This window comes from Mercenaria mercenaria, chromosome 11 (assembly GCF_021730395.1).
Source record: "Mercenaria mercenaria strain notata chromosome 11, MADL_Memer_1, whole genome shotgun sequence".
Lineage (NCBI taxonomy): Eukaryota > Metazoa > Mollusca > Bivalvia > Venerida > Veneridae > Mercenaria > Mercenaria mercenaria.
In genome coordinates, this window is record NC_069371.1 from 63189551 (window position 1) to 63240149 (window position 50599).

The window sequence follows — 50599 nt, forward strand, 5'->3', positions numbered from 1 at the left end:
AGAGAGTTTATGTACGGTTACGAATCTCGCTAAAGTAAATTGATGCGACCACCAGAAATATAAATAACCCTTGACCAACTTTGTAAACTGGATAAAAACTAGAGCTATCACTAAAGGTGATGAATGTACCCCCCGCATGCACTGACACAGTACATTGCAATTTGACGCACACAAGATTGCATAATTATGTGGACTGTATGTATATAGACTGTATGTATACAGTATAGTAACAAAAAACAAAGTCCCATAACTATGCAGAATATTTATCTAAAAGAATGTAACATGCACCATGCACAACTAGGGTTGGTACTGATCACTTGTGTGAAGTTTCATTAAATTGTGTGTAAGGGTTTGGTAGATTAGGCATGCACAAGATTGCATATGCATACTGTATGTACATAGTATGTTAACAAGAAACAAAGTCCCATAACTCTGTAATTTTTGTCGCTGAAAGAACCTAACATGACCCATGCACAACTTCTGTTGTTACTGATCACTTGTGTGAAGTTTCATTAAATTGTGTCAAGGGGATGAGGAGAGATGGTGTGCACAAGATTGTGTCTATGTATATACTATAGTAACAAAAAACAAAGTCCCATAACTCTGCAATTTTTTTTATAAAAGAACCTAACATGCCCCATGCACAACTACAGTTGGTACTGATCACTTGTGTGAAGTTTCATTAAATTCTGTCAAGGGGATAAGAAGAGATGGTGCGCACAAGATTGCGTCTACGGACAGACGGACAGACAGACAGACAACCTGAAACCAGTATACCCCCCTTACAACTTTGTTGCCGGGGGGTACAATAATAAAAAAATTCACGCGTTTCGATAGTAATAGCGTGAAATTATTGTCTATCGCGTTACGTATTCAACAGGGTGAAATTGGTCAGTCGTATTCTAACTCGGCTGCTCAAAACGCTAGAGAAAAAATTTCAGAAGGTATGGACATTTTATTACACCGTCAAAAATGCATAAAGTTGGCCGATTCGTCAGAGCACGGATGGAAGGTCGTCCAAGAATATGAGGCGCATCCTTTAGCGGAAAATTCCGTCGACGAGAAGAAAATTTATCGGGCGCAGATTCAGGCAGACCGTAAAGTACGTCAGGAACGTAGAGTAAATTCTAGACGTTACGCACCATACACAACGATAAAAACATCATCTGCAAGCGCAACCGAAAACCGCCCTCAGAATCAGCAGACGGCAAACAGAAAACCAGGTCTATGTTTCAAGTGCGGGAGAGCAGGACATTGGCGTGCAGCGTGCCGCGTGGAGGCGCAGACAGATAAGAATATGCAGATAAGTACAAATTTTTGTTCATCTGTGAAACATGATATTGATTATTTTGAAAAGATTGATGTCCCGAAATTGGGACTATATGACAAATGTCACAATAATTTGAGTAAAAATGTTATTTCTGAAAATAAGAATACTTCAGATATAGAAGCGTCTCCGTGTGGGAGATTAAAGTCTTGCATTGAGCACTGGCGAGAGGCTGAGCCAGGAACCTATACTTTAACGGTAGTTTCGGAAGGCTACAAGTTGCCGTTTAAAACTTTGCCAAAGTCCGTCGAACTTAAAAATAACAGGTCCGCCAGAGAAAATATTCAATTTGTTTCGAGTGAGATTCGAACCCTTTTATCTAAAAGTTGCATAGATGAAGTTACAAATCTGCCATATGTAGTAAACCCTTTATCTGTGGCATAAAACAGACGTGGTAAGCCAAGATTGGTTTTGGATTGCAGGCATATCAATCCATCGCTATTTAAGTATAAGTTTTGCTATGAAAATCATGATTTAGCGAGTCAGATTTTTTCAAAAGATGATTTTCTCTATACATTTGATATTAAAGGGGCAGATTGCTATAAAGGTAGAGAAATTGTGCACTGATAATAACATAAGGTTACATTCACGATGGTTGCCAAGGAAATATAATACTGATGCCGAATTTCTCAGCAGGTGTACAGACAGTGATGATTGGTCAGTTGTTGAGTGGGTTTTCAAAGTTTTAGACGACAAATGGGAAACTCATACGTACGATCGCTTTGCATGTCATTATAATGCCAAATGTAAGAAATTCAATTCCAGATACTGGTGTCCTGGAACTTCCGGAATAGACGCTTTTGAACACAATTGGGTAGGCGAAAACAAATGGTTGGTTCCACCTCCAAGATTGATTGTGTGGTGCATAAGTAAAATAAAGCAGGTCAAATGCAGTGGCACTTTAATTGTACCTTGTTGGCATTCAGCACCTTTCTGGCCTTGCCTGTTCCCTTCGGGAACACGAGCAAGTTTCATTAAAGATGTTTTTAAATTTCAGCCCGGAGTTCTTACAAAGGGGTTGTGGCAGAAACGGCATTTTCGATGGGAGGCCGTTGAGTTTTAGTCTGATTGCTATAAGATTTGAATAAGATTTGCATATTGCTATATTAGTGATGTTTTCTTCAGGCTTAAATCTGGCACAATACATAGAGACGGAAGTGCAGAAGACAGGCGTTTTAGACAGTTCTTTCACAGACACAGCACGGAAGATGGCAGATTTTCTTGTAAACTCTAAAAGTGAGAGTACTGTGAAAAAGAATTATTCTTATTTTATTAAATGGAAGAATTATGTCAAATCAAAGGGAGGTAATAGTGTTGCAGCCTCACCAATTCTTATTTCCATGTATTTAACTGAGTTATTAGATAAAAAGTGTTCCTATGCCGTTGTTTCATCTACGGTTTACGCATTTAAATGGGCTCATACACTTCGAAATCTACCGGATCCTACAGATAATATGTTTATAAAAAACTTGCTGGAAATTTCAAAGCGTCTTCATTCTAAACCAGTCAACAAAAAGGAACCCGTTTCCTCAGAAATAATAACTGAACTATGTGTAAAGTATGCAAGTAGTGAGGACATATTTGTTATTAGAGATCTTTGCATGATTGTTCTGGGTTATGCCGCATTTTTAAGGTATGACGAGATAAGAAATCTTCGTTGTAATGACATTACTTTTCATGAAGATTATTTTTCATTAAAAATTGAAAGATGCAAGACTGACCAATATCGCTCAGGCAAAGAAGTAGTAATTGCCAAAGGGGTGTCTTTTGCATGTCCTTATGTAATGCTACGGAGGTATTTAAGCGTATCGAAACAAACTGTTAAAAGTTCGAAATTTTTATTTCTGCCAGGGGTAAGGTCAAAAGGTAGCAGTTTTTTTAATTTACAAAGACAAATGTTTAAGTTACACACGGGCAAGAGAAACATTGATTCACGGATTGAAAGAAGCTGCCGGAGATTTAAATATGGGCTTACATTCTTTAAGGTCCGGAGGCGTAACTACCACTGCTAACGCAGGTGTAAATGATCGTTGTTTGAAACGACACGGTCGTCGGAAAGCAGATAACAGTAAAGATGGCTATGTTGCCGATTCTTTAGACAGAAGGCTAGAAGTGTCCAAGCGGTTGGGTTTATAATTCCATCAGTTTCAGTTTTGTTTGCACAATCACGAGCAAGCCCGTACTTTTCGGTATTTTAAACGTTCGTCTGGCCTTGCATACGGTGTTTGTGTTTTTATTGTAGTTTAGCAAAGACTAAAAATTTCACACGTTTCGATAGTAATAGCGTGAAATTATTGTCTATCGTGTTACGTATTCAACAGGGTGAAATTGGTCAGTCGTGTTTATTGAACCGAGACATTATGATAATGTGTAGAATATAATATGTAAGTGGTCATTCTACCAGACGATTTCACACACAGAACTTCGTATAAATCATTTTGTTTTTAAAAAGGATTCGCCTGCAATATTGTGTCAGTGATAATTAGTTTTTTCGTATATAAATTCATAACATTGTACAACACTGAAAGTGATCAATGGCACAAACTTGTTGACATATCCTTTAAATAACCAGATAATGTGCAGAAGCTTGTAAAATTTTTGCTACATTTTTTTTAAATAATGCATAACTTGTATATTCTCCTTGTAATGTTACCAATATCTAACATTTATTTTTTTTTCGTGTTAAACACATTTCTACACCAAATTTGTTGACAATGAACATGTTTGAAAAGTTCATCTTAACTTTAATAATTTGGACATGTATTATGGATGTGTTTTTACATGATTTATGCATGGTAGCATACGTCCGCGCAAATAAAATGAGGTCCAACATTAGCAAACTGGCACTGACAAACGGACACAGGTTTCCAGTAAGCTGGTTTTTCCTGGGCGAGCCGGGTTGCTATGCGAGTCAAATTTAAGCTGATTTTTGTTTTACGCAAAATTGATTAAAATTTGTTTATTTCATTTGACTTGGAGGTATGCTATCATATGGATATACAGATTAGCAAGGCTTAAATTAAACATGATTTTTGCAGCATTTGGTTCGAATTAATTTGTGACCGAAATTGAAGAGACTTTTGCCTTTGTAAGACAATAATGATATGTGTATTGTTTTATTATACTGTGACATTCATGGTAATTGATTTAATAGTTTGTACTTCCGGCTGCAACATTTATCAATTAAACGTTCGTCTGGCCTTGCATACGGTGTTTGTGTTTTTATTGTAGTTTAGCAAAGACATATGTAAATATTATAGATATTAATAAAATATTTTCGAGTATTTCCAAATATTACAAGTTTTAGATATTTGATATTTTGAAGAATTATTTGAATGATTTACTAAACATTTGTGGATTTAAAGTTATCTTTGAAGAGAGGCATTATAATTTTTGATAATATTGTGGAATTAATTCTGATCGCATTTAGATTTGACCTGGGCAGGATTTTGACTGTTTTACATATCATTGGATTTTATGGCTCTCTGAAATATATGAAAGTGTTAGAATTGTTACTTAAACTCATGAATAAAATTTTGTTATTGTTAATAGTTGCTGGTTTGTCTTTCTGTTCCTTTTATCTACAGTAACAATAAATTGATACTCCTTTACGTATCAGAAATTGGGGGCTCGTCCGGGATAAAACCATTTGCTTTTATACTTTTGAATTCATAAATTGAGACCTTTTAGTAAAACTTTACAGATTATTTGGTGTAGCAAAATCTCTTGATTTTGATTTTGTCGGTACGGTACAGTATACAATCCAGCAGCTATCAAAATCTGAGTTGAATTTGATAAGTTTGTGGCTGAGCCATCCCGGGAGATATTCCTATTAGTTAAGAAATCGGATTCACTTTTGCTTGCCAAGCATTATAACATTTCTGAAAAAGAAATTAAGAATATTCTTGTTCAGTATTTCAAGGATGAAGACATTTTGATTCATCAGCTGAGTCACTCATTTTTAAAACTCAGTCAGATTTAAAATTAAAAAAAAAATCAATTAAAGCAGGAATTTCAAGCAAGAGAAATGGAGAGAGAAGAAAGAATGAAAAAGTTAGAAATTAAGGGAGGGAAAAGGAAGAAAGAGAGAGAGACGGGGAGGAGAGAGAGAGAGGGGAAATGGAGCGAAAAAGAGAAGAGGGGGAGAGAGAAATAGAGAAGAGGGAGCGAGAAAGGGAAGAAAAAAGAATGCAATATGAATTTGTAATTTAAAAGTTAGAATTGGTAATTGGCAGTACAAAAACTCCAATTTCTTCGTACTTTGAAGTCACCAAACATATTAGGTTAGATCTAATTCTTCAAGAAAAAATAGTTGACAAATATTTCATGTACTTTGAAAAATATAGCTGAAAATCTGAAATGGCCAAAGGAAAATTGGAGTCTTCTTTTACAAAGTGTACTAACTGGCAAAGCCCGTCAAATGTATACACAGCTGCTCAAATTATGGTTATGTTAAAAAATTAATCTTGAAAGGTTATGTGCTTATTCCAGATGGTTACAGGCAATATTTTTGAATTTACACGAGTTAAAGAGCAGTTATTTGATAGGTGGTGCACATAAAAAATGGGAAGTAGTTATGATAAGCTGAGGCAACTAATATTAACTGAAGAATTTAAAAAGTGTGTTGGCACTGAGGTCAAAACTATCTTGGATGTAAATCAGATTGAACATTTAGAAGAAGCTGCTAGATTGGCTGTTGATTATACTTTGACTTATAAAATTTACTTCAACAAGAAACTCCCTTTTCCACAAAATAAGTCTAGGTTCTCTTCTGGTAATAATTCTAATACAGGAATTTCTCAATAATAAAAAATACAGGTAATACACCTGCTGAAAAACCCTTGTCTCTGCCTACATGCAGTTATTGCAAGAAACCTGGACACATTATCTACCCATGTTTTTCTCTAAACAGGAAGCTGGGAAGAGATGAGGCAAGACCTACGGGCATTACCTGCTTGAAGTCTAAATCCAAGCCTTGTACTGATAATAATAATGTTATTGAAGTCAAAGACACCAATTCTGATTCTATCATGGATGTTTATGAACCATTAATATCCACTGATTCTATATCACTTATCGGTGATTCTACCCAGTCTAATCTTATTAAACACCTAAGAGATACCGCAGCTTCTTAATCTCTTTTTCGTGCAGATGTTCTGCCTTTTTCTTAGAATAGTTCTTCTAACAAATGTACTTATACAAGAGTTGGAGTGTGGTTTTGTTTTTGTACCCCTCCAGATTTGGTTACTGGTCCTATGACTGTGGGTATTAGACCTGAATTACCATTTAAATGTGTTCATTTACTGTTAGGAAATGACCTAGCTGAAGATAAGGTTATGGTAAATCTATTTGACCTGACAATCCTTGTTTGGGTCAAAAACTTGAACCAATTGAAAAAAGATATTCCTGACCTTTACCCTTTTTGTGCAGTTAACCGTTCCATGGCTAAATGAGCCATTGAGTGTGATCTTTTGTCAGACAGAGCTTTGTCTGATACTATTATCAATGAAACATCTAGTTTTGAGATAGATAATTCTGTTTCTTCAAATCTGTCTGTTCAAGAAACAGACCCTGACAACTCTGATCATTGTATTTTCAATGACCAAGGCATTTACTCGCTGTCAATGTCACAGCTTATTCAGCAACAAAACAATGCTCCGGAAATTTCATTATTATTCTAAAACGCTGTTAGTAAAGAAGAAGCTTCGCGACTCACTGTTTGCTATTTTGTTAAAATGGGATGTTAATGAGAAAATGGGGGCCACCAAATGTCCCTGCTGATGTTGAATGGAAGTTAATTATCAGACTGTGGTCCCAAAATTTTATCGTCAAGAAATATTTTCCCTGGCTCATGAAATACCCATGTCAGGTCATTGCGGTGTAAATGAAACATACCACAAAATCTTGAATCATTTTATTGGCTTAATTTAAAATCTGATGTGTCCCAATTTTCTGTGCTTGTCACACATGGTAGGCAAACCTAATCAGAAAATACCTAAGGCAGATTTTCATCTAATACCTGCATTTGATGAACTTTTAGTAAAATCATAGACGACTGTGTTGGCTACTTGCTTAAAAACAAATCAGGGCACCAGTATACTTTTGCTATTATATGTGCTTCAACAAAATTTCCTGAAGCTATTCCTTAAAACAAGTGTTAAAGTTTAATCCATTGTTAAGGCTTTAACTAAATCTTTCACATTTGTTGGTCTCCCAAAATCTGTACAGTCTGACCAATGTTTAAATTTTATGTCCAACATATTTCAACAAGTATTACACAGCTTAGGCTTAGAACAATAAAAATCTTCAACCTATCACCCGGAAAGTCAAGGTGCCTTAGAAAGATTTCACCAAACATTGAAAATATATTATTAGAGCATATTGTATTGATACTGAAAAGGACTAAATGGATAAATGTATTCATTTATTGTTATTTGCGGTCAGAGATGCTGTACAAGAATCACTTGGCTTCAGTCCATTTGAATAAGTGTTTGGTCACACTGTCCATGGACCTTTAAAATTACTTAAAGAAAAAATTCTTTCAAAAGATGACAGTTCTTTAAATCTGCTACAATATGTTTCTGAATTCAGAACTAAATTTACAAAGGCTTGTGAATTGGGACGTTCAAATTTACAATCTGCTAAAAACAAAAAGAAATCAAGGTAAGATCAATGTGCTGAATAAAGAACTTTTAAACAAGGCGATAGAGTTTAGGCATTTTACCTACCCATTGTAAACCATTACAAGCTAGATATTATTTTCCTTATACTGTTTACAAGAAGTCGAGTGATCTTAATAACAGGGCGGCGCAAGCAAAAGCAGCAGCTGTGTCATATAAATATGTTAAAAGAATACATTGAAATTACTCTGTCCTGCCCCACATCATGTTAGTATTAGTTTACGTGTTAGTGAGGAAATTAAAAATTCAACTGAATGTGATTTTGAACAAAATAAAAACACTATCAAGGGTAAAATAAAAACTTCAAAATTAAGACATTCTTCAACATCTGGATGAAAAACTTTCTCATTTGGAACCTCAACAAAGAGAACAGCTGAAACAACTTATCGCTGAATATGAACGTTTGTTTCCTGATGTACCTACTAGAAGTTATAAAATCTTTCATGACGTTGAACTTACCGATTCTTCTCTAATCAAACAACATCCATACAGAATGAACCCTACAACACAAAATCATTTACAAGAAGATATTAAATATTTGTTGGACAATAATTTCATTGAATCAAGCAACAGTAACTGGAGTTCTCCATGTATGCATGTTCCAAAATCAGATAAAACAAATTATCGGTTGTGTTCAGGTTACAGGAATGTAAGGATTGTTTTGATAAAATTGGACAAGCAAAATTTGTAACGAAATTTGATTTGTTAAAAGGATTTTGCCAAGTTCCTCTCAGAGAAATAACTAAACATGTTTCAGCCATGGTTACACCGTTTGGATTATTTCATTATAAAGTTATGTCATTTGGTATTACAAATACGCCTAGAACATTTCAAAGACTTATACATTCTATTATTTCCGGACTTAAAGATGAGATGGATACATTGATGCTGTCATCATACACCATGACACATCTACAGATCATCAGGGATTTCTTCAAGAGAGTCAGTAAAGCAAAGTTGACTATCAATCTATCAAAAAGTGAGTTTTGTAAAGCTTGTGTTGCATATTTAGGTCATGTTGTCGGACAGGGTCAAGTAAAATCCATTGATGCTAAGGTTGAATCTGATTTTCCAGTTCCAACCAGCAAAATACAATTTACGCTTTATAAAATACAATTTTGGGTTTCGTTTTGGAGAGGCTGCGTTTTTTGGTACTTGGCATTCCCTGTTTGATATTTGTCTTTGTTTTGTACGCGTTTTCTCGGTTTGGCTGTATATTACAGAAAATTTTGTCCAAATTTGTCCTCTATTGCTGAGCCCTTAACTAATTTACTTACTAATAAAATCTGTAAAAAGATCCTTTTGAAGCATAAAATGCAACCAAGCATAATAACAGCAGACTCGGTTTGATTGAATCTGTTCAGGAGAGGTAATGAAATGTGCAACACCTCTCACGCCGCCTGACACCGGCATAAGCGGAACTCTGTTGCACATATGTTGATAAGATAAGATAAGATAAATTTTATTTTGAGTCGGCAAGACAAGTAACAGTACAACATAAGCACTCTAGGTGCTTTTGAACAGACTATATGTTAACAAATTAATAAGGAACAAAAGCAAAACAAGCTGTAAAAGAAGGACATGGTTAAAAAACATATGAACATTAAAATTATTATTGGTGCAAATTAACCTAAATCATTACATCAAACACAAAGACAGAACATTATAATAACATTGCACAATCAGAAAGAACTAGTATATAAAACAAACCATACATATTAGCACATGAAAAGAAACATAAAAATGACATGGCAGCATTTTGAATGTGATACTGATAGATTTTAGATTTAACAGCCATGTAATAGAGTACATTTAAGACCATGTAATAGATTTAAAAACCATGTAACAGCTGCTGTTCTAGGTCGGTGACCTAAAAACTGCCATAAGAAAATAAATGTAAAAATGTGAAACCATCAAAACAAGCACAAAAATGCATAATTTAAACGAAAGCTAAAGGAAGTTATCATCTCAGGATCAGACATGAGGTGAACTGAACTGCAACTACTACATGATAGTAAGAAAATTAAAGAAAGCATAACTGCAGGAAAAGGAATGGACTCCACGATCCGAAAGGACCAGAAAATATAACAACGCTGAATCCAAGTACGGGGAGACTTTTTTTCAGCCGCCAAACGGCACTTAAAGATTGCTGTTGTGACAGTTAATAAAATCTGTAAAAAGATCCTTTGGAAGCATAGAATGCAAACAAGCAGAATAACAGCAGACTCAAAAAAAAAAGGACAAAATTTATCCGGAATGATAAATGTCAAGAATCATTTAAAAAAATGAAGGCCATACTCAAGAGTGAACCAGTTCTCTCGGCACCGAATTTTCAAAAACCTTTTAAGTTAGCAATTGATGCTAGTGATATTGGTGCTGTTGAGGGTATGCTTCAAGACGAAAACTCTAGAATTAATCATCCTGCCTGATACTTCTAGGAAATAAAAAAGAGAAAATAATTTACAATTGAAAAAGAGTATCTAGCCTATTCAGCACTTCGAAGTATATTTAAGTGCGGCCCTGTAGCCTATTGTTGTCTTCAGTGACCATAATCCTCTCACTTCCATTAATGAAATTAAACACAAAAATCAGAGATTGTTGAGATGGAGTATTTTACTCCAAGAGTATAACTTGGATATTAAGCATATCAAGGCGTTATACTAGATGCCCTATCAAGGAGATGAACATATTGCTTTACACATTATAAAAGTGAATGTTATTTAGTATCTGTGTTATTAATATACAAATGATATATCGAAACTTTCATTTCTTTTCAGCGTTATGTATGTTTCATTTGTATTTTGTACTACATATTTCAAGAATTTTCTACCACAATACAAATAAACAGTGTGTGACCTTTGAAGAGAGGAATTATATTTTTGATACACTAAAGTTACTTTTGAACTGTTGTGAAATATTGGGGAATTCTTCTGATTTGATTTAAAGACCTGGACAGGATTCGGACTTTTTTTTACATATTAGTGGATTTTACGGCACTTTGACAGTTTTGAAGGTACTGGATTTGTTACTTAAATTCATGAATAAAATGTTGTTATTGTTAATAGTTGCTGGTTTTTACTTTTTATTTACTGCAACAAGAAATTGTTACCCTTTGTCGCAACAGTAATGACAAGAGATTGAAAAATCGTTTCAAACCCTTCATTATGTTTTTTTTTGTGTTGTTCATTTCTGGGCCCCGGTTATTGACATTTAAAACATGTTTACCGTTTCCAAGAACAACAGAATGGTAATTTAAAATTGTACCGGAATCGTAAAGTCATCACATATGGAAATAATACATTTAGTCGTCATGATATGTTTTTATGCAAGAATAGTGACAATATACGCTTGTTTTGGGTATCAACGTCTGCAGAAGCCCTTATGATATGTTTGTGACAGACAAATAGACCCAGGCTTCTAATATTGGTAGAGCTTTTAATGAACATCAAATGGCAGCTTGTTATCTGATTGTATTGATGCAACCTGCATTTGTTGTCATTGATTGCACCATTTCTAATTTATGACAGTCACGGATAAAATGCAATTTCCCTAAGTTTCCGTTTTGATCTGTCTCTCTTACATTTGAAGTCACTTCGTTTTCTTTCTTTTTTTCTTCATGTGAGGAAGCCATCCTGCTTGCTTACGAAAGGTCGGTGGTTCTACCCAGGTGCCCGCACGTGATGAAATAACGCACGGAGAGGCACCTGGGGTTTTCCTCTGCCACCAAAGCTGGAAAGTCGCCATATGACCAATAATTGTCTAGGTGCGACGTTAAATCCAACAAAATAAATAAATAAATTTTGTTTTCATGAAAGCTTTGATTTAGGTTTTGCCTTCACAGGTTTTGACAAGACATTGGCTTTCTGTACGCTAGTCGAATAAATCTGTTGCCGTAAATGGGAAACGGAAACTATGACCAGTATCTTTGATTTCACAGCAGCATTCTCAGTTTTTGTTTTCTTCTAATCTTGAGCCATACTTAGATGAAATACCTACAATAGAGCCTTCCGATACTCTTCTTTACAACAAAATATGTCAGGTAGCTGGTGTAAATGAGGCTCACAAGCATCTGTTCACGCCATGAGAAGGTCTATAGCATGCATTCCTGAATCGTCCGCTTTAACTCTTGAACATATAAAAATGGTTTCCTATCAAGTGGGGCACATATGGGGTCAAGTATTCTATTTCTTTCCTAAGAGTCTAAGTCAAGATAAATGAGGCTGACTAAAAGTATATTTGATAAATTGGAACTTTTCTTGCAGTTCTTGCCTCGAGCACCAGTCTCGTGCTAATAGCTTCACTTGGAACATAAATAGGCTTTCGAGGAAGATTTAATTTGTCAACAGTGCTGAACTGCCTTATGAAAGTTAACGAATGTTGTCTACCATCTCTTGCCATCTTGTGCTTGTGTATACTGACACGTGTATCTGACATGTACCTGATTTCAAATGCCAGCTAACTTTGTTGAGTGATATATATCACAGAATAATTACTATGTGTTGACTGTGAGAGCAAATTTAATATTTTCAGCCTTACTCTTCTTTGTTACACAGTTATCATTTAAATTTACATAATCAATAATTATCTGATCAATGTATTATGCAAAAATTGTGACAATGGGTGCATAATTATGAACGTTGTTTCATTTGATCCTACTAGCCCATCGCTATCATCTATTCTTGAATTTATTAGTGACTGTCCCAAACCGAAAGGACAGTTGTCGTATTTATTGTCATAGGAACCAAGGTTTATATAAAATCTAATTTAATGGACCTGCACATTTTGTAAATAACTTACCATCTTACAGTTTTTGAAATTTGTACTTTTGTAGTTATTGAAGAATCCGCCATTTGTGAATGATTGAGAAAATAAAACAACAATCATGTTCTCAACTTTTTCTTCTGCCTAAGTGCAACTTTTCAAGAAACAATCTCTCTTAGTTTCAAAGTAATTGCCGGATAATACATTTTTTTTCATATTCACGGACTGTTTTTTCCGTAGCAACAACATTTGTTGCCATAGCCATAAGTTTAAATGTCGCTGGCATTCTCAACATTGCTGTCTATCCATGTACCACGTTTCATGACTAAACATGTTGTACTTTAAAAGTTACCGCAGTATCCCACTTCGCATGACTGAATGATTGCCAAACGTACGGGAGCGATCCATAAGCCCCCTCCTGCTAAACAGTATTAACAATTTTGTAATATGCTGTCGTGGAGGGAATAAAAGTAATATATACAAACTACATAAAGTAAAACATAAAAAAAAAAACCTTTAAAGTATGAAAAGAAATGCCAAATTCTTTGCTATGATAATATTAAACTGAGTTTTAAAGGCTAAATTTTAGCCGTTACCACGGAAAAAGAAAGAAATTAACAGCATTTTTTACCGTTCGGTAAATATGGAGTTTTGGCCACCATATCGGCCATCTTGACATATATCAAATTGGGCCCATGAAAAAAATTCTAATGCTTTGATTAAAATCTGTGCCAATTTTGGTGCTTTTCCCATAAAGTATTTTTGCATTTCCAGTTACGAATTGATCGGACTGTAGGGTGGTTTTCTTAATATAGATTTTACCAGTAAACAAATAATTTATTATCAACTATATGCAATAAAAGAACTATTATAAACTTTGCAGTATGCAGTCGTTCTTTGATGCCACTTTAATACCTTAATATTTTCGCAAACAAATCAAGCAACCTGCAACAATACATGACTTAAAGGACAATAAGTTTATCCGATCGGGAAAAGAGTTTTCAGCAAGCTATAGAAACCATTGTAATATTTAAATCTACAGCTGAAATAAGTTTTAATCTGAGATGAAATTTAGATGTTATTTATATGGGGATAAAAACAAATAACATTTTTATGTACACGTTAGGCTCTTTATTATGCAGCAATTATGTCAGGAAGCTTTTTTAGATTTCTAAATACAACTAAGTTGCCTATTCTTCAAAAACAACATGTGACAGGGTTACACCAATTAATGTTAAGCTTTAGACTTCATTCAGCTATAAAAGTTCACGGTAAACATAATGTTTATATTGACAGCAATATGAACTATAGAGTCCCTGAAAGCGATTAAATGTCAGCCTTAAAGAATTGCACAAGCGCATCTGGTTTGGTGTCATCGTCGCAGGTAAGATATCGTGTCCAAAACTCTACCAGTGTTTTCACCGGAACTTTCCCATCATCAGGACTATAAACATCGAAACACTTCCGGTAATAAGCCTCGTCGTTATGTTCAGTCGACTTACATATGATCATATGATCTTCCACTGTAATCATTCCATCGCTATCCATATCCATTAAATTACATACTAGTTCCTCGTTTTCCCGCATTCGTCTTCCAAATTCTTCTTTATCGGTCTCAAATGCCCTTCTTTGACACTCGATAAACTCGGCTTCCGTGATTTCAGACTTGCCCCACATTACATACTCATTCGACCATGCAGAGAACGTGTCCACAGCAACCTTCTTCCGCTGCGCATTTAAATGATGAAGGTTGGCAAATTTATTCCTGTAAGAAAGAACAAACTAAGATAGACCATAAGTCTCTGTATGTGGCCTTATCATCTAGCTCGGTTTATATACTATGGGAAGCGTGCAACAAAAACCGCATGTGCAAAACCGATAAACTTTCATAGGTCTGAAATTGAAAACATTTTGCTGTAATTCCTAATACTGTACTACGATACCAGTGTAAAATATGTGTGAAAATGCGAGTCTAATGTATCCTCATCATTATTATCATCAGCATCATCATCATCATCATCATCATCAAAAAGGTAGAGTTTCTTGTTTAACGTGGGTAGTCGACGAAAGTCTCCACCTGGAATGGGTAGAACAATTTATTTCCAGCCGAGCCCACGAAAGGCGTCATGTTTACCTCTCCAGCATCCAGTCTAGGCCAATGCTGCTGGAGGCTGGAAACAGTACCAATTTAAAGTAAATCACCAAGCACTGAACACTAGTCGGAATTTCAGCCGCGATCGGTAACAGAGCCCAGACCGCTGTCGTTGTAGTCCATCCTGCTAAACACTGCGCCACTGACTCCCTATATCATCATCATCATCATCACTGTAACTTCAATTATTTTAGTTTTAAAGACAGATCCTGTATAAATTCTGTTTCAACGGGCAACTTTTTACGGTGTAATTTGTTTACAGTATACGCAACAAAACAAAAACGTAGAAAGCACGGATAATCATTCTGAATCACTTACATATAAGACTTTTTACAAAACAAATAACTCACTTTTGGATAATTGTTTAAACAAATATGTTTTATGTTGCTCATTTCCGATAGCCGTCATTGCTAAATATAATTTTCTACACATATATTAACAATATAGATAAAAGCTATCACTATAACATATATGCAATATGAATAAAAAAAAAAGACACACATACACACAAACAGTTACAATCATATACTGTAGCGTTTGTCTTTTTACTTGAAAACAGGCATCTCTTTCATTAATTCGCTTTTCTATTAGATATAAACCGGCTTTTTAGGTTTTTACCAGCAGAAACATTTTCATTCGATTTATTCAAATAGTCTGATACTGTCTACAATTATCTAATATCTTCGTATCATACCCTTAAAAAGAATCTGCAAGTAACAGATCGGCAATTGCAGTCAAAGCTGCGCAGTAACAACTCCCAGAAATGCCTTTAATGCAGTGTAAACATACCCAACACTCTCTGAGTCTTCCGTACTAATTCTGCCGTCTTTGTTGTGGTCAAACCAGGAAAACCACATTCTCCATTTTGAAACAAGAAAGTCATTTGCCATTTTTATCTGTAAATCAATACAGTATAAGTTAATATATCACCGACTAAGAATTACATACATTGATGTTTTGAATATATCTCTTCTTTGTTAAGGGTCTTTCGGCAACTGCATTTCCATATATATCTAAAGATAGCCGAGGTGCGTTCCCCTGAGTGTTTCTTCAAGCTCAGTTGAGCTTTACGGTACAACCTAGAGAAGCCTGTGACAGTAACAAACAAACCAAAGCGTCTGATAGCGCTGCAAGAACAGGGTTTTACAAATGTGAACAAGAGTTGAAGACAACTGCCCAAAATAGGCGTAAGAAAAAATATAAATAAGTTATATATATACATAACATTGAAACAGTTTAATATATAGATTATTACGGAAACACTTCTTAAACTAAAGCTAGAAATAGGAAAGAATAGACTACAGACACCGAACTATTTTCAAGTCCGTGGTCAGATATTGCATAATAATTTTATTGAGTTATTTTCCAGAAAATGAAAAAAAAAAAAAAGTAAAAAAATGAAAAAGAAGTGGAAAAAAATAAAAAATAAGAAAGAACTGGGATTCGAACTCGGAAAACTAGCGCGTCTCTACACTCTAACCAATTGATCTACAGAGACAATTATCAATAATTTTTTTTTTAGTTTTTATCTAGTATCAACTCTCCGGAATGCTATAGGCGGCGCAGCAATTACTTTATAACTAAAGATGTTTATTTAAAATGCTTTGTTTAAAGTAAACTATCAAGCTATAAAGAAGTTTTTTTTTTTAACCCAGACTACACAGTTTTTAAATAATGCCAGTTATCATTTGCTGTTTTACAATCATCATGTTTATAAATGTACAAATCTCACGAAGTGCAGGTTCACAATGTTTTATTTATATTTACATAGTCTTACTTTTAAACATGTTACTTACATTTCCTAACTAAAGTTTATTATATACAATCTGAATTTTGTTCCATGTCTTTCAATGGTTTAACTTATAACCAGTTTTACTGTGTAGCTTCATTTGCAACAACTAGACATAAGCGTAACATCATTACCTCACGATGTTTATTTAAGAACAAAATAACACTGTTGTTATAACAGTGTTATTTGTTTCTTAAATAAACATCGTATACATGTATATCAACTTAATGAGATTATCAAATTCGTTTTTAAAATATTTAATTAGACTGACTTGTGTGTTTTTTTTAATAATCGTGAATAAAGAAAAAAACATAAACGGGAAGTGTAAATTCCATGGAATCATAGAGCACGTATATAGTACAGCAAACACAGCCAGAGATACAGACCGCCAAATAGGTCTGCCACAAATAGAAACACTTAAGCACACTCGCGCGCACGAGTACACGAACTGACAGCGAGGACAAAACGAACGGATATGTGTATATTGGGCATCCCTTGGTTAAAGTTTTCTATAGCAGAAATTACGCATAGAAATGTCTCACAAGAACCTAAATGCCCAGGTGGCAAACTTAAGTAGAACATTCGAACAGTGCAAGTGAAAAAAGTGTATTAATGCCATGGAAAATATGCAGGTAAACCCTAAAATGTTTAGAAAGCTTAATATAAGATGATCAATTAAAGTAAATTTGCAATGTTTTACAAGTTCGTGTTTGTGTCTCAAAAGAACTATCCAGCTTTTAACAGTGTCTTATGTTGGGATGAAGACCCCGCGTGCCTCCTTCGGACATAACTTTAGCCATTAACTTGGATATAGCCATCGATTTATCATAAAGCCAGTTTAATGGCTTACACGTTTAAAAAAAAAATAGACACCTCGTGTGGGGTTTCGAACATACAAATATACGAGCGGATACAAGCTACAGACCATATCTCAAAGGTGCACTATAGATCCGAATTTTACATTTGAAAATATGAACAATTATCACGTTTACATTTAGTGTACATAAACATGCAGTTGGTTATTAACAGTACTATAAAACATGTTTAAATACGACAAAAGGCACGTTTAGCTAAACAAAGTATAAATATTTATTACTAGTACAAAATTCTAGCCAATGATTTATAATACATGTATACTAATTGGACGTTTTACGTAGAAACGGGAATCATTTTGCGATACTCAGTCAAAAAGAGATTCTCTTGTGCATATGATGCGAGGAAGCCATCCAGCTGACTTACGGAAGGTCGGCGGATCTACCTAATGAAATAATGCACTGAGGGGCACCTGGGGTCTTCCTCTACCTTGAACGCTAGAAGGTTCCCGTCTGATCTAAATTTGTATTATTGCGTCGTTATACCAAACAAATCTATTGTGCATGCAAGTTTCTACGGCAACGACCGAGCGCTCGTTTTACAAACACACCAACATTTTACCATGTATGTCTATTAAACCTCGATGTACGTAATTTGGGCATATCGGAAAAGTTGTTATCTCCAAATGACATGTGTTTTATTGGTAAACTAGGAGAGAAGCAACAAAACAAAAATTATCAGCCGACGTCTCGAGATAGAAAAAAGTTAAATGTAACACTCTTGGCGTGGTATTGAAGATTTTGTCATGGTTGCAATTAAATCTATCAATCCATATCCAAATCTAGACACCGAAATACCATTTAGCAATTTACGCAGTTTGAATTTCCGTTTGTAAATATTAGATGTTATTTACAGTAACTAGAGAAAGTTGCGTTTCGCGTGAGAAAACTTAAAATATGTGCAATATTTGGGTAATTACATTTATCAAAAACCTGTCAAAATTCGGATGCAGAAGTCATGCATTAAAGTAAACATTGATTAGAAGAAGATTTCAAAAACGATAACAACCACAACAAAAAACTAGTACATCCTTAATGTGTGCGTTAACGTTCCATTCATTGCCTAATAAAAATGCAATCTTTACATCGCAGAGTATATTGTATAATAAATAATTTGAAACTTGTTCACATGTGTAGCAGTTGGAATAAGGTAAGAGTTTATGTGCAGTTATCCTAACAGACATATTGTTAGGTCCATTTGGCGATACACAAATATGACTGCGACGGTCTTGGCAGTTGCACAATAAAATATATCATAGAATGACACAGTGTTTCTGTGATGCAAATATTTTGAAACATAACTATATTTCTAATGTTACTGTTGATTTTAAGTTGTTTTACACTGGCGTGTATTGTATAGAGCAATTCACATAACTCTGAATTTTCAACATAATTATTAAGTCTGGCATAATTCAGTTGTATCGAAGTAATTAAAGGAAAAATCTGTGAAATAGATATTTAACATTTTAAAATCTTAGATAACATTATAAATGAATACTAGTACGGGCCAACTATCGTGCCAGAGCGATTGAGCACACACATTCCAGGGTAAAGTTATATAGGACTCTATACGAAAAATGGTTATATTCCCCCAAGTATCCGGGGCAGCTCCAGTTGTAATTTAAGACACTGTCCCGATCCCTGCCAGTAAGCATGCGCGGTGTGATAAACTATGAATTTAAATGATTATCGTTGTAATATGTAGTAAAATGGTGACAAACAAAATATATTAACGCTGGAATATAGCAAGAGATCTCATGCCGAACATTTTACAACATTTTCAAGGGAGGCCCTAAACACCCAATCCGCCTGGAGATGGAGACCCCTTCCCTCACCTACCCCACATTCGCAGCATTTTAGCTTGGTTCATAGCTATGCTGCTCATATCTGGCGTACAGTTCAAAACATCCAGGTACACCCCTCTCCTGTATGTCCGTACAGGCGCAACTTTCGGCAACTGTGGTACCCAACAGAAAATTATCACACAGTGTTCGAAATATAGAACATACTTGTCTGAACGTGCCAATACAAGTCTACAAGCTTTGTGGCGTTATCGCCATCTGTGAAACGCTCATATCACCTGTTCAAAAACCTATTGTTCATTGTTCCTGTTCTTTCTCAGTATGTATTATTTATCGTCTGCACATATTTTTTATTAATCAAAAAATGCAGAACAGCGCGCTGCGGTGTTTTGTCAGAAATCAACATATTTGCTTTCAGCACAAACAAGCGTTAACATTGCCTGGGAACTTTCAACATGCGATGATGTCAATAAATGTGACGTCAAGTCATTAAAATTTTATATGATTTAGCGCGTTATCTTGATACAGGTTAGCGGCTACTTAATGACCAATATAACGACAGGAAATCTACCGTAAAGACAATATTAAGTCATTTTCAACACTAAATTTGAATTTCCGTAATTCTCTTACCTTGGAATTGAAAGAAATATTGAGATTCCCGTCGAAAATTGACATTTTTACCCTTATTCAACACTAAATAAATGTTTGTTCATATAATATTGGCTTTTATGATAAAAGTTGTTTCAGTTTCATTTCGGCGATACAAAAAAAAACAAGTAGGTTCGAATAGACATATAATATGTATCTTTTTATCATTGCTTTATAATTAAAACATTTAAAATTCATACCTTTATAAACAATTTCCTTTTTAAACTCCTTGTTGCGTTTCACGAAATGAATATCCAGATCTGTCAAATCCTAGATATAAACGTCTTATTAATGTAATGAGATACAACTGATAAGGGAAGTGCGTTACGAACGAATGTGTTGTTTTTTTTGTGCAAAAAAAAGATAATATGCACTGTATGGTAACTACACCGGTAGCCGTGTGTTTGGATCTGCCCAATATGGCCTCTTCCCAGCGAAAAATGTCAAAAACATCACGTAAGTTTTTATATTTTGTACGATTTAACACATCTTTGTACATAAAAAATTACTATGTTTTCAGTTTTTATTCTAAGGTCCAAGTTATTCAATATAAAAAGATGAAATCATGCCAGTTCAAGATAGTAAGTGATAAAAACGTGCAGATTATGGCAATCAAGAAGCGAAAACGAAACTTTTAAATGATCTTATCAAAACTCTTGTAATTGTATCGTCAGAAAAATCTGTTAGGAAGAAAGAAGAAACATTTTCACATATCTTGACATCGGTCTCTAAACTAAAAGTATAGTATGTTTGCGAAAAAGTACCATCCAAAGTCAATCACATGTATCAAGTGTGTAACGGTTTGGATACAAGTAAATGAAAAACTGTTAACGGTTTGGAATTAGTACATGCACCGGTTTGGACCGCAACTTAATTCACATTCCTGCACGACAAACCGGTATCAAAATTGATAAAACCACATGAACATGTGCGTTTGAATTTCCAACGAAGATTGGTATTGACCACTGCTTTTCGTGGCCATTCCTCTCCCACTGGTGTTCCAGACTGGAAAAAGAAAAGAAATTTTAAAATGGGAAATATATCCAATAGGAAATACCACGATGTAAGATCAAAACGTCTTCAAACAGAACCCTACAGCAGTGAATGTATAAATGAGCATTTTAACTATTCTCAAAATATAAAGACATACTATAATGTATTAGTTTTGTAAAGAAGAAGAAAGAAATAAACAAACATTTGGGCGTCGCCTTGGAACTGTTATTGACAAAATCACCACTAGGGTATAAACGTGTTAGTACATACAGAAAGGTTATAAGGTGTACAAGACGTGTGTTAATTAAACACTATATATTAAACCTGTCGCTTAACGTATTTCCGGCAGATCATGGAGCATGGCTTCCAAGAGGATGTTCATTTAGGCAAGTCATAACGCATATATCACTTGTGAGGTGTGCGTCAATGTGTACCGAACTGAAGCAGTCTTCAGCATGCATTGATCATTTACTCTATTTTAACACATTTTTTTCATGGTCATCTGCAAGGATATGTGTATACTCATTTCAGACATTATTGATTTCAAAATTGTTAACAGTAACAGCCTTCATATTGATCAACTTATGAGTATTTTTCTTTTAAGTATACATCCCTATTTTGTAAGAATATGTATTTAAAATAATCTAAAATAGATATAACTGAACATGTACCATTGTAAAATATGAAAACATTACTTAGAAACAAACATTATTTCGAAATTAGCAGTTAAAAGTGTTAATCCAAACCGCAAAGATCCAAGGAGATTAAATCAGCCAAACCGGTGTACATTTCTTATCCAAACCGTTACATTCATGTTTTTACTACACACTACGTTTTGTGTCCTTTTGAATCTTAGGTGCTTTGTACATATCACAGTTTATGCATACTTATACTAGAGACTATCATAAAGTATATTTACATCCATTTAGTCCAAATATTTCAATTTAACAGATAATAAAAATGAAATTTTGGAACATCTGACCGAAAACTGGACAATTTCCATGAGTTAATAAGATATATCTATGCTAAATATGATTCCGATCGCCATATCAGTCCGGCGATACTTCTTTAGACATTACCGCGATTACTGAACAAAGTGTAGTAACGAAACATAGCAAGGCGTAGTAAATATCTTCAAGAACTTACATGAAGTTCCATTGTTTCTTGATTTGAGCGGCCATATTGGACAAATCCAAACACACGGCTACCGTTGTAGTTACCATACAGTGATATAGCAATATAATTATCATGTAAAGTGAAAAAAGCAAATATACAACTGAGAGACTGATACATAATGCTAGAAATTCATTCTTGACAGTTCTTGTCATTAGTGTAAAACTGCCAATTAACGGAACTGCAGTCAGATATCTGAGCTCTGCTTCTGTACTGTTTCCAGAATTGTTTGCGGTAAGGAGGTATTCTACAAATATGTATATTTCAAGAATTTAACACAGGCGGAGGAAGGACGAACGATGAATAAGCTCATCAGTATCCTGTTGGTTAGTTCAAAGTATTTCACATTAACAAGCAAGTCAGTCAGCATGAAAATAACATAATTTGTGAAATATAGAAAAAGATGTTGCGCGTACATTTGAGATCTGACATGATATAGTTTAAATTGCGGTGTAGCAGTCTTTTCATGAACGAGATTCATGTCTGTTTTTTTTGTTGGGTTTAACGTCGCACCGACACAATTATAGGTCATATGGCGACTTTCCAGCTTTGATGGTGGGGGGAGGAAGACCCCAGGTGCCCCTCCGTGCATTATTTCATCACGAGCTGGTACCTACCGACCTTCCGCAAGCCAACTGGATGGCTTCTTCACATAAAGAATTCAAAGCCCCGAGTGAGGCCCGAACCCACATCGATGAGGGGCAAGCGATTTGAAGCCAGCGACATTAACCACTCGGCCACGGAGGCCCCGAGATTCATGTCTGTATCATCGCCGCGCAGAATGAGAAAAAATGGAGTTTTATAGAACAAGAGGTTGCCTGCGACTACCAGGGCTGTTCAAAAATAACGTAGACTTTGTCTCCAGCTTTTAAATGAAGCAACCTAAATCACACAATCATAATTCGCTATTTCTCTACTAACTTCACTGCACATTTGATTTAATTATGATCATAGGGTCAGAAGGTATGCCTCCTCGAAAACAAGTCACTTACACGAATCCGGCGCACGGTGATCATATGTCAACGACGTTAACAACATCATGACTTCGTCATGATGCTTTTATTTAAGTTTGCATTAATGTATATTTTGTTAATTTCATTTCTTAATTTTGATTAAAATACATAAAATCTGGAAAGTAGATCCCTCATAAGTCATAAGTTGTTTGGTTAGAATACTGAAAAACACCATGCACCCATGCCAAGCATAACGGACAGGTTGATTTGTATTCAAGGCATCATAGATTGACTTTTACGTCGAATCACGGATATTGTGTTTTCTCCCTCGACCTTCACTGTTTTCTAGTTATTTTTTGCCATTCACAAAACGTTTGCATCACTTGAAGATTAAGACACAAATGACCTAACATTGTTGCGGTGTCTGCTTCATTAGGTTATAATTTTCAGTCGGGTGTTTCCTAAAGTCTCTACGTAATTTAACATGTCTGGTTATCTTTGCGAGCAGATGACGACATAACATGCGTTAAGAACAACAATATTCACTTAGATTATGCGTTGATTACTTCCGCCTCCCACGTCCGAATGACGCTATATTTTCAGTGCATGTCGTTGCTGTACTTGTGCGTATTTTCGGGTAAACAAGTTGACTATCAGTGCGAATATTTGCGGTCGAATCAAATCATGACAGATGAATAATCTGCGCCGGTTATTCGTAGCTAGGGTAATTAAAACGTTCTACGCGCTTTGCCTATCTGCAAAAAAGTTCCAAAATATGTATAAAATACGGTGTTCCGTTTGGACAATCGTGACTTTTTATTGAATTTTAAACCGCGATGTACGGTGGTACGATGACGAAAACGCGATGATGCGATGGTACGATGATGAAACAACGATGGTACGATAGTGAAAACGCGATGGCACGATGATGAAATCGCGATGATGCGATGGTACGATGGTAAAATGTCGATGTAATATCGCGTTTTCATAATCGTACCATCGCGTTTTCACCATTGAATCATCGTACTATCGCGTTTTCACCATCGTACCATCGTGCCATTGCGTTTTCACCATCGTACCATCGTGTTATCACCATCGTACCATCGCATTTTCACCATCGTACATGTGACAATAAAATATAGCAAACATCATTTAGAAGCAGACAATGCCACACATCTAATTGATAGCAGACTTGGTTTGCTTGAGTCTGTTCTTGATAAGTAAAGAGATTTGTAACGCCGCTAACGATCCCTAGTACTGGCCCAAGCTGAACTCTATCATACTCTAAATGGAATACATGATCCTATCCATAAGGACCTGAAAATATTATACAACGTTAAGTTCAATAAAAAACTTTCCCTTATAAGATTAATGCAAAAGCTAAACGATGACCCGGGTTTAATTTAACAATGTCGTTGATATATCACATGAATGGCAAACAAATTTTTTTAGATACATGTATTCAATGTGTTAATGGTTTTGTTCATGATTTGACTGTAAACAATCAAAATGTTATTTTTGATACTAAGTGACCTCTTTGACCAAATCAGTTGCCCCTTACCGATGTGGGTTCGAGTTTCACTTGGGGCATTGAATTGTTCATGTAAGGAAGCCATCCAACTGTATTTGAAAATTGGTGGATAGAGAAAGAAAAGCTGAAAGATGATCTGAGTTTAATTTAACAATGTCGTAAAAATATCTCATGAATATCAGGTAAAATTATTTAGATACATATATTGAATGTGGTTATGGTTCTGAACATGATTTAACTGTAAAACCTCCTACTATTATTTTTGATACTAAGTGACCTCTTTGACCTAGTGGTTCAGGTTGCTGGCTTCAAATCAGTTGCCCCTTACCCATGTGGGTTCAAGTTTCACTTTCAGCATTGAATTCTTCGAGTACTCAGGTATCTTCTCTCGTCAACCCATTGTTTTACGAGCTGGCAAAACGATGTTCAAAATAGAACGCCGTAGTTATCACCAATAATTCTAATGTTCATATAGAAATAATATCTAAGAAGAACAGAAAAGTACAAACAGTTTGTGCTTTTCTATCGCAATTATGTTATAAAACAGAAACCAAGAACAACAAAAATCTTAATCTGACAGCAATGTAAGACAGGCGTGGACAAAATGAAATATATATTAATTGATCCTTACTTGATAAGCACAGTGAAGTATTGGGGAACATGAACGTACTATGCTATTCAGATATTCAACAGTGTTAAAAAAATGTACTAAATATATCTAACATTTGTCCATCTGCTTTCCCTCTAACATGTTTAGGAAATTCACAGAGTTTTACCTTGTATACATTGGAAGAAGCGAGTGAAGAGACGCTTGTTGCATATTACTAAGACTGCTGTCTTTCACATTTGTCCACTTTTTCTTAAAAAAAAGACGGCATAGTTTCTTAGATTTCTCCATCAATATCGTGAAATACATGTAGCTCCTGTTTCCGGCTGTACACTGCGGTGACCCTTTCTTTCCCTTATGGCGAAACCTGCCTTATGCGGCACATTTTGGGACTGACATGTCGTTTCGGTTAACGCTGAGATTAGGGCAAGATCGGTAACTGTTTTTTTTTAAATGTATAAACAGCGGAATGTTTGAAATATCTTCTTTTCAGGAACTGCTTTTACGGACACAAATGTATCTTTGATATCACTGACTGTTAATCAAATTATTTCTACTCATTAAAACATGACAATAGGAGAGCGTTGTCCTTTTCATGATGGAAACTTAACAAAATTGTGTTCTACTTAAAACCGATATTTTTTTTTCAAAATTCAAAATGATTTTACACCGTTTTTTTTTGCTCCAGATGACCTTCATCCCATATTATTCTGAACAAACATGCTGTCAATTGCGAAAATAGTTATGATGAAAAATGTGCAATGAACAAAGCCAGGCATAGTTTTACCAAAATGACAACGAATGTATCAAATCTATATCTTGATATTTTTATTACATTTAAATGAGTAATTACACAGATTAGAGCTTGCTTGTGTGGTGAGCTTACACTCCAGATACATCTTTAACAAGTTTCTAAGCCACATAGAAGAATATCACCATTTAATAATACGATATCGACAAATGCACTGTCAATTGATTACATAGATAATATTGTAGGATAATTGAATTCTACCCCCACCTCCAATCACAAGATTACGTAATTAAAGATGTTTCCGAGACAAACTGTATATTTTAGTTTTCTTAATACAATGTAATCAAATTACGTTTTGGGTCAAAAGGATTTTGAAGCAAAAACTAGAGTCAGTTTGAATGTTTGCAGAAAAATATGTTACATGAATATCATAAAAAATGAAAAAACCATAGAATCGGACACATCTTAACAGTTTGGGCGCATTCTATGACGTAAAATGTGTATATTAGTTCAATTATATATTATATATGTGTTACATTTTATTCTTCAACTTCTATTTACACAATCATTAAAATAGATTACTCCAATTATATCTTAAAGACTGTAAAAATGCTTTATTTCGTAACACATGGAATAATTACTTCCGTGTAGAAACATAGCTACCTCTGCCGAAAGCCTATCATACCTGTTTTTGACACATCGTACATATTTTCAAGAATTTATAATTCTAAAATAAAAGTTCATTAAAGAGGGAGTTAAAACACCTGTTTGATCCTTGATTTGTATGTTTTTCTGTAGTACTCTTTCATAAGTCATTAATTAAATTTGAACGAATAAAATGTATACATTATTTCAAATAATATACATGTAATAATTGATGAAGTTTGTATACCAAGGGATGTAATCAATGAACTATGCCGCCTTCCAAAGAGAAGTAAAAGTAATGGAGAAAGTTATGTAGATGGCACAAAACACACCAAGCGGTACAGCAATGACTTTCCAGATGCACCCGTAGAGCTAAATAAAAATAAAGAACAGAAAGTTAATATCACAAAGAGGTATGTTTTATCTATGCTGCAAAGTTTGATATACAGTTGCAATATGCTTGAAACTATTTTACAGTAATCGCTTTAAATGCCACAATAACTTTATCATGACAATAATACATGTAACAGTATTGTTAGATAAAATAATGCCATCAAGACCAAATGCATTCTTAATAATTATACAGTGGTACATAAATCTCTTTTAAGTAGGCTTTGTGTGAATGTGTTCGTTTCAACCTTGCTGTCTAATTGCTGTCTAATTGTAATACATTCGTATGCACACGCTGCTGCGTGGTGTTCTACAGATTTTATTAACTATCACAACAGCAATACTAAGTGCCGTGTGGCGGACGTAAAAGTCTCCCCGTACTTGGATTCAGTGCTGTTATATTTTCTGGTCCTTTGGAATCATGGTGTCCATTCAGCAGAAGTGTAATAGAGTTCCGCTTACGCCGGTGCTACGGGGCGTGAGAGGTGTTGCACATTTCATTACCTCTCATGAACAGATTTAATCAAACCAAGCCTGCTATTATTGTTCCTGGTTGCATTCTATGCTTCCAAAGGATCTTTTTACAGATTGTATTCCTTTTGGAGGCTGCGTTCCGGGAAGATACATATTCCTTTGGATCCTTGTCTTTGTATTATTGTTCGCCAAACAATAAGAGTAAATCAACTTCAAAATACCCGGATTGCAGGTTCTGTCGCAAATGCTGAAGGACATACTCACTGGCGGAGCTTTAATAATTATACCAGTATCACACTTGTATTCGCCTTATGACACAAGCCACTATGCAGCTGTTAAAAAACTGAATATGATCAAACAGAAACAGCTACCTTCGAAAAAAATAACAGCCTCGCCAAAACAAAACTAATCAGCATAGCATATGCGTAGTATGTAATGGCAAATATTATATACCCTTATTAAATGCGTTCAGTCAGGATCAGTGTATGTTTATTTAGTGATTATGTGTTACACATTTAAGGACGTTGTTTCAGGTATTGATTCTACTTTAGTGTTATCAGCTGCAGTCTGTACATTTCTTTGAATAAATTTAATTTGGTTCTTATGTAAAGTTTGTTGCTGACTTTTCTTTCTAGTTACGCCTAGCTTGTAACAGACATTGGCATCGGCTGTTATTTCAAAGTGTTTCGGATAAACAGTTGGATGTGCTTTTTGATGATAGTGTGCTATTAATGTTGAAACAAAGTCAGGATTTTACTACTAGGATTTCGAACTTAAACGTCAGAAAACTATATAAAAAATCAGTTAAAAAGAACGATTAGTACTAGAGAAAATGTAGTTTTAAACAGAAAAAATACAATGAGAAAAAGAAGAAAGGAAATAGAGGGATGAATATAAATGCTAAAAGACGACAATAAAGACATTTTCAGTTAAGAATGAGAGAGATAAATTTCAACAAAGAGCAAATTAGTCTGAACAAATATAAGTTCACATTGTCATGTTACAAATCATATTAGACTTGTTTCTCCATTTCAAGAAAAAGAAGCTGAGGATTTTATATTATTACTTTGAAAAAGTGGCTGAAAATGTAAAATGGCCTAAAGATCACCTAAGCATATTATATTAATAGATTAAGCCCTTGAAATTTATACACAGTTTAGTGTTGATCAAAGCTGTAATTATGACTGGATTAAAGAACTCATTCTCAAAGGTTATAAATTGGTCCTGAAGCTTATAAGCAGAAGTTTTGGAAGTTTTGAAAGGCAATTTATCAAACATATGTAGAATTTGCTAGAAATAAAGAGCAATGTGTTTGGCTAAGAAAAACAAGTGAATGAAGTATTGCCATGCAATAAAAAGTCCACTACTGGAAGGCACCTAATTTTCTCTACTGCAGTATAACATTATGAATGATATCTGTCAATGGTGTATAAACAATATTGTACTATTATACAATATGTTATAACAACGCCGATTATAAAAAAGTTATCATTGAAGGAATTCATAGTAACAACAAAGGGAAATTAATCCTTAAAAAAAATTAAAAAAACATCTATATAATATTAGTCCATAAGAAACTCTTTACCAGGTAGAGATAGGTCAAAATACACCTTAACATTTGCATGTTGTACCACAGAAAAGTGGTCTCGATTTTTCTCTACCGTCAGTAATAAAAAAGTTACAATAAAATTTATTTATAGTAAAACAAAGGGACGTTATTCTAATAACAAGGGTGCCTCATAGTGGTGAACATTTGGTCAAAGTTACATCAAAATCCCTCCATGCATGAAGACGAAATGCTCCGTACAGTCATTCTTGAATTTGACATTTGACCTCCAAATATGACCTTGACCTTAGACCTAGAGACCTGGTTCTTGCGCATGGTAATCCGTCTTATGTTGGTGAACATTTGTGCCAAGTAACATCAAAATCCCTACATACATGAAGAAGAAATGCTCCAGACAAAGCCATTCTTGTGTCTGACCTTTGATCTCTAAGTGTGACCTTGACATTAGACCTTGGGCCTGGGTTTTGCGCATGACATGTTGTCTCATCCAGGGGAATATTTGTACCAAATGATATCTAAATCCTGTTTTGCAGGACAAAGTTATAGACCGGACAGGAAAAAATCCTATTGACCTTTGATCTCAAAGTGTGACCTTGACCTTTAAGCAAGGGTACTGGGTTTGTGCATGACACGTCGTCCCATCATGGGGAACATTTATGCCAAGAAATATTGTAATCCCTTGATGAATGACAGAGTTCTATATCGGACAGGAAAAAAAACTTATTGACTTTTGACCTCCAACTGGGACCTTGACCTTTGAGGTAAGGGTCCGGGTTTTGGACATGACATGTTGTCTCATCATGGGAAACATTTGTGCTAAGTAAAATTAAAATCCCTTCATGATTGGCAGAGTTATTGACGGGACAGGAAAAAAACTATGTTGACCTTTGATCCCCAATTCTGACCTTGACCTTTGAGCTAGTGGTCCGGGATATTCTCATGACACGTCGTCTTATAATGGGGAACACTTGTGCCAAGAGATATTAAAATCCCTTAATGAATGTCAGTGTTATGGACCGGACACGAAACAGACCCTGTTCATGCTATGTTAACATTTGACTGCTAAGTGTGACTTTGACCTTTGAGCTAGGGGTCTGAAAGTTGTGCATGACACATCGTCTTATTATGAGTTACATTTGTGCCAAGAAATATTAAAATCCCTTCATGGATGGGAGAGTTATAGACCGGACAGGAAAAAAGCCCTGTTGACATCTGACCTCCAATTGTGACCTTGACCTTTAATCCAGGGGTCAAGGTTTTTTGCGCATGACACGTCGCCCCTTAATGGGGAACATTTGTGCCAAGTAATATTAAAATCCCTTCATGGATGGGAGAGTTATGGACCGGACAGAAAAAAAGCCCTGTTGACCTTTGACCTCCAATTGTGACCTTGACCTTTAAGCTAGGGGTCCGGGTTTTGCGCATGACACGTCGTCTCATCATGGGGAACATTTGTGCCAAGTAATACTAAAATCCCTTCATGGATGGGAGAGTTATGGACCGGACAGGAAAAAACCCTGTTGACCTTTGACCTCCAATTGTGACATTGACCTTTAAGCTAGGAGTCCAGGTTTTGCGCATGACACGTCGTCTTATCATGGGGAACATTCGTGCCAAGTAATATTAAAATCCCTTCATGGATGACAGAGTTATGGACCGGACACGAAATTGCGGACGGACGGACGGAATGACGGAAAGCGCATTCCTATAGTCCCCGAAACTGGTTTTCAACCAGTAGGGGACTAATAAGCAAAACTAATGAGAAACTTATGGCTTATTCTACTTGAAGAATTCAAATGTTGTATATTCATTCTGCTTTCAAATATTTCTTAGACAAGTAGCAAGTAACTGTTAAGCAAAGAATAATTAGAATACTAATACAGAATGCTCCTAAATGGGGTTTAGTTTCGACCTTTTGCCTTATAATATAAATAACCATAGTATGTCCAATTGATAACATGATATTTTTCATGTTCCAGTAACGTATTATACATCACACTTTCATATATGTTTTTAAAGAAAGTTGTATGTTTTAGTTTCTTAGTACAAATTAGTTTTTTTTAGTACACTTTAATCAAAATAATCCTTTAATAGCATTTTTCTCGGGTCGAAAGGATTCTGGAGTAGCAACTACAGTCAGATTAAATGTTTACAAGGAAACATGCTACGTGAATATCAATAATACGTTTAAACAAACAAACCCTAATTATCAAACTGACAAATATATATCTGTATATCACAGTTAATAGCTTGAGCGAACGCTGATTTGTCTGCAAAATGCTATAATACTATACTGACTTTACAAAAAAAAAGTTTTCTAGCAAATATTGCAAAAAGTAAATGTTATCTTGAATGTATTTATATTGCAATGAGTGCTGTCTCATTGAAGTAAGACATTATGGATAATAAGAAAACAAACTGATACACATTAGTGGTGTTTTCACAGCGATTTAGTACCGCATTTAGATGGACAAACTTTCAGTTAATAAATTATGTTTTGAATTTATGATTTTATGCCGAATTATAAATGACTATACAGAGGCAGCCAGCATCATTCTCAGAATGAGCAAGATACATTGATAACGATTTTATTAAGCACAAAATGAAAGCTACCTCTCAAATATATGACACTTTGTACTAACTATTTTTATTAGAACAGCGCATATATTCATACATTATTTAATTGTGTATGCATTGTAAAATGTAAAAAGGGAACATATTATTTAAAATATCATGTTATTGCAATACAATTATTATCAGTCTATAACGGCATATAAAACACATGAGAAATAACTGGATCGACATAATTTTATGTTCTGAATCCAGCGTAGTTAAGGTCCTTCACGTGTGCCAATATTGAGCATCCAACTGAATGATCATTTAACCCAACCTTAATGAATATATATAAGAACGGATGTCAAATACGTTCCCGTAACATATGTAAATATCAACAATATATAGATATTCTAGGGGCCTCTTAAGGCGAGTGGTTATGGTCGCTGATTTTGAATCACTTGCCTCTCACCGATGTGGGTTTGAAGCCTCACTTGGGGGTAGAATTCCTCAGGTGCCCGCTCATGCCCGAAACAATGCCAAGAATGGTACCTGAGGTCTTCTTCTCCCATCAAAAGCTAGAAAAAGTCGCCATATAACTCAATTTGTTTCAGTGTGACTTAAACCCAAGAAAAAACCAACATTATATGTTAACTGATTTCACGCGTGGAATTAAATCGAAATAATCAAAGCTGTTATTTTTCTTTTTGGAAATGAAGTTGTATTCGCTTGTTGCACATTTTCGCAGTTATAAAAACAACAAACAAACACTTATGACTTAAGTGTTTACCTTGCAGCATCCCCGACGATATATTATCAAATTTAAAACAATGGTAGTTGCTATCAGACCAACATGCACAACCATCCATGTATCCAGCATGGTCAGTATTGCCACCGGTGGGAGTTTTGCGTAAATTCCTCCCCATAACATTACTGTTGAAATCAACATTCCAGTGCATAGGCCTACTCGTGAATCAATTTCAGCTTTAAGGTCATCGACGTCCAGCAGTAAGACGGATAAAATTGAAACCAGAAAGAAGACAACTGGAGGCGCTATGTACATGACGTCATATCTTTTCTGAGCCCTTCTGAAACGAAGGTTTGCGCGCAGAGTTGAATAATTTCCAACTGTAATGAAATAAACCTGTTTACAAAAGTATTACATCATAGAATAAATTTATTTACATATTTTTACATTCTTTAAAATAAAACTCTTAAAAACAGCATTTTGTTTCACCGACAATCTAGTGTTTCCATTTTTCTTAGATTTCCTTAGTTTCACTAAATATTTGTCGACCGTTTCCTATCACCTTGCTCTAAGGCTGCATCATCTTCATTTTCATTTATTTTAACTACTTACTTGACTATTGGACACAAATCCTGAAAGGAGAGAGTTTCAAATAAGCTTTCAGCTTCCTACTCAATCCTGTATGCCTTTTTGATATATGTACTTGTTGTAAATGAATTGTGATTAATAAAATATTGTTTAAACCAAATCCTGAAAAAGTTTACCGCAGCTGATTGTGTAAGTTTGGCATTCTGTAATGTCTTGTAGTAAGGCTATGTCGTAAAATCACTGTTTGTAATATTATCATATAAGCTTCAGTATTGTTACATTTTATGTTTCTAGTCTATCATATACATTTATAAATACATACGAGGATCAGCGTATGGTGAACTGAAGGAACTTGTGGTAGAATTATCGATAATAGAAATGTATTTTGTCCCTTGAACTTTGAACGGAGATTTCTTTGTCCATTGTAAAATGAGGTCATCTGCCTTTGATGTATCTAGTTAAATAAAGAGCAAATGAAGAACAGAATAGTTCGTTAAAACATATTAATGCAACAGAATGAATGAAGGCCGCGAGCCAAGAGCCCGGGTACTAGACTGGCACACTGTTTGAGTGCTTGAAAAAATATAATTATGCCTGTAGTCAATGGAAATGTCGGGCAGGTGTAAAGGGGGTCGGTCCTTCTCATAGGCTTAGCTTAATGGTTCTTTTCTAGTATCATTTGCCCCACGTATTTTCTAAATACAGTCAAAGACTTGTTTGTTCTTATACATTGTCCATGTGGAATAATATCTAGAATAACCATGTCTTCAAAAAACAAAATAATAAAAACAATGAACAGAAGCAGAATGACAAAATAAGACATGTTGTACAGGACAATTTGCATGACATTCGAGTAGAAATACACAAACACAACTGAGTGTCCGTTTAGTTTGATAGTAATTTAAAATGTTTCACTAACAAATAGAAATACACAAATATTACAATTACAAGATGTGCTTTTTAATTTTGTTGTATTTTAAAAAATACGTTACCAAACTACGTTACAGAACTGTTTAAAATTTGTTTACATTTATAAAACTTATTGATTATGGGGTAAATCTTGTGTCTCTATTAAGAATTTACAAATATTATGTTAATGTATTCAATATGACTCAAATGTAAAAGATATCCTCGTCAATGTATCTAATATGGCTAATTATTTTATATCTATTTTATCTATCCAATCGTGAACGTTCATTTGCAACACGTGACCGTACAATATATTACCTTATTAGACGCACGTGCGCACAAAAAAAACCCCTCTATTTTTTCCGTATTAAGAAGTCCCATGTTAAACATACGACAAAGCCCGAAACGCGTGAAAATGTTCCGAATGTAAATCGGGTGAAGAAGGCGCTCTATGTACAGAGTTAGATTATGCGTCTTGAAATGAGGAAGGCAGAAATACAATATTCAGTGAATCATTTTAATAAAAAAGATATAGAATAAAAAGGTTATTTAACATTGAATTGTACAATACGGAGATATATTTGGACGAGTACCCAGCTGAGAAAACCGTATTGGACGAGCCGCTAGGCGTCCAATACGGTTTTCTCAGCTGGGTACTCGTCCAAATATATCTCCGTATTGTACAGAACAATGTTAAATAACCTAATAATATAAAAATAACTGTGTATGCAGAGTGGCACCACAACATAATGTCATACAGTTACAGTCATTTGTTAAAAACGACTTGATTTTAAGTCGAAGTATAAATTCATACTGTAACTATTTATTATGTGTTAACTAGTGTTAACATAAGCATGTATATATTTTACTTACTTATATGCTGTATAGTAATTGTTCATTTTTTAAAATATGAAACTTGGGCATAATCTAACTTTAAATTCAACAGGTCCTATATCAAATTGAAAACAAAAGGTGATGAATTATCGATTATTATTCAGTGCAAAGTAAACGTTTATTTAACAAATCTGGACTTGTGTATTTATTTGATACACAGAAAACTAGGGCTACAAAGGTTTTCCCAAATAGCTTATTAATAAAAAAAAAAACAAGGAAGAATATCCATCGGGTAAAGCAACGTTCCAAAACCTAGAGGCCTAGATTCTAATACACACTTGTCTCCTCCATCATCCGACCTTTCATTTAATTGTATTGTTCAAACTAAAGCACTCAAGTGCTCTCTAGTATATTACTTACTTTTTTGATTATCCATAATCATCAGAATTGCCAAACATGTACAACGTGTGACTGACATTAATGAACATTAATGAATTCGTGCTATGATGTAAGAAAAATTAATAAAGTAAAGTGACTTACAGCTTTGTACAATGATGTCACAACTCTGTTTGTCAAAAGGGTAATAATAAAAGTCTAGCTGGCAGTGGGAAAGAATCGTCAATCTAAAAAACAGTATATATATATAGGTCGTTCATCTTTTATCATAGCTTGCAGCCAATTTATAGTTTTATTGCTATTAGTAAATCTAGAATTCTTTCGAGCATTTCTTTTCCGACACACACGAACGGGCAACTATGTCCGGTTTGGCAGTCACAACTTCTCAGACGTTTTGCATATATTTTGTTTTTGAAGCAAGTCAGTATTGTGGTAGACAATATTTATACTTCAGACAAACTGCCAAAATAGCTTTGATCGATGGGTTTCAGTTAATAGCCCTTAGTGTAATTGAGATATCAGTTGATTGTGCGTTGGTGACTGTCCTCAGCCTTGGTAGTGTTTTGCATGCCTTGGTGGAGTCTAGTTTGAGTCGCTCATCCTGTTCACGCTTGCGACGACTTAGTGTTTACAGTTTTATCTAGATCATAGCTTAATGATTTTTCAAAGGTGGCAATGAATCAATGACGACGTTATCTTACTTCCAAGTACTGAAAGACATGAAGTAGGAAATATGATTTGTCAAACCGCCGATGATTCGTTTGTATAAAGATTAATACATGTATTATCATACCTTGCAGAATACGTTACACTTCCATTCTGTTCAATATAAACTAATTCGTTAGAACGAAACACTTCGTGATAACTTGCTTCTTTTTCATGATGGAAGTATAAATCTGGTACCCAGTATCTACGAATATCTTCACCAGTGAGTGTAAGGTAATCATATGAAGCTATTTGTGAGTAATCTAATCGTTCGTCTGTCCAGTTTAGTCTGATATATAAGGTACACTCGTAATCCTAAAAATAAGATCACTAAAATAAAACTCTCGAGACAAATGCATATTTTAAGCTTTTTTATGTTTTGATAAATAAGAAAACAAAAAAGGAATGACTGGTTGGAACTATACCAAAGAGGACCTTCAAAGTTTTCACTACTCGTATATACATTTAACAAATCTTTTAACGCAGCATTTAATGTTTTGCCAATATAATTTCAATTTTTTTAAATTTCACACACATTTAGAAACATCTATTGTTAAATTATTGTCAAATCTACTGCAAAGTCGAAAAGTATGTTACATAATGTTTATATCATTCAATCTTTTCTTATACCTCAAATCCTTTTTAAGAAATTTATAAACTATTTTCATTTATTTAATTTAAAAGTAATTCGCTAACACTTTCATGGTTACTTTGAATTATCTAAATCATTTATGTCTAAATGCATTTTAGGAGATAAATTTTTCTCGACATGAGCGTCTGCAATTTGACCCCACCAAAAACGCGGAGGCTAACTCATTGAAAGGAAGAATATTTGTGTATATTTGAAACAAAAAGAGCTTGCTTCTTTTGTTATTTCTCAATGTCAGAGATACCTTAGATACGTCAGACTGTGGGATTATGATTATTTTCAACAGCAACCGAGAATGTATGCGATTAACTTTAAATGGGCGAACCAGTTTCAAGTGGACACAAAGATTTCTAAAAATATGCTCAGAACGTTTTTGAGTTTCCACTAGTCTATATACATACATGTACATGGACAAGTAACCACACACTCTTTCAGTCATGTGTTTTGATGAATCAAATTAATTAGAACAATCCTGATGGAGGGTTTCTTTAATAGGAGATGTCGTTTAATCAGTATCAATTTCTAGTTTTCCCTCTGACTGTCCTTCCCGATATGCAAAATGGAACAAGACCGATCGATTGGCTACGTGTCAAAATGGAGTTATATGAATTCTGATTAAATGCAGACAACATTGTTTAAGAATTGATGTCTCTGTTGTAAAAAACAATAAGGGTAATATAATAACAATAGCTTGGTCTGGGATGTTGTATTCGCCTAGAGTGGATTTTGCCAAGACTGATCACACGATGCACACATTCTCAATTTTATTACATGTAAAACTACTTGATACTCAGTAATTAAGAAGAGACCGAAAAATGCAATGTTAATTGATATTACAATAGAACTGAATGAGTCTTTTTTGTACGCTATCTATAGAACTGAGCAACGTTATGAATATTGATTAATGAAAGTAGGACGATCACTAGATCATTACAGGATTGACAGTATAATGCGGAATTTATTTTCTACAGAATCTATGTGAGGTCTATAATAAAAGGGTACATATGATGTTTTGCTAAATCAAGTTTATGATTCTGTTGTTATTTAATCGATTTTACCAGATTAAAACTCAAACGAGATGCAGTTGTTTCATGCAATCTGAACAATTTCGGCTAATATAATATTATAAAGCAGTTTTTCAACTTCAAGGGCCATAACTACTATGTTTCGAATCAGATAAAAGCTATTATCATAAGGTAATATTAAACTTTCAGGAGAAATCGGTTAATTAAGGCGGAGCTGCACGTGCAGACGTTTTGATCATTCAAATCAGCATGACATCAAATTCGTTTAATTTAAATCGACTCTATTAGCTAAGTAGATAAAGCACAAGACCTTCTTTAACGATTCAATAACTGTAACGCAATATGTCTAATACTATTTGTCCGCCATTGTATTTATTGGCGAGAAGTTGTAAGTTACATGTTGAGAATACATCTGAATTGGTACGTTATATACAAAATCTTAAGTTACTTGTCCCACGGAAGGCTGTCTGCTCGTTAATATACTAGGTACAATGTAGCCTATAAATATCGTTCCAACAACTTTCAGCAATGTAGAAACTCACCATTGTTTCATCCCTCAGGCCTTGCATATCATAAATTGAAATCTGGACAGAAACTGTTACAGGTCCATCTAAAAAGAAAACAGAAATGATAACAAAATCTAGATACAGTTAAAAAAACAGCAGTTCGGCAATTTTACTTGAATTATAGTTTTTTTGCAGTTACGTAAGATCTACATGATTGTTACATTTTTCCAAGTAGCACCTCCTGGGGAAATAAGCTATTTACATATATATGTATTAAAATGACGTTCAGTTCGAGTAGAAGTAAATGATACAGAGGCAAACACCTCTGTGTACAAAAACATTACCTCTTTTCTATACACCTGCCGGACTGCAACAGTTTCAAAAGTATCGAATTTCATATGTAAATACACTTAGGGCGAGGTAACCAAACACATAACCTGAATCTTAACACGTGAGTACATTAATTATATGTTTCATTTTTTTGAGTAAGTATATTATAAATAACATTATAGTCACCGTCGTACTTTTTCAAGGTATGCTGATAAAAACAGCAGAACTCGATATTTTTACTTATATTTATCTTTTACTGTTATAAACATTAATTGGAAAGCTCACTAACCTGTGTTGTAATTTGGTGGCATTTTCGGTTTACAATTATCTTCATCTAGCAGTCGATTCACTAGATCATACCTACACGAATGACTATATAGTTAGGCTTAAATATAATACAATGTATATCCGAAGGTATATAAAACAACGTTGTCCTTTATTGCAAAAAAACCATCATTTTTGTGCATATGCCCTTCTACAAAAGACTTATGGACTTTTATATGGTAAAACAATACGAATACGATAACATTTGTATATGATAAAACCCCCCTAAGCTCTCTAGAATACGTGTAAAATAAATCATAATACATTTAGCGAGTACAGGCATAATAAGCATATCAAATTACATAGAATTACTTTCTGCTGACGACATAAGATGTGTTATATTTTAGATCTTTTCATTAAAAAGAAACACAATAGTTAAGCGCTTCAATTAATGAAATTATTGTGGCGTATATGTATTTGACACCGCTTGGAAATTCATATCGGTGGACAAACTTCACCTTTTGATTTAAAGTGCCGGCAAACGTAATCAAGTGTATAAAACAAGGAAGTGTATCAACAGATATTCATATTTACATTTAATTTGAACGGATATTATACATGTATATGTTATAAGTAAGCTTTGTATATCTGAAAAGAGGCCAAGAAATTACGTTCGATGGCATAGTTTTAAGTAGGGAAAACATCAGAAGGTCAAAATAAGCTCACAGCAAAGGGCAAAGGTCAAATAAGTTCTTTGTTGCTAAAGAGGTAAGATTTTTGTCATTATTACATTTTTTGATATAAACCTCCAATATTTCGGTGAAAATAATGAATTTTATATTGAAGTAAAACGATACTTTGTGTAAACACATTTGAGACTGAAAAATTAATTAAAAGCTATTCCTGCAGGAAAGAGCTGAAATTGTCAAATGCGATAACATTTTGCTGATATAATGCAATTTTCACAAAATTTCTATTTCCAGTGGCTAAACATTTCCAAAAAAGACTTACCGTCGACTGCATGACCATTGCATAGTAAAAGGTCAGGTGAGTTCATTCGTCTATGAAGAGATCCTTGCTAACCAAATAGACTAATAGCAGACTGTGTGCATGGATGATAATGAAATTTTAAACACCGCTCAAGCATTATCTATAACAGCCTACAGAATGCTATCAATGGCAACCCAATGGTCACTTTTGTTTAACAACTTGGATTTCGGATATATCAGACATTAAGTATTTTAGATTTCAACTTGTAACAAGGAATTATGGCTCCTCTGAACAGTTTTACAATATGAAGATTTACAGACAAATGGGTGGCGATCTACATTCATAAAGACCCACAAGACATAACGAATAAAGGTATGATCAAAGACGCAATTCAAAGATACAATGCAAAGTCTTAAAGTTTTTACTGAAATTATACTTTTCTGGCTTTATATTAAATCGTTCTGAATAATGCGAAATATATTTATACTATTTTTTAAAAACAAAAACGTTCTTTTTTTAATGGTATACAGTGCAAATTAAAGACAATTATCAGTATGAAGTATACAGTAATCTGTAAACATTAGAATACATGTTGAGTTTAAAGATCAATAGAAATTTAGCCTTGATATTATGATAAAACAGTCATACGACATGTACTCAATGGCATGTGATTCAAATTATAGTAAACAAATAAAGTGAGTTTGAGTGCACTAAAACCAATAATATACACACTTCGTAGAATAGAATATTGGAAGACATGTCTTTTTTGTGAGGTGCCTATGTTTAAACTAATATGGATATAATGAATTTATCTTACAGTGCCTTGAAAACTAATGCTTTATCATGTTAACATCTATTGGCAGAATAGCATGTGTAAACAAGAACTGCCATTGTATGCCCCAAAAGCTGGTTTTGACACAAAAGTCTGATTGAATGAACCAACCACCAGCAAATGAAAATTAATGATAAATGGTATACGATGGTATAATGTTACTGGCACTGCCACTGAGGGACCCATAGCACGAAGGAAGAATCTATAATCCTGCAAAATTTGGACCAGTTCATCACTACATGTATAGCGTTTTAATAAATTGTTTGCGACGTAAAATTAAAATAAAGCTTCATTAGGTTGAAAAGAACATTCAAATACATATTAATTAATGATAACAGCATAAATGAAGTTCCATCAATTGATCATGATACCACGTGTCCACGCGGCATTACCTATCGTCTGCATATGACGCTTCAACGGCAACTTGGCGCTTAATATTCTTCAAAATAAGTGAAAATAAACCGCACCGTTGTCCATCAATGATATTTTGATAAAAATGAAATACATATAAAATATAATGATAAATCATTAAGTTTCAAATGATTTTGCTTTTGGCGCCAACGAATTCATCGGTTTATTTTGAATCTTAACCGTACTTTGAGATCAGATTAGGTTTGGAAAAAATTGAATTTATATTGTAGAAAATTTAACATAGAATAGCCAGAAAACGTAGGTATGTAAACTTTTCTTATGGAGCATGTAATCAGCCCCCAACCTCCCGATCACCAGGTTCCGTAAATTATTGCTGTGGTTATAAGTGCCCAAGAACGAAATGACGATGGGAGGGGTGCGAATATCAACTCGGGATCCAGTTATTACATGTACACGAATGAAAAATGCAATCCTTGTTAATGTTTGGAAATAGATATTTGGTTTGTTTTAACAGGCCCATTTTATTACATATATAGGGGAGTCAGGGCGTAGCGCAACTAAATTTGAAGCTACTCAGCAGGAGGATGTGAAAAGGGGAATCCTCTTCCGTTTTTGTGGGTCAGTTGAATCTCCCCAAGGGTAAAGATTCTGGGAATAGAGCATGTAAAAGCGACTGGGTCGTATGACCTGCGTATATCTATAATGCACATGACAGGTACATAACTCAGCATACTAACATACGCACAGGCATATCGTGATTTGTTTTGAAAATAAAAATATTAAAACAGAAATTCAATAAATAAAATTTGAAGACTGAGGGGATGAGGTGTAAGATGAAACGAAGATTCAAAGAGACTTTTTGTCACAGATTTAATGTTGAACTGTGATAGAGGTATACAGTACATCCTACCTTAGCGGACACCTACAGGTTTTAAGCAGTCACTTGCCTTAAGTAGCCAGTCAAGAAACTTCCCAAATTGACTTTTCTATTGTTCAGAACGAAAAGTTCTAAGATATTGTTTTGATATAATTATGGGCAAAACCTTTCACCCTCTTCCTTTACTGATACTACAATCCTGGAGCTTATTTGAACCTGAATAGGGAAGATCAAAGTTAAAACTGGTATCTACAATGTATGACATATTTTGTTTGAGACAGACATTATGGATATATTTAAAGCTGTAAGACTTAAAGTGTATTACACGAATATACTTTTTCTAGTATGATAAATATATAAATTTTTATTCGTATAAAATACTCGTACAACTTTGAAGCAATGGTAAGTATAAATGTGTAACAAGAAGTTATCATTAGGTTCATCCCATCTGACTGAATGAGTTTTGCTAAATTCTAAATTTGAGTAATTTAAGTCTATAATTTCTATCGAAGAATTTGACGAGAAACGTATTCCGCCACTCTTCTTGGAATAATAGTAGCAACATACATCTCCAGTTGATACAAGACATTGATTTTTTGTTGTTGTTTTTTTTTTTTTTTTGGGGGGGGGGGGGGGGTTGTCTTTTTTTTTTTAATTTCTTTACATTTACAGTATTAAGGTTTCTGCCTGTTTATATTATTCGAACGCAGTTACCAAGAGCTTTGTTTTTCTCAATTTGTTTTACAAATGCAATGACACTGCAACTATGTCCATAATACCAAGTAATGAGATCCAAGCAACTAAAAACACAAAAAGACACCTTGTGTCATTCATTTCGCTATTTACATTTAAAAGCAATTTCATCGGATCATTTATAGGTACTTTTTGCAACATGCAGTGTTTAGATTATGATGCAAATGTCAAATACTGTCATTTTGATACATAAAACGTTTTAGACCGCTAAACTGGATTCAGTATTATATCCGATAAATCTTTTGAAGATTACTAAATCTTTCTTTACTGACGTGTCTGAATCATGAAAGGATCATGAAAGGATATCAAATTATGTTAACCTGTCATCCACTTTTGTAATATGGTAAAACGTTTTTTGATATAAATCAGAATTATCATCTACATTTGAGCAACACTTGCAGTGAAATATAACTGCGCGTCTACAATAGAAATTATTATATGAATGACAATTGTGAAATATTTACTAAGCTGTAGGACTAGGAGTACCAAAATCTGAATTAGGCAAATTTAAAATCTATATTCAAGTAATTCTACATTTATTTTGACCGTCTCCCAGAGTTTCAGATATGCATATGAAACAGAAATGTTTTATCAATTACTGAACTAGCTAATAAATTACATAAAAAAGTGGAGCATCTTAATTGAATGGCTCAAACGTCTGATATTTCTTCAAACATGTCCTCGTAAGTAGGAGTCCAAAATAGATGCAGTCTACATGTAGATAATCTGCGCAATGATTTGTAACAGTTTTTATTGAGGGGAGGAAATGGATGTGTGTGGTGTTTTAAGATCAAACGAATAAGCAAAGCTACCGTCTTGTATTTTCTACTGAAATTTACAAATCTACAAAAATACAGTTTAGTAATATATGCGCAAACATTGGCATTAGCCTCATACCCTCGTCTGATCCGTTTAATTGATTCTTTCGATCTTTTATCTTTTTTAGCTCACCTGGTACCTGTAGTGACAAGGTGAGCTTTTGTGACCGTCCGTCGTCCGTTGCCGCCGTCCGTCCACAATTTCATGTGAGCACGACTGAGACCACATTTTGCAATCGATTTTAATCAAACTTGCACTCAACTTGTATTGGCATAATATCTCGGTTCCTTTCGAAAACTGGCCAGACCCCTCAAAGGGCCAAAATTTGCAGTCATATAGAGACTTCATTTTTGGTTTGATTTGATACAAACTTGCAAGATATCTTTAACAACAATAGATCTTAGATTCCATGATGGATCCGTCAGATCCAACTATAGGTTCAGGAGGTACGGCCCCTTATTGACACCTGAAAGAGCCAAAATTTGTTAATTTTTACCTTATGAACACGATAGAAGTGACATTTTTACATTCAATTTTAACCACACTTACATACAACCTAAGTCACGATAAGATCTCAGTTCTTTTCGAAAACCGGCTAGATTCCATCATGGGTCCTAGTGAAACTGCCCCTGAAAGGGGCAACATTTTCTATTTTGGCCCTTTCAGCCATATAGAGGTATTATTTATGCTCTGATTTGATACAAACTTGCAAAGAATGTTTATCTTGATGATCTCTAGGCCAAGTTCGAAACTGGTTCATGTGGGGTCAAAAACTAGGTCACTAGGTCAAATCAAAGGAACAGCTTGTTAACATCATAGAGGCCACATTTATGACCCTATCTTCATGAAACTTAGTCAGAATATTTATCTTGATAATTCCTATGCCAAGATTAAAACTGGGTTATATGGAGTCAAAACCTTGTTAACACACTTGGGGCCACATTTATAATCCTATCTTCGTACAACTTGGTTAAAATGTTTATCTTAAAGATGCCTTTATTGATTTTAAAAATGGGTTATGTGGGGTCAAAAACTAGGTCACCTGCTCAAATCAAAGGAGAAGCTTGTTAACACACTAGAGGCCATATTTGTAAACATATCTTCATGAAACTTGATCAGAATGTTTATTTTGGTGACTTCTAGGCCAAGTTTGAAACTGGGTCATGTGGGGTCAAAAACTATTTCACACGCTCAAATCAAAGGAAAAGCTTTTTAACATTCTAAAGGACATATCTATGACCCTAACTTCATGAAACTTGATCAGAATGTTCATCTAGATGATTCCTAGGCCAAGTTTGAAACTGGGTCATATGTGGGGGCAAAAACTAGGTCACTACTCAACTCAAAGGAAAAGCTTTTTAACACTGCAGAGGCCACATTTATGACCCTATCTTCATGAAACTTGGTCAGAATGCTTATCTTTATGATTCCAAGGCCAAATTTGAATCTGGGTGATTTGGATTAAAAAACTAGGTCACTCGCTCAAACAAAAGGAGGAGTTTTTAACACTCTAGAGGCCAAATGTATGACTCTATCTTCGTAAAACTTGGTCAGAATGTTTATCTTAATAATACCTAGGCAAAGTTTTAATCTGGGTCATGTGGGTTAAAAACTAGGTCACCTGCTCAAATCAAAGGATAAGCTTTTTAACACTCCAGAGGCCACATTTTTGACACTATTTTCATGAAACATGGTCAGAATGTTTATCTTGATGCTCCCTAGGCCAAGTTGAAAACTGGGTTATGTTGGATCAAAAACTAGGTCACCAACTCAAAACAAAGAACGCTTGTAGTAGTAGACTTTAAATCTTCTGGAACCACATGGCACAGACCTTAAATATATTGCATGTAGCATAATTAACAGGTGAGCGATATAGGGTCATCATGAACCTCTTGTTATTCTTAGACTTTGATTGCAAATGTTACTCCACAATCAGCAGAGTAACTGAGTGTGCCAAGCTACGCGCCTTGGAGTGACCTCTACATTACTAGCTGGTACTTGGGAATATCTGAAATGCACGCACCAACCGAAGTACGATACTGACATATCTCACATACACCACACAGTTGTGACGTCGTAGATATATGCTATAGTTTGTTCCATATTTTTTATAACAAATTATTCGAAAAATACTTTCTAAACCGAGATCAGATTCTTCAAGAACGGCTGGTAATTCATACAACTAAGGCACAACCAAACCCGGAGACCAAAAATAATGGCCAGACGAAAAATCAACCGAGGCAACTGGCAAAAAAATTGACCGAGGCCGATGAGGCAGAAAAAAATGACCCAGGCAAATGCCTCGATTGCCTCAATATTGCTACGGCCATGCTTGCCCGTCACCGATGTGGGTTCGAGCCTCCCTTGGGGCACAGAATTCTTCATTTGCGGATGTCGGCCAGCTGGCTTACGGAATGTAAGAGGTTATACTCGGAAACAGTCCGCGGTGTAATAATGCCCGGAGGGGCACCACGGGTCTTCCTTTACCATCAAAAGCTGGCAAATGGCCATATGACATGTTATCCCATCGTGACAAACGGTGTCGGTTTGTTTTAATACAATAATCATAGTGTTCGTTTTCGCGGTGAATGTTTCAGGAAGTCATGTTATTTATGCAGACACAGCTCAATATAAATTCGACAAACAGAAATTTGATGTGCAAAAATCGTTTTTGCATTAAAGAGAATTCCTATAGTCTTTTTTCCTTTCATAGAATTTTTTCAAATTCACATAATATGATAGGAAAATCTGTGCTGAAAACAATGAACAAATAAAAACAATGGGTCACCAGGCTTGTTTTTGTGAAAAAAATGATTTGAACACACCCACTGTTGCTGAAACTGCCAGCGATTTTTCAACATTTTCATAATTTTCTGCTGTTTTATAAATCACAACCAAAATATACATCAAGACACCACAATAAGGTTTATTCTTTTTACAGATTTTATTATATACTAATTTGATATCATAGTCATATTTGTAATACTATATCCTTACAATAATAGGTACAAATGAAAAAAAAATCTTGTTTCATATTCACTTTTGTGAACATTTTTCAATGAAAAATACCCATAATGAATATCATTTTTTCAAATTTTGAAAAAACTGTTTCATAGATGTTTTTCCTGTTTTTCTTGTGTATAAATAATTGTATTATGAGCATAAAAATAGCTAAAAATGTATGGGTCACCAGGCTAAATTTTATGTTAAGACCGCTTGAATACAACACCTGTTTGGACGAAAAATGGCGCGAACCTGACCAAATTGATTACATGTATATCTGCTAGAAGTTAGAAAAAGTTTTTAAAATTCTTAATTCTTTCTATAATTGAATACTAAATAATCTGAAAGGAGATATTGTCTTATCAGTACTTAGTCAATTGTCTTACATTATATGAACAACACTGTCTTTGTACTAAAATGCGATGTGAAAACACAACCACAAAAATGGCAAGAAACCTGTCAGGCATGATACTTGTCAATACAACATAAACCAGTATCAACATTTGATTACCGATAAAACTTATCAAAAATGTTATTTCATTCAAGATTCCTCATATTTAAGATTGTCTGTCACATGTTTCAACATATGTTGACTTCACTTCAGTTTTCCATAGAAAGTGTCGGATGCGCAGAAAGATGCGCATAAAAAACTATAGGAATTCCCTTTAACTATTAACATAATTCAATCGCTTTTTCAATTCAATTTTATAGACATAGAATACATGCATATAACATAAATGGAATAGTTTTCTAGAATGACTTTATGTAAAGATTGCAGAGTATTATGAATACTCATTAAAGGTTTTAGAATTATGCTTTGGCACAAATGCACGAAGCAACAACCGAATCAACACATAAATTCCATCTCTTCTTCCTCTAGGAATAACTATGAAATGATTTGCAGAGCTAAAGTAAACAAGAATCAAATATAAAAACGTATTTAAAATCCATAACTGACCCAAAGATTTTATTTTGTGCTTTTGTATCTATAAATTTGATAAGAGATTTAAACCTATATACTTAATGCTTACTTGTCTAGTTTAGTTCCATTGTGACAACTAGCCTTACACTGAACAGGTCTTAGAACTAAGGCAAGAACCAGTGCACTTCTGATATCCATGTTTGTTTTTATATAACTCTTTGTGTCAGCTCGAAACTATTGCGTGTGAAATAGGAGCGTTTAGTAAATTTAAGATATTTGATATTATGCATGTCGGCTATGGACGGTCGTTCCTGTCAAAATTAGTTAATTACATCTATTTACAATGCATTTCGTGCATTCATTTTAATGTCTTTAGGTCTTTAAGTTGAATTATTACATAATATATAAAGTCAGTCTCGAAGTCACCTAATTCTGGACCTCTTATAATGTATTTATACAGCGTGTAAAATTATCAATAGTTGCATCTTACATACTATAAGGTAAATATCACTTTTCATTTTATTGAAGTTAAATATCAAAATACCAAGATGGCGGCGTCCATACAAACGTCATTTTGCGTTTGTTTACAGCTGGCGGCGTATGTTTTACTTAACGTTGAATAGGCCTTATAGACATGAAAGAATATATAGAATAATTATAAAACAAAATAAACTTCGAGCAGAAATTGTAGGATTTACGTGCATGGAGGGCCCTAAACAAACATTTTCCCACAAATAAGGTAATCATTTCCATTGCAGCTTTTCAGTTTTTTGCTGAAAAAAATATTTCTTTAATTTACTTAATAGTAATAGAAACTGTTCTAACTGCAGTCAAATGCAAGTCAAGTACGTATCATTGTTTCAGCCATGAAGGTGTGGACAGTGGTCCCAGTAGAGGTAAGCGCACACCATTTCATTCAATTTCATTTATATACTAATAAATGGGTTTCCAATGTTACCATCAAGTTCATAACGTTACTAGTTTTTCAGTCCGAATACAATGTTTATTTCGTGTTTAGCGGATACTGACTGGTGCTTTCCATTACATCCGTGCACGCTCCAGTCAATTGTTTCTCTCAGCTTTAACTCAAACATCTTTTTTGAAATGAAATGTTAAAAATCTAAAACCGTCTAACAACCTGTGAAATTGTAGTTATGATGACTAATATATATGCTTTATTACTTTAGATTCAAAATTATGTCTGTCAACAAGAAAATAGTATGATTACGTTTGCGTCTCGACTGAACGATATAAAAGATACGTGCAGTTTTCCTGCTGTAAGTACGTTTACATACAATAGATGTAGTGGTGACAAGAGTTAGTTAAATTTACAATTCCACAAAAGCTCGTTAACAGCGATAAAAAAAGCTGCTGTAAAGTAAATTGCGATCATTAAAACCTCTGTACACAGCTCTACCGTCGAGAATTTCAGAATTGCAACAAAAACCTTACCCTATATTGAATATAAGCGGCTATAAAACACATCTACCCATTCCATTCAAAAATTAAACTCTGGCCAAAGAGATTGAACTGCCATTTGCCAAAATTTGTCAATAGAATTCTTCACGTGATGAAGACATCCAGCTTGCTTACGGAAGATCAGTGGTTCTACCCGTGATGAAATACTACCCGGTGGTGGGTCTGGGGTTTTCCTCCGCCTCCAGAAGCGGAAGGTCGCAATATTGTAAAATTGTGTCTGTATGCTCTAAACCAAAAAAGAAAGAAAGAAAGAAAAAAGCCCTCTCTTTGATGATATATAGGCCGAGATATACCCGTATTTTAATCGAGATAACATATGTAAGCTTGTGAAGCTTGGTATATTTATGCTGGCACTTTTAACGGCAAGAAAATTTGCAATTAAGTAATGTGACATATACATTTGTCCAGTCCAGATGTAAAATTGAATGAAATGTTATTTTGTGAGTCAGTTTGTCCTTTTTGATGTGGATCCATATCTCCTAAAGATGATCTTTGACAGTCGTTAAAAATTGCAAATATTAGAACCAGGATACATTAACACAGAAAAAAATCCCCTTTCTTCGCGAAACAGTTTTACAATCGTAATCATCAATCCGTAGGCCCTACAGCCCGTGGCCTACACTTTTCAAGCAAAAGTGAATAAAAATGCTAAAAACGCAATGAATCATAAGGCGTGTGTTTGGGGTAGAGGGGGTGGAGGAGTAAATCGGCTGTACCATCTAAATCATATAAACAACGCTTGAATGACGGGAACACTTTGCAAATGGCCACTGTAACATGCCCAGATTCGCAGGAACGTGTCCTACAAATCAGCTCGCATGTAATAACTAATGTCTAAGGGTAATGATATAAATCCTATCCGAAAATACAGCACACACACACACACACACACACACACTATTATTGGGCCTGTTTCAGTCGAAATTATCTAAATATAAATTTGTGATATGGCGAGATTAGAGAGTAAAATACTTTAACCCAGGACCGAAAGAGTGCTGTTGCTGTGTCGTTTTTGGATAATGCATTTGAAAATACTGTGAATACAGATATTGTTATATATGCATAATTCAGTTATCTATCCGAAATTCTTCGAAACACTGTCGTAGATTTACTGGATAAGTTTCAAGCCTGTCAACCTCCCGTTCTAGTCCTAATCCGTGACTCTAGTTACAACCCAGCCTTCTGCCCACTACCCCCACCCCTTCTGGTCCATCAACATAATATCACAGTGAAATGAAATGAAAGAGATAATTACGCCACAAGTTGGACTACTCCCGTACCTACCCCTACTCGGTGCTAAACGCCTTCGTTCTGATCTGGTGCCCACTTCCGCCCACTTCCGCCCCAATCAAATATTTATGGATCCGGGCCTGAGTTGCAGGATGAATTTGTGTAAAATTCTGACTTAGAAAAAATGCACTGAAACCAATGTATACCAATTTATAGTATTAGGATGAAAAGAATTATGATTAAAGGAATAGTGAATAACGGCATGCTCCTTTCGTGTAAAATAAGTTCTATTTTCTGATTTTTTATTTTTGCATTTTCTCCTAGATTAATTTTAGTAACAGATTTATGTGGAAGGAAAAATTAGTGCTATAATGAAAAATAAGTGTGAAATGTTCCCGAGGACCGCATGCCTTTTTTTCCAACCATAGCATGTGGAATTTCCCATAAGTCTCCAAAATAAAGAATCTTTAGATAACATGGCAACCAGAAATAAACAACAGCGAGTTGCCGTTAAGAAAATAAAATTCAACCGTATGGGAAAACGAGACGACGGTGACATTTTTTTTAGTTTACAACATATGTGTTTAATATACTTTGACCCCGTTCTATTCTTTTGTGTAAGCCTTTTTTGTCATGTCAAATTTGAGGTCCAAACTTAGGTGATTTTATTCAGCTTTTTTTAGATGTCAGTTTTCATCAT

General features: G+C 34.6%; 2 protein-coding genes across 4 annotated transcripts; both read right to left on the bottom strand.

The window, feature by feature from the left end:
* Positions 1-13735: 13735 nt before the first annotated feature.
* On the bottom strand, positions 13736-47443 carry LOC128546612 (glutamate-gated chloride channel-like). 3 transcript variants are annotated; one of them, XR_008366093.1, is made up of 10 exons: positions 47300-47443; positions 38648-38718; positions 38065-38132; positions 35937-36163; positions 35288-35370; positions 33327-33458; positions 32459-32796; positions 26932-27056; positions 15710-15816; positions 13736-14533 (listed from the first exon to the last, which is right to left on the bottom strand). XR_008366093.1 is itself a non-coding variant. In XM_053517571.1 (8 exons), exons 1-8 carry the CDS (start codon positions 47386-47388, stop codon positions 26952-26954), a joined length of 1113 nt encoding a protein of 370 aa, XP_053373546.1. In that variant the 5' UTR covers positions 47389-47443; the 3' UTR covers positions 26100-26951. The 3 variants fall into 3 exon arrangements, 1 of the variants encoding a protein (XP_053373546.1); XR_008366094.1 differs by lacking the exon at positions 38648-38718 and having other exon boundaries at positions 13744-14533; positions 47300-47439; XM_053517571.1 differs by lacking the exons at positions 13736-14533; positions 15710-15816 and having other exon boundaries at positions 26100-27056.
* Positions 14095-15810, bottom strand: LOC128546797 (sarcoplasmic calcium-binding protein-like). The gene is made up of 3 exons (XM_053518144.1): positions 15710-15810; positions 14903-15070; positions 14095-14533 (listed from the first exon to the last, which is right to left on the bottom strand). The coding sequence occupies exons 1-3, from the start codon at positions 15808-15810 to the stop codon at positions 14095-14097; spliced, it is 708 nt and encodes a 235-aa protein (XP_053374119.1).
* Positions 47444-50599: the final 3156 nt, after the last annotated feature.

Bases quoted from the DNA above. Each gene is read 5' to 3' on its own strand.
- LOC128546797 (XM_053518144.1), bottom strand. From the start codon at position 15,810: ATGGCAAATGACTTTCTTGTTTCAAAATGGAGAATGTGGTTTTCCTGG. The intron at 15,071-15,709 runs GTATGTTTACAC...ATGATGATATAG, and splicing joins GAAGACTCAGAGAGTGTTGG to GGAGTCAGTGGCGCAGTGTT. The intron at 14,534-14,902 runs GTAAACATGACG...TCTTTCTTACAG, and splicing joins CTAGACTGGATGCTGGAGAG to GAATAAATTTGCCAACCTTC.
- LOC128546612 (XM_053517571.1), bottom strand. From the start codon at position 47,388: ATGGATATCAGAAGTGCACTGGTTCTTGCCTTAGTTCTAAGACCTGTT. The intron at 38,133-38,647 runs GTTAGTGAGCTT...TTTTCTTTTTAG, and splicing joins GCCACCAAATTACAACACAG to ATGGACCTGTAACAGTTTCT. The intron at 35,371-35,936 runs GTATGATAATAC...ACTGTTTTTTAG, and splicing joins AGTGTAACGTATTCTGCAAG to ATTGACGATTCTTTCCCACT.